The sequence below is a fragment of the Mercenaria mercenaria genome, chromosome 7, assembly GCF_021730395.1.
Source record: "Mercenaria mercenaria strain notata chromosome 7, MADL_Memer_1, whole genome shotgun sequence".
Taxonomy (NCBI): Eukaryota; Metazoa; Mollusca; class Bivalvia; order Venerida; family Veneridae; genus Mercenaria; species Mercenaria mercenaria.
The window spans coordinates 14,547,143-14,619,231 of record NC_069367.1 but is presented as its reverse complement, the minus strand read 5'-3'; the positions used below and the strand labels follow the sequence as shown (position 1 = coordinate 14,619,231).

Below are 72,089 nucleotides of genomic sequence, written 5' to 3'. Positions count from 1 at the left end.
ATCTTTACTTCTAAGTTTAAGCATGTTAAGTTAACGAGATCTTAATTTTATAATAAACTAACGTTGATGATATTAATACGCTGATTTCTATATTTTCCGGATTACTGTTTCATTAATATGTATTATTTTGATTATATACCTGTACGTTTTCCTGCTGCAACATTCTTTCTGGAAGAACTGGAATAAAAAGAGTAGTCTTTATCCCGAAAGATTTGTATTTACCTCCCTTTCATATGAATGATTAACAGCTTGTATTATAGTATATATTGTCTTCTCGCTCCTGTGTAGTGAAGATATAATCTCCTTACTTGTAGGTGCTGACATATAGTAAATAAATTTCATAATGTATGAGACGCACCTTTGTCTGAAAGGTTGTTAGCAAACCTCTCTGGATACTTATACCTTTTTTCGCAATGCGCGAGTATTTTGCATTGTGTCCACAATATCCACTAGTTTTACATATTTTGCAAAACTACATATTTAATACAATGTACCTATTCCATACGCGATAGTTGGTACACCTCTGCAATCATTGCATTCAATAAACAATAAACTTTTGAAAAAAAGTGCACGCCTCGCTAGCGCATGCCTATATACTGTTTCATTAGAATGGTAACTGATATGTAATATCTGGGTAAATATTTGGTCAATTTTTTATAACATATATGTTATACCCCTGTCACACATACGGCGCGGATAGCTACGTCTATCCACGGATAGAAACGTAGTAATCCGTATCGATCCGTACCTGAGCCGTACCTTATAGTAGTAATACGTATCAATCCGTACGGCTCAGGTACGGATTGATAGGGATTACTACGTTTCTATCCGTGGCTAGACGTAGCTATCCGCGCCGTATGTGTGACTGGGGTATTATGAAGCTTTCTAGAGGGTATAACTATAAATGCAGAGGTAGTATTTTAGTATGTTTATTTAATGTTGTTTTTTTTCTGATTATTCCACTTCTACTGTACTTGAGCCACATTGTACAAACATCGTCTCCAATCACAGTATGGCAGTTGTAGAAGTAAACGGTTTTTTAGACAAAACAACGAATTATTTGTCGGAATTATTTCATAAAAGTACTTATATTTTAAAAAGTTTATTTCCGCCACTGAGAAACCTTTTCACGAAATTGTAAATACTTTTCAAGCTTTGAGCATACGACGTCATATTTACCGAAATTCTTACTTGCTCTGGTTTGTAGTTTAGTTAGTAAACAAAAAAGGTTAACAATAGTGATAAAATGTGCATTGTAATATGGCTCAATTTGTCTGTCAGTTAAGCAAAGTAGGAAGTTAAGCGTTGTTTGTTCTGCGAGAATTGACGCACAACCCTGTCAGAAAACTTTATAACACCAATTATGACGTGAAATTGCCCCATAACGTCCAGTTCATTATTACTCGTTTTAATTCAGTTCATAGCAGTTTTTTATCGTCAAGTTTTAGTGCGAATGTTAGAACAGAAATAAACAACACATTTTTGTTTTATCGCTCCCGTAGTTATAAACATTACACCATGGTCAATCAATAATTTAAAGACACGAAAGCCTTGACTATTTGAAAAACAAACAAAAGTTGAAGCTTAGGCATAATATTTCAATGAACATGTTAGAATGAAAATATACCTGGCCTTTTTCTACCGTCTGATTTATCACGGTTCATCGTTCAGTTGCTTAGATACGTGACCATCAAAACTCTGAATCGTGGTAAATAGAACATGCAGAGACCTGTACTTCTTCTTCACAAACCAACCTATATCTAAGTATTCAAGTATGTTGAGGGATCGCAAAGAACTGTACAGTATTGCAATAGGTTTAGTACTCAGACTGATGTCTCTAAACTATATTGATTTCCTTGTAATGATTATTTAATATGTTATGCGTCGAAGGCATATAGGCTTTTGCAATGCGCTGACTGAAAAGTTCAGGAAAACATGTAATAATGTTTTACATTTTATTTTTTGTTGTTTCGGGAATACATGGTTTTCAGTTTCAAAAGAATGATTTGCGTATCAAATATGAGGTGTCTAGCTTCAAAACCTGTGCAGTTATTCCGAACAGCTTACAACTATCATCAGTAACAAGTGTATCTTTAAACGACTGCGTGTGGCATTGCGCATTTAGGTCGACCTGTACGGGTCTTAATTACAAGAAAAAGTTTCCACTTTGTGAACTTTATACCGGAAATGAGGTGCAGGAAAAGTTGGGAAACTGTGTATACATCAAACGCAGAGATATTGAGGTTAAACATGTAAGTAAAACAGCGCATGCTATCGAAAATTTCAAACTACATTTTAGATAACTCTTTTTGCAAGAATAGTGACTATGTACTCGTAATTATTCAGGATGAGAATATTAATATAAGAGATAAGAGAATCATAAGTATCTTTGGCACCGAATGTTATCATATATTGAATTACAAAGAAATATAGATGTTCTTAATGCAGTTAATATAGACATCAACGTTAATATACAAAACTAGTTCAAGAACAAAAAATCATAAAAATAAATTATTCCTTTAAAAGCATGATTCTAAGCTTTTATAGATCAGTTTACTATCTCCAATTTCAGTCCCAATGTGACCAACGTAACGCTAGAAAGACATGTGATTTACAGGGATCAAATGATGTCAAAGGTATTTATATAACTGGCACCAATTATACAAATTCATAATTCTGACGTACAATCCTAAGCTTTCTTTATGAGTGTTACACATTTCTGTCCTTGGCAAAGGTGAACAGTATCCTTTGTTTAACAAAACAGTTCTCTAAATGGAAAAGTTTGTAGTTACTTGCTTTGCCATCCTGAACGAAATAGGACCAATTTTACAGCTGTAAAACGCATGTAAGTCAGCTTTGTTTTAGTAGACCTGTAAGTTGAAAATAATAAGAAATATACAGTTGAAATTTACATGATTGTGTGAAATATTCTTATCTCAAATATACAGCAGTAAAAGTTGTAATGCTGAAAGTTAGACGTAAAACTATCATGTCTCAAAATAACAGTTATATATAGACTTGGTGGTAAACATGAGAATTGCCAGACATCTCTTTTAGCGAGGTTTACTTTGAAAACAGGGAAGAACCACATTTAATAAAAAGAATGGAATTTTACCTGCAACAATATAAGTGTAATTGTCTTAAAGTGTATCATTTTAAGTACCTCGCCAACAATAGTCACACACATTAACTCTGACCCGATCACCCTTCCCCTTGTTTTTATTTATAATATATTAGTATAATTCTTCCAGTTTTAGTTTCTTGTCAACCATGTTACTCACCTCCCTTATCTCCATAATACTATTTTATGTCTTGTGATTCTTTGTATTGTCTCCTAGTATCCCGCTTTCGTTACAATCCAACCCACCTAAAACAGTTTCATTTATTTAAGCCTCTTGGTGTTGTTTTCTGTTCCATAGCATACCATCATCCGTCTTCCAAGATTATCCCAAGTTTAGTTTTTACTTTAATATATTTTTATTTTAACTTCATTGTCTTTATCTATATTTATTCTAACTGGCTTCCTCCTCCTCCCTCTCAGTTATTTTACGGTTAATCACAGTTATCCTACAACGTAAACCACAGCAGCGCAGACACTCACGTACGAAAGACAAACACACACACACACACGCGCGCGCGCACACACACACACACACACACACATATACCTAACTTACATTGATAAACATACAAGTAAGATATAACAACACTGTAGGGCATTGCCCAAGACACAGACGCACACGCACAAACACATAAGCAGGAAAAAAACAACAATCAGACACCGCCTAAGGATTCCGGCAGCCAATATAAAGGTGGGCACAATAACTCGCTCGTAGTATAAGGGGAGAGAATGCCAAAGCAAGGGAGAGCAAATGCAAGGGGAAAGGATGGGGCACGATATGGGGAGTGAGGAGAAAGAGGAAAGAAACGCTTACAACAAACAAGACAACATACGCAACACACAATACAAGACGGACAGAAAACAAGTTTAGAATAGGTGCACGGCCCTGGAACGGTCAGTAACCTATACCAAGGAAGCTGGGGGTTGAGGGAGGTGGTGGGTGGGGGAGTTGGTGGGGGGGGGTGTAAACGTGTTTCGGGCATGCCTAAATAAAATCATTCCCCGCTGAGAAAGGCTCTAACAAAAGTGAAAAATACCAGATCATATGAAATAAAAACATAAAATTAGGATAAATCTTAGGTGTAATGACACCAATTCACTCAACAACTTGTCTGAAGTCAGAGCACCAAAAGCCTAACTTTAAAGAGCACGACTTAGAAAGCTACAAGACGAATTCCACTCCCTCCGTCCGTTTAATGCAGGATTTAAGAAAAAAACATCAAGGAGACATTGCATCATCAAATAGGAAAGCGTAGCGATTAACTGTAAAGGGGTCAATCACCAAACATGCACTGTGCTTCACGGGTTTCGCAATTTATCCTCTTTTGATAAACATTTTAACATATTTACAAATAAGGACTATGTTTAATTTTCCGAATTTTATACACTACATCTCTATAGAATTCCGGGTGTGTAAGACCAAGTCTTAGGAGGGTTTTAAAGTTAATATTATTATATTTCTTTAACAGTTCGGATGATGATATGTAGTAAAATTACTGAAAGCTTTCCGTAGCGTGTTATGATAACGGTAACCATATTGTATGGTGGCATAACGATTTCTGTTATTAAAATCCTCTATTTTAAACATTGAGCAAGCTGTTGTAAAACGAACAAGTTGTGAAATATAGAAATCGTATGATGTTGCTCAAGGGACATCTCATTAAAACATATTTTAATAATTGAACTGACATTTTACCATGTCAGTCGCTTTTCAAAACCCCATATCTGAGGATCCGTAAAATCATACTATCGAATAGTTTTATCTTTCCTGCAGCACTCAAAACCATTATGTCAAATAAAGAATTCACAGGGCTTGATTGTACAATGCGTTTTGAGCTTGATTACAATCCATTAGACGACAATGTTACACCGGACGGATAGACGGATGTTTTAACAACCCTAAGTATTAAATTGTTAAAACAAAATTCTATTTCTGGATTTTAAAAACTATTAACCGTCTCACTCATATTCACAACAATACACCATATAGTAAAGAAATGATACAGTCTGTTGAGAAAGTTTTTAAATTTTCCTTGAAGTAGAAACCTATATAAAAAATATCTTTTAAATAAATAGCAGTTCTACAATTATTCTGTACCAATAAAATACTTATTAGTAGATAATTATTGTGTTAAATCATAATATTATTTTCAGTAAACAACAGTAAAACTATATGTATGCTTTCCTATGTGTCTCAGTAGTCATTCTACAAATTAATACTGTAACATATCATTTACAAAACAATTGAGGGTTGTTCCGTTCGTTTTAAGCCCATATAACTTTATCAATAGTGTTTTAGGGAACAGTTTGCTAAAACATAAGAGTTCACTGGGCAAACACAGAAATATTATAGGCCCTACATTACGCAACAGTCTAACTACTTTTAAAACAGAGAAAAGTGGAAAACTTCACAGGTCGCTCAACACGACAGAAACGAAAATGTTGCAGGCTCGGTTTGATTGAGCCTGTTCATGGACGGTCGTGGAAATGCATGCTACCGTCCACGCCTGATTCTAACTAATTTAAACCATGTTACAATTTTATGTAATAAATTCAAACATTTTCCTCAGTCTATAAAATATATACGTACGCCTATTCCTTTAATTTTATGTTAACATAAAACAAACTCTTTCTGTAAATACCGCATATGCTCAGTCGCAAGAAATTAACAATACATGTATTGACAAAATTAATGATAAGAAAATATGTTATGTGGATGTTGCTTCTATTATTTACATCATGAGGGTTACGTTTTGGGGTCAGTTACGCCTTTACACCAAGGTTCGGCATATTAGTCACTTAAAAGTAACAGTGGTCATGAAATGTGTTTTCACTGTAAAATAACTGTCTAGTTGTTCGGCATTTCTAAAAATACATCACTAAGCTTTTCCTCAACAAAACCTTAAATGTCAGTTGAAAACAAGCAGTTGACTTGCCATAGAAACCACATAGTGGCTTTTGCGACTCAAATGGATCCGCGCAGTCTGGACAGGATCCATGTTGTTCGCTAAATTTCTCATAATTGCAATAGGCTTTTGAATGCGAAAGCAGGATCCGACCAGATAGCGGGTATGCGCAGGCTGGTCTGATCCAGCTGTCGAACCATACCCTATGTTGTTTTTCCAAGAACGGCATCCGTTAAATATCACTTCTTAAATTCCAAGAGAACACCCGCTTGTGGTGAATTTCTTTATTTTCTTTATTTCTTCTAAAAATTGCGGCTGTGTACTGACTATAGGGGACATTTTCTTTTTTCTCATTTATTTGTCTTTATTTATTTTTATTTCATTTTGTCGGGTTTAACGTCGCAGCGACACAATTATAGGTCATATGGCGACTCTCCAGCCTTGATTTGTGGAGACCCCAGGTACCCATTCGTGCATTATTTCATCAAGAGCGGGCATCTCGGTAAAGCCACCCACCTTCCGTAAGCCAGCAGGATGGCTTCCTCACATGAAGAATTATACGCCCCGCGTGAAGCTCGAACATATCGATGAGGGGCAAGTGATTTGAAGTCAGCGACCTTAACCACTTGGCCACAGAGGCCCACTAACACTGTCTTAGAACTTGGTGGGAATCAAGAGAGAACTTTTAAATTATTATATAAATATACGTTTTTAACTGTCTTGACTGTGGGGGTTTCTACCGTTCCAAGGAGGGCTCCAATGTTTTCCTATAAGTATTTGTTGTTTTGTTATTGTTGGTTGCATATTATACTTTGTCTATCTATTTTGTGTACATGTATATCATCTACACATACATCGTTGTATGGTTTTTGAATGGCCTTTCCATCTTTGGTTTTGTCCATGTTAAGAGAGAAACCTTATCTTTAATTGTAAGCTATTCAGTCAATTAACAAATGAACCGAATGACGTACATGTATATTCGTTACAGAATGTCCTTATCCCGATGTGGCTAACGGCTAACCTTCGGGAAATATGTTTTCTTTAGGCAGTAAACAAACCATTGAATGTAACCCTGGGTATGTTATTCATGACACAAATACATTGACCTGCCTGGCAAATGGAATGTGGGAAGACCTTCGAGGAAGTTGGAAAGGTAAGAAGTAATTGGATGTTTTTTAAAATAGGCATAGCTTAATCAAATAGAATAATTCATTTGAGAATCGGTATCAGCCTATGAAAGTGTGGTCTGCTTTATATTAAACGAAAGCAAACTTTTTTAATGAAATGTAAATATGTCTGAAATCATCAGTGAGATAAAATATGAAAATATAAAGAGTTTAATTCTAGCACAAAGCTAATTTTATTGTCGATTTCAGGGGGCGTTTTAACAAGAGATAGACAGGAGAACATTTTTTTAAAAATTTTATGGTAAATAAAAGTTTCCCCCGGTAACCCATATGGGCGACTTGTTCAATGGACTGTTAATATTTTCGTCGGAAGACCATTCAAGATGCAGTCTTTATTGTACCAGGTTAAATTCATATGAACGCTCTTATCCCAATGTTAGAAAGTTTAGCTGGCTGGAGGATCGGGCGCTCGAACTCACGACCCCTGGCTTTGTCATCAAATATCGTTAACACTTAATCACTGCCTACACTTTGAGAGCACTTGCTGTAGATTACCATTATATTTACGCATTAAACATATATACTTACTGTCCTAAAACGCATACTTAAAACATGAACGCTTATTGGCATTATACTGGTGTGATTGGCCTTTTACATGTTTCATGTTAAAATTATGTTAACGCAGAATCTGCAGAATCTCTAGAGATACATTGGTGACATCACCTACTGGGCTCGGCCAACAACCGGTCCCATGGGATTTTGCAGATGTTTTAACAAGAAATAGTATGTGTTATCTGAAAGCCCCGGCTTTTCAATCTTTAAAAAATCAAACATTTGCCACGCTTGAGATAGGGCACAACTGATTAAAGTAAAGTGCCAGAAACCAAAATCCTCACAAAGGGGTATGTAGGATTTGGGCCGATTTTGGCCCCCACCAAAATGATGATAAAGTATATGCCTTTTTTTACCTAAATGCATGTATTTTCCAAAAATAAACATTAAAATCTGCAAGGACAATTGTTTATGGAAAATTTAATGTTTGCATTATGTGCTGTTGTGAAAGAAAGCATTAGCGTGTCTTGGGGGTATACTTAAATAAATTGGAAAAACAAAATAATAAATGATTACTGTTACAAATGTTTAATTAAAATATTAATGTAAACCCATCAGGCTATTCAAACATGTATAACCCGATAACAGAATTGTCATAAAAACGGTTCTAACTAAGGGAAATAACTCTTTGGAATCCTGAAACTAAAAATTTCTTAAAAAACAATATTTTATTGTTTTATTTTTGTTAACGTTTCAAAGTATGATTTAAAATCATGTTCAGAGGAAGAATTCTTGGTCTGGTATATTTGTGAATAAAAAAGGTGCACTTTTACTGTTGGTTGCCATAGCAACATGGCTAAAATTTAGCATTTTTTAACTTTTTTGCATGTTATGGCTTCAATATTTAGATTTTTGGACATTTATGGGCTGATCACTGTTACAATTGATAATTCACAATGCTCCTGTAAAGAAAACAGAAAATAGCCTTTCAGTTGCCATGGCAACGGGGCTAAAATTTAGCATTTTTTAACCTTTTTGCATGTTATGGCTTCAATATTTTGATTTTTGGACATTTATGGGCTGATCACTGTTACAATTGATAATTCACAATGCTCCTGTAAAGAAAATAGAAAATAGCCTTTCAGTTGCCATGGCAACGGGGCTAAAATTTAGCATTTTTTAACCTTTTTGCATGTTATGGCTTCAATATTTTAATTTTTGGACATTTATGGGCTGATCACTGTTACAACTGACAATTCACAATGCTCCTGTAAAGAAAACAGAAAATAGCCTTTCAGTTGCCATGGTAACAGGTCATTTGGTAATCTGTTTAATAATGTTTCCGTAGGATAAGTAAGTTTTCATCATTTGTTGTCACAACTTAATTATAAAGATAAAACTGCTAGCAGTGATAAAATGGATTTAAATCCACTCACTTTGTTTTGCATGCGAAAAAGGTATAAAAAATTTTCATTGCCATGACAACAGAAGAGAAAATGTAGGTTTCAAAGGTTAAGGTACTATTACTGGAGAAAAATAAGTAGAAACTACACAATTTCGAAGAGAGCCAATTGAAGAGCTGGTCTCATAACAATTGCAACAGAAAAAAGACAAAATTATATGTCTCCCATGATGCCCTGTCAGTGGTGACTGGGCATGTAACTTACATTTATTTTCAGTATGGTTTGAATTTGAACTTTGACCTATGTGCTAAATTATTATAGTGGTCATCTACTGCACATAGTATATCAAAGTGTTCTCAAGCTTATATAACCTGAATCACTGTTTATCTAATTGTCACTGTGACCTTTATCTTTGATCTACTGACCCCAAATTATTCATTTGTTACATTTAAAGCCTGATGACAATGGGCAAAATTAAGTATCATTCAGCTTTCGATAATAAAATATTTCAGTCTTATATAGGGTCACTGTGATATTGACATTTAACCTACTGGCACCTTAAAGAAATAGTTCATCTATTAGTCTACAATGAATTTTGACAATCATAAGCTAAAGGATTCTGCTATTATTGCAATGATCAGTTACTGCTTTCAGTCTTCTCCATATTTTGTGTATAATCATAAATTCCTTTTATTGATTTCCCTTTCCAGTTATTGAAAGCCAAATATGAGTAATAACCAAATGCTAACTATTACTTAACCCTTACTCTGCTAAATATCTAAAATGGACCGGTCCATCATTCAATTTGGGCAATACCACTTATTATTCAAAGGGGTGTTCACTGAAAAATTACTGACTGAATAGCGAACAGTGCAGACCATGATCAGACTGCACTGGTCGCAAAGGCAGAATCACTTGCCGCCAGCAGGCTAAGGGTTAAGAAAATGAATGCAATGCTTTTTCAGTTGTGTACACATTCATATTGTGATACTTGGCTATTTTATATGAAGTCAAGTTTATGATTTCAAAAGAAAGGACATATGGAGCTAGTTCCAAGCATGATTATGCAGCTTACTAGAAGACTCTAGACTGTATATATCAGCTTATTTTCTCATAACAAATCACCATTTTAAAAAAATCATCAGTTTTGTTGCATTTATAATAACTTGTTGACAGAAGATGGTCACTGAATGTTTCATTTTCATTTTGCAAAAACCAAGATATTACAGAAACAAAATTTATTACCATATAAACATAAATTATATAACCACAAACATTTTATGTAAAATAATGATGTAGGAATGTGATAAATTAAACAGTTTGATAAATAATTAGTACCCATAAGTTATTAAAAACACTTGACTATCAAGAATTTAGAATTAGCATCCACACTGTAACTTAGATTGAAATGTAACACTGGCAGTCTCTTTCAACACTGTAACTATTACAAATTTTTAATATATCCTTTTGAAAAGGAGTTACTGAAATACTGAATTTTGTTGGGACATATATTGAAATCTGTCTGCTTTTGTCATAGTTTATAGAAAATTGATGCTGAATCTTGTTCAGAAACAAATATATACATGTACTATCTTCTCATCTTTACAAAAAACAAAAATGCAAGGTACAATCTGTGTGTACATCAGAGCATAATTAGTATTTTGAAGTTTTATTTATCAGATCTTCCTTAGGTAATTAAATTCAATTCCACATTTACAGGTTTTGTGTTTTGTGAAAGGCAAGGAAGAGTTCTAAATTACCTTCTTATCATACTGGTTGTTTTGGGGCATTCAATGTTTCAAGACACACAGTAATACTCTCTGAAATAAAAAAGTCAAAGAATAATTTATGACATAACCAATATGCATAATTGTGTGTTAATTTAATTACAGAGGTCAGAATCCATAATGTTTCAGAAAATATTTCAACTTGAAGTCTCTAACACTTTCAATGCTTAGAATAAAAACAATGCCTTCATTATAACCAGCATTCATCACACTACAAAGGCAAATTCATAGCAGTATTATTAACAGTTTTGCAAAATATGACTGAACATCTTTTAATATTCACCAAATAAAATTCAATCTTAGATGAAAATATAGAATAAGATGAAAATACAAGAAAATATTGAATATCTTAAATGAAAATAATCTGATCGTCATTAATCTACTTTCGTTTTCACATCCGCATGTTGACAGTGGCGCCACCTATAATATTGCCTGGCAACGAGCACCTAGCTTCAAGGGAGGCTACTCATATACGTGAAAAAGGCCAAACAAATATTATCGTTTTTCCCAAAATTCGTTTATTAGCAACCCTTGCTCCGGTTTCTGGTTAGGAAAATTATTAAATGGAATTAACAATTTTAATAGCTGTTATAAATTGTTAACCGGAGCAAGGGTTGCTAATAAGCGAATTTTGAGTCTGAAATGACCGAATTCAGCAGTTTTAACACAAAATGCCAGTACCGTTCGTACTTTGAACTCATTTTACACCAAAACTGAGAATGTGTTAATATTAAAAACGACATAGTTCGGTAGTTTAAAGTTTTGTTTAATGAAAACTGTCGATTTTTAACACTGTCATCGATCTTTTTATTTTTCAAAAAATCGGGGGCCATCTGCCTATATAAATCCTACGTACGCCTTTCAAATGAAAACGACGATTTCAGTCCAATGTCTTAGTACCAGTTCTACCAAAATTTTAAACACGAATGTGTAATTATTTTAAAGAACAATATCAGAAGGTAATTTGGGGTCATGGAATAGTCGAATCAGCCAACCATAAAAGCTAGTGCAAACTGTCTTATAACGGACTGTTTTATAAGTAATTTCAGGAACGCATAAAATCTAATCTCTCTTTATTAACTTCTTGATCTATTTGTAACAAAACAATAAGAATACATACGTAGAGCTATGTAAAGTTAGTTTATTACAGAAAATATGAGATAAAATGATTCTTTGGGACACATTTGTATGTATATAGTTATCTCTTTAGCACCTAAGTATCATATTTATGAAATAGTCTCGCGCAAAAGAATAATTTTATGTTTATTTTTAAATCATATTGATTATTGATTTCAAAATGATTTTGTCTTTAAATACAATTCTTGCGTTTATTATACATTCATATTGCACATTCTAAATGTTGCTTATTTCCGTGTTGAGATATGGACCAAAACATGTATCCGCGTTATAATCAATACATACTCAGATGATAATTCATATTTGATACAGCGAAAGTGCTTGTTAATGAAGAAGGAAGAGTCGTGATAATTCTCAGGACTATCCAACAAAGCTAATATAAAGGAACGGCTTACTAAATTATTCAAAGTTTACATCGATTGTAATACTTCAAGTAAAGATAGGAAGAGAGATATGTAAATTGGAGAGAAACAAAAACATGTCTCTTACAAAAATCTTGTAGGGACTTTGAAGATATTTGTCAACGAGTAAAATGAACCCCATATCTGAAATTGATTTTATGATAATACTTGAAACAATTATACGTGCACACATCTTTATTATAATATTTAATCACAGTTAGATGAATAAAAGACTGTAACGTTGTACATTTTAAGTGTTTGTTTTTGCCCAGGCTCTTTCTAGGTATTCTATTCGTTAAGCCATGATTTCCGGTACAAAAATGATCTAAAATATAAATTTAGTAGTAACTTCTTTTCCTTATATTTTCCTTGAGTAGTAAAACTGCACGGAAGTGTCATATAGCGGCAATTAAGGTGACAGGATGAGATGCAAGATTTTGAAATTACAACATTAAAGGGAGGCAAACCACTGTGAAAAAAATGTGATTAACCTGCCCCCCCCCCCCCCCCCCCCCGCACCGACACACACTTTTTCCATAAAAGCAATGAAACAGATTGAATATGAGTTTGTTTTATTGTTTTGTGTAGCAATCCAATATATCTTGACATGCAAAACTGACGAAAAATAAAGATTGTTTAAATTAGACAGATATTTTTCATTGTTGTGTGTAATTAGCTTAGAAACAAGATCTATCAAACGAGACAAACAGTGCGACATCCTGATGTGCTTGTTTTTGCATTAAATGTCAAATCTTTATTGTAATCAGTAATTGTTATTTTCGTTTCGTTTCATTAGACGGTGTATTATTTCTTCGGTGTATACGTTCAATAGAGTCAGCAATCGTTATTTTCTTTTCGTTTTATTGGCAATATGTAATTTGTACAGAGAACATGACAGTAAAGTTAGTAATCATTATTTTCGTTATGATTCATTGTCAATTTTTGTTTGTTCTATATATATGTCAATAAAGTAACATTTCGTTATTTTCGTTTTGTTTCATTGACAATGTGGTATTCGCCAACAGAATGTAGCAAGCCTGTTATACAAAACGCAGAGGTCGAACTAAACATATGTACAAAGCCATCCACGACGCTTGCAACAGTTCGTTGTCACAAAGACTATGTATCTAATAGGACAACTTATGCGAGCAATGTCATCACAGAAGAAACAATCAGATGTGACAAATCAGGGACTTGGACCCCTAACATCGGTTGTGTTGTCATTAACAGTAAATACAGTCCGTGTCTGATAACTTCGGAGTGACGTCACGTTTGTTTATGTTTTCTGGACTTATAAAACTAACAAAATAGGTAAAGCAGCTTACATTAACAATAATATTGGGTATATTTTATTGCAACACGTCTGATCGTCCCGGTAGCTCAGTGGTAAGCATTGATGTTTGAAATGTCGAATTTTGCGGGCAGTAGGTTCGAATCGAGGTGGGTTTTTTTTTCTTGCTAAATGCATACTACAAAATGTTCTGAAGGTTATTTCAAGCATCATCATTTTTCCATATTTCAGTTTGTTATTTATACCGTAGTGCTGTATTACTGCATTTTGAATATTTTCAATTGTCTTTGAAAAAGAAAATGTAATTAAAACATACATAAAAAACAAAAAGATTTAAAAGTAAAAATCACGGTGGGATTCGAACCAAGGCGGCAATGGAAATGAAAAGAATCGCACATGTAAGGCTAACGCTCTACGGCCGGTAATGAAGTATTTCGACCCCCATAGAATAACGACCCCCCCGGTCATTATTCTATAGAAAATGTGACTCCTTTCCTGTAAAATATTGACTCCCCTTATAAAAAACTGACTCCCTTTGAAAACTCTATAGAATAACGACCCCGGTCATTATTCTATAGAAAAACTGACCCCTCCAAGTAAAATACTGACTCCCTAAAGATGACTCCCTTCGAATCTCATAGAATAATGACCCCGGTTATTATTCTATAGAAAAAGTGACTACTTCCATGTAAAATACTCACTGCCGAAATTACTACATTCGAACTCTCATACAATATCGATTCCCGGACATTATTCTATTTAAAAAAGTTACTCTTTCCGTGTAAAACACCGGCTTCTAAAAAGACTTTCGATGATAATATCTATTAAAAAGTGATCCCCACCAAACCTAACGGACAATTTTACTAGATCTACAACTCTAATACCCTCCATTGCCAATAGTTAACATTTTGATTGTACTACTACTACTGGTGCCGCTACTTCTATTGCTATTACTACATGTACTTCTTCTTCTTCTACTACTATTACTACTACTTCTACTACTACTACTACAACTGCTACTACTGATACTACTATACCTGCTTCCTCTAATACGTCTTGTACATCTACCTCTTCTTCTCCTGCTGCTGTTGTTGCTGTCACTTATTCCTCTGCTGCTGCTGCTACTGCAATTGCCGCTACCACTGCCACTACTACTACTACTACTACTACTTTCTATTGTTGCCGCTACCGTACTTTACTGCCACTGCTAAGTATTGCAACTTCTATTAATACTAAGTTTTATGCAATCAGTTTCTTGTGCAGTTTTCTTCTGAAGAATTACTTCATACCGAAGATTGCACGGATTATTGACACTGGTGTGTTTTGTGAACGTTTGTGAATTGTTATTTTCCTGAAAAAAAATGTATACACCAAGATACAGCGTCTAGAAATAGAATCCCTTTTCCCGTTGCGGAATGCTCTGATTCTGTGTCAAGTGGTGGTATCTGGGGCTAATGGTCAAACGTAAGGACGGACGGATGGACGGACAAGGGCAAATCTATATGCCCCCCTCCCCCGAGTGGGGGCATAAAATGTAGCAATTAGGCCTTAGATACATGAGTTATCACTAAATTTGACCAAATGACTGGGGGTCGTTTTTTTACGGGAGTCAATATTCTTCGTGAGGTTCAGTTTACTTCACGTGGGGGAGTCATAGTACTATGATCTGGAGGTCATAATACTATGACCGGGGGTCACTTTTTCTATAGAATAATGACCGGGGGGTCATTATTGTATGGGGGTCGAAATACTTCATTACACGGTACTAATCTTCTACTTCAAAGTAAGCGTTCCAGTTAGTAGTATAATATAAAAGTGTGTACTTAGATAATGATAATTGTCGATTACCCTCCTGACTTTGACTCGTCCAAATAGTCACTCCGAAGTTATCAGACACGGACTGTAATTTTGCCCGTGTTTTATATTTGGAAAAATGAACAATTACAAAACAGTTTCTTTGTAAGAAACGAATTTAAGGCCTTTAGTGATGGTACCTAAATATCCAAAGTGAATTTGATATTTGTTTCTGTTGAATACCTTAAAGAGAATTCCTATAGTTTTTTTCCTTTCATAGAATTTTTTTAGATTCACATATATGATAGGAAAATTTGTGCTGAAAACAATGAACAAATAAAAACAATAGGTCACCAGGCTTGTTTTTGTGAAAAATTGTTTTGAACACACCCACTGTTGCTAACACTGCCAGCGATTTTTCAACATTTTCATAATTTTCTGCTTTTTTATAAATACCAACCAAAATATACATCCAGGCAGCACAATACGGTTTTTTCTTTTTACAGATTTTATTATATACTTATTTGATATCATAGTCATATTTGTAATACTCTATCCTTACAAATGAAAAAAAATATTGTTTCATATTTACTTTTGTGAACTTTTTTCAATGAAAAATACCCATAGTGAAGAATATATTTTTTTAAAATTTGATTTTTTTTTTCATAGATTTTTTTCTTTTTCTTCTTGTGTATAGATAATTGTATTGTGAAAATAAAAATGGCTAAAAATGTATGGGTCACCAGGCTAAATTTTATGTTAAGACCGCTAGAATACAACACATGTTCGGACGGAAATGGCGCGAACCTGGCCAAATTGATTACATGTATGTCTGCTAAAAGTTAAAAAAAAGTTTTAAAAATTCTTTATTCTTTCTATAAGTGAATACTAAATAATCTGAAAGGTGATATTGTCTGATCAGTACTAAGTCAATTATCTTATATTATACGAACAACACTGTCTTTGTACTAAAATGCGATGTGAAAACACAACCACAAAAATAGCAAGATACCTGTCAGGCATGATACTTGTCAATACAACATAAACCAGTATCAACATTTGATTACTGATATAACTTATCAAAAATGTTATTTCATTCAAAATTCCTCATATTTAAGATTGTCTGTAACATGTTTCAACAAATGTTTACTTCAGTTCAGTTTTCCATAGAAAGTGTCGGCTGCGCAGAAAGATGCGCATAAAAACTATAGGAATTCCCTTTAATACCTCGATTTTATAATAGTTTTTAGCTTTAATGTTTCGATCCAAACAATAAAAGTTTTTACTTGGGAAAGTGAAGCAATACTCTTCTGGGACTATTTGGTTACCTGGGCAAAGTATTTATAAATCAATATTTAATTTTCAAACAAAGAGAGAAATTATATTAGATATTGCTGAAAATTAATTATTTAGTAGGAAAGAAAACATATTTTAAAAGGAGGAAATGTATATAGACATCAATAAAAATCGTTTTCCAGGAAAATTAAGGGCTCAAAATATATGGCAAAAATCAAAGCAATATAAACATGTATATTCTAATTGATGGTCAAACAAATTCGTACAAAAAGTGTGTCTTAAGAAGTTATTCCACTTTTTATGACACATATCATGTGTTCGAGGCGTTTGGAATCGCATTTACTTTACAGAAATGCAGTTACAGAAACTTCTGTTAGTGCAAGACAATTGTTTCCCGCGTTAACCGAATAGTGTTATGTTAAAATCTTGATGTCGTGAAAAGAAAGCGATATGTGCGTTAATTTTGATCTTTATTTCTTGGTTTTGGTTTTGAAACTGAGTCTTTGGTACCATCTCTAACGTTTGTAAATGACATAAATTTGTTCTTTAGCATAAATAAACGGAAAATATTGCAGTCACTGAACGTTTTAACGCGACTTGCCCGTCAACATTGTGTTATTGTAAGTAAAAGAAAACTGAAAAAGACGAGCATTAAGTTATAAGATTTGAAAACGCATACTTTTGGTAATCGGGTTATACTTAATCTTTCCTTCAAAATACTTAAGTTTTTGAAACTTTCATTTAGAAAAGGTCATATCGAAACTCAGGTTTGAGATTTTATTTTACTCATGCGCAAATAACATTTTGGTGTAATCAAACAGTTAAATATCTTAAATGGGAAACTTAGCTCTAAATTACAATTGAATAAATCACCAAATAAATTTCACTTTAATAGTTTTGTTGAAGGCTCGAACGTTTCAATTTTATAAATTTTGCACTTTGACTTTTTCCCCATAAAGTGACAATTTGGATTTTGAAAAAAGAACCCGTAAAACATCAGAACAAATCATTTGTCATCATTGTTTACATGTTTAGCAAATGAGGTGTTTTAAAGTCTGAAAATGTTAATTATTATCGAATTAAATAAAATTAACTTACGTTGTACACACCAAAGAAAATCCTATGTATTCTTAATGTAAAGAGAGACCTAACACAGGTTAAAAATCTGAAGTTTTGATGTGTTTTCTAAAATGTCTTTTCTAAGTAAGGTTTTGTCCATTTCTTTCATTTTTTTTTGTAAAGGGTTAGTATACAAATCCAGACGTAAATTTCAAAATAAAATGTCCTGATAATATTTATTGAATTTGGCACAATTGTTCAGCATGGGAAGATAATAAATGTGAACTGTGATAAATGTTACTTATTGTATTATGAGAAAAAGAGCAAAAAATATTCAGACAGAACAACAACCTAAATATTAACCAAATTATTGGCCTAGTAAACATTTGCGAATTAGGTCTATGTGGACTGTGGACACCTAAGGCGATAGATTTTTCAAGGGGACCGTCTCAACATAATTTTATCATATTATGCACGGTAGGAAAAAGAGTTTATAACGACAATACGGTTTAGGTTACTACATCATTATTAATTTATGCGGGAGGTGATATAAATTCGGATGTGTCTGTTCTTTTGCTCTACTTTTTTCGAAAAATGGTAGAGCTATTGCACTCGCTCCGACGTCTGCGTCGCCGTTGGTTAATGTTTTGATTAAGTCAAATATCTCTGTTACTATCAAAGCTATTGACTTGAATCTTATAACAGTTATTTACTTTCAAAGTCTACACCAGGAGAAATAATCTCCATTACTCTGAATTGAATTGTAATAGAATTATGACCCTTTAAACTTACAATATATGGTTAAAATATTTGATAAAGTCAAATATCCCAGTTACTATCAAAGTTATTGACTTGAAACGTAAAACAGTTATTTATTTTCGTAGTATACACCAGAAAAAAAAAAACAATCTCTAATTTGAATTTTGACTGAATTGTGCCCCCTTTTCATTTAGATTTTTTGTTAAAAGTTTTGATAAAGTCAAATATCTCTGTTATTTTTAAAACTTCTGACATGAAACTTATCAAAGTCCACATGCGGAGAATTAATCCCCTTTACTCTGATTTGAATTTTGACAGTAGTTATGTTCCGTTTTTACTTGGAACATTTTTACTGGCAAAGCTCTAATTCAGAGCCAAGCACTGAGAAAAGTCGAGCGCGCTGTCTTACGGACAGCTCTTGTTCTGTGTTTCTGTCCATCTGGGAGAAGTTATGTAACACATATCGCCAAAAGTATTGAAGCGACCCATGCGCTCTGCACGTCTGCACGTCGTCTCAGTGTGGCAAAAAATTGTACCAAGTTTCTTTAAAATCCTTTAAGCAGTTCAAGAGTTACACATCGCACTCCAAATAAAGTTATATGACCTTTGACCCCTAAGTGTGACATTGACCTTGTAGTTAGCCATGCAAAACATGCGGTCTGCACGTCGTCTCGATGAGATGGACATTTGTGCAAAGTTTCTTTAAGATCCCTCAAACAGATCAAGAGTTACAGAGCGGACACGAAACAAAGTCATATAACCTTGGCACCTTAGTGTGACCTAGACCTTAAAGCGAGCCACCTGGTGCTCTGCAGGTCGTCTTGATGTGGAGAACATTTGTATCAAGTTTGTTTTAAATCCTTTAAGGGGTTCAGTTATAGAGTGGAGTCGACACGAAATTGCTAACGGATAGACGGATACACAGACAGACAGACGGTCAGAAGAACACCTGTTTTATCCCAAAATATGTCCCTCGGGCGTATAATAAAACAGAGGAATAGAGACGCAAGCTATTACGTTTTCTACAGTTTTCACAATGATTTACCTATTGACCTACATTTTGATCCCAGCTGACCCAGTTTAGATTGTTTTATGTCGGACGACGACGACGACGACGATGGAATACGGATACAATACGATCAGACTAGCTCATCTTTTTTTACTTTGTCGCAGATGCGCAACTTACAATATTAAAGACATTTCAGGAAATACTTTTTGCGATATGTGTAACAAAACATTTCTTTGGTTAACAGACGGACGGAAAGACAAATCCAAATCTTATCATGTACACTGAAATAATAAGCCAGACCTTACCATCATTATAGGAATGTTTTCCTACCAAACATAAATTAAAATTATCATGTTGAGACTGTCCCCTTGAAAAATCGATCATCTTAGGTGTTCACAGTCCACGTAGACTTAATTCGAAAATGTGTATTATAAAGTAATTTACAGTTATATCATTGAATGAATTCTCTTGATCTGTTTCTTGAGTTGGCGGGGTGTAGTGTTTAACTGTAAGTTTTCAAGTAATCTTTCTACTGCTTCACGTTACCATAGCAAATGAAGAATTATGTTCTGTAAGAAATACTTACACATCCTAATAAACTTTTATAAAAGAAGCGTTAAACAATCAAAGTTATAGAGGGTATTTGTTTGTTTTAGTGTCAAATCGAAATATATTTTACCGAGTGAACACCATAATTTACATTTTCAAAATATCGCATTATAATATAAAAAATAATGTGATATTTTGAAAATATAAGTTATGGTGTTCAAGACAGAAATATATTTCGACCTTATACCGAATAAAACAAATTGTCTACGTATTTAATGCAGTTTTAATGGTTTTAACCAAATTATATCATGCTTGTTCGCACAACGTCACGTGCATCGCTTCATGACGTCATAATGTCGTGACGTCAAGGTATCTTTGTAGAAAAAACTGTAAATAGTTCCATTAGTGAGTGTTTCCTGATTTATATTTCATCGTGATAGAATGTAAACGTTTATGATTCTGTTATTATTTATACACATTTATACATTTACTGAAGAATATTTCGATAGTAATTTTCTATCATATTTCACATTCAAAAGTAAGAGAATAAATCTATATTCTTTATAGACATCCAAAATGTTGCCAAGGATAAACCAGCACATCAGAGCTCAACATATCAAAATAGAAATGCAAATTTGGCTACAGATGGTATACGGAACTCACTATACTCACTGTGTACTCACACTGATGTATTTTGTGGAGGACACAGCATGGTTGGAGGTTGACCTATTACAAGCATACTCTATCCGGCGGCTAAAGATTTTAAACAGAGACAGATGTAAATCATTTTTCTTACAGCGGATTAATTTAGTCAATTAATTTAGTAAAAACAAAAGGGCCAAGATGGCCCTAGGTCGTTCACCTGAGAAACACAGCATAATAGTGTAAACATGTTTCATAGTGATTTCATGGAAACAAATATTCTAGCCAATTTTCATTAGGATTGGACCAAAAACGTAGTCTCTTGAGTTTAAACAAGTATTTTCTTTGATATGACCTAGTGACCTAGTTTTTGACCCCAGATAAACCATTATCAAACTTGACCTAGATTTTATCAAGACAATCATTCTGACCAAATTTCATGAAGATCAATTGAAAAATACAGCCTCTATCGCATACACAAGGTTTTTCTTTGATTTAACCTAGTGACCTAGTTTTGGACCTCAGATAACCCATATTCAAACTAGAACTAGACTTTATCAACGCAATTATTCTGACATAATTTCAAGAAGATCAATTGAAAGTACAGCCTCTATCGCATACACAATGTTTTACTTTGATCTGACCTAGTTTTTAATCCCAGATAACCAATTTTCAAACTTGGCCTAAATTTTATCAGGTAATCATTCTGACCAAATTTTGTGAAGATCAACTGAAAAATACAGCCTCTATCGCATACACAAGCTAACTGTTGGCAGACGACAGACAGACGCCGGACGCTGGACATTGAACGATCACAAATAACTCACCTGAGCATTGCTCAGCATTGCGTCGTAGTACTTTTTCTCACTTTTGTTATCGATACGTATTATATGATGCCCTTTCCTATATTGATATAGAGGAAAGATCAAGTTAAAATTCAAAGGAGAAAACTAAAACAGAGTATTGACATGTGATGAGATATTTTATCATGCCATTACTTTAACAACTGACTGATAAAGCCCGTCTGGGAAAGCAGCCATTCTCAGGTCAGTGACTCTTGCATGTGAATCTTTATTCGAAGTTCAGTTGCAAGACGGATACCTATTCTCACCAAGCAAACGTTAGGCATGACTTAAATACACACGCCATGACGCCGCTTGGCAGAAAAAAATAGGCATTACTTTTCCTCGACGATTTTATTCAAGATGCAATTTTCGTTGATGTAAGTGCAGAGAACTAAAATCCTGAATAAACGCTTTTACATGAGTCATTTTCCGTTTTTCTACGAGCGTTTCCGTTATAAGAACTTTTTGTGGTAATTGCAAATACGGTAGGCATACGCTATACATTAGTGGCATGGTCTCACATACCTAGCAAGAGAGTTTATAAAAAATAATTGCGTAAATATGTCTTTTAGCAGTAATTCTCAAAAACAAGATGGCGTTGTTTTGAAAAAAAATCAAAAAGAAGTCCGGGAAAACATCATAATTTATTCTACTTCTACGTTTTGCCCTTTATTTCGCATGAAGGTGGGATAAAAGTTGTTAATAAATTTTAGCATGATAAAAAGAATAGCAGGTGACTGTCTTGTGAAAAAGGGATTTCTCAGACACGTTAGATATGGTCCTGGAAGGAGCTCGGCTAGTTAGACGAGTCAGGCCTCGTTCCTTCAATGACCATATCTAGCCTCGTTTGAGAAACCCTTTCAGTAACCTGTTATTCTCTATATGAATTTTGGCCGAACAATTAACACAGACTTGTCATTAGACATATTAATTTTTAGCCATACAATTAAAAGAGTTAACATTTATTTAAAGATCTGATACTTTTGAATACTTTTCTTACAGATTTTTTGAAATATTGAAATGTTATAAAAACTTTCAAATTTTTTATTAAACGTCTTGTAAGGATTTGGTGAAACTCTGTTAGAGTTTTAACAAATGGTAACGGACATTTTAACAGTTATCATAAAATCAGTATTTTGATATTGTCGCATCTCTCCAGTATACGAAATTTTCAAACAATTTCGCTAAGTAGCCATTTTGGTTTATCCTATGATCGATATAAAAATTGGCTGCGTCCTCCCGACCGACCGTCCGTCCGTCCATCTGTCTGTCCGTCACAGTTTGTGTCCGGTCCATTCCTCTGCTATCTATGAAGGGATTTAAAAATAACTTGGCACAAATGTTTCCTATAATAAGGCAATATGTCGCCTGCAAGACCTACACCCCTAGCTTCAAGGTCAATGTCACACTTAGAAGTCAAATGTTAACAAAGGATTTTATAGTTAATTGTCAAGAATGTTCTCCATAACGTGAAGATATGTCATGCTTATGACACCGGCAATTCGCTTAGAGGTCAAGGTCACATTTGAAGGTCAAATGTTCAGAGCATCAGTTTCCTATCCGGTCCATAACTTAATCATTCGTCAAAGCATTTTAAAATCATTTGGGAAAAATGTTCCCCATAGTGAGACAACGTGTCGCATACAAGACCGAGGCGTCTATCTCAAAAGTCAAGGTCACTTTTAGAGGTCAACGAAAATAGGTCTGTTCCAGGTCTGGTCGATAACTTCTTTTATCGATGGATATTCAAGTAACATGGCACAAACATTTCTCAGGACAGTGTGACTATTCCATAACTGAACTCCTTTGGAAGTAATCACTGAATCAACAAAGCCGCCAACCTGGGGTTAAAGAATTCAAACACAGAACACTAGCGTTCCATTACAGAATTTTGCTTTAAATTTCGTATGTAAATCCCTAAATTGTTTTCTGTCGTATAAGTTGCTCAAAGAATGCAGTAGCATTCCAAGTAGATTCATACGCTTGATGAGATCTGATCTTCAAATGTTTTGTCTCTTTTAACAAGTTTTTTTGTTAGGTTTGACGCTGCACGGACAGCTTTATATGTCATTTGGCGACTTTTCAGCTTTGATTGTGGAGGAAGATCACAGATGTTCCTCCGTACATTATTTCATTATTGGCGGGCAACTGGGTAGAACCACCAACCTTCCGTAAGCCAGCTAGATTGCTTCCTCACCTCAACGCTCGAACCCACATCGGTCAGGGGCAAGTGATTTGAAGTCAGCATCCTTGACCACTCGGCCATGGAAGCCCCGTTTATTATGGTGAGAAGGTACAATACACAAATATACATTTACATTCTTGAAAGGACCTTTAAATATTGTAACGAATGAGATTTAATCAAGCGTATGAAGTCACTAAATGTTTGTATTTTTTTCATTCTGCCATTTAAATGCACGTTATAATGACATACATAATGCAATGTTAAAGACTGTATACATTTAAGTGTACATGTTTGAACGTTAAATAATAAAATCGAGCTGTATTTACCAACAATAATAAAATATATCTAAACAACCAGTATACATGGATTTTATTTATTATGATTTTAATACCACAAATGAATTCTAAGCAAAGGGAAACTGTCACACAGCCATATAAGATAATATACGAAACAAAAATGACGAATACTGTTACATAAGCTATAAATAAAGCATGCATATAATTATACGATTTCAGAAGCCTCCAGACTTCACGATTTGACAGTGACAGTTGGTAACCATACCGATCCCCTAGATGTCTGCGCTTTTTACAAAGGTCCAGCATTACCAGAAGAAGTCGTGGAACTAAATTGTGTGCCTGTAATTGTTAGACAATACGTGAAAATAACGAAACCAAACGACAAAGGTACTGACGATAACTTGGCATTATGCCAGGTTGGAATCTATGAATACTAATTTTGGCAAAATAACACTCGTATCAGGGTTTCAAAACAAAAAAATAACATTTGGTGTTCTAAACCTGTTCCAATGACTGTTAAAGATACAGCAAACCATACGAGGATGCCTTAAAAGTTCTTAAAGTAAACGAAAAAAAAAACAGAATTAAGTTGCATATTGTTACGAACGAAGGAAATGGTACAAGTGTGATATAGTTCCAGAGAATAGTATAACGGCATGATCGTCATAGTTTAATATGTATTTAGGAACTAGAAATGTATATAAACAATTTTGACAATGTTTATAACCATGTTTGTTTGATAACAATGTGCTAAAAAGAAAACTAAAAATCTTAAAAGAAAATCGACACTATATCTGCACTTAGCAACGCAATAATATTAAAAAGATCAAATTATAATTTCTTTATATCTATATTTTTTCTGTTTGTTGGTTATCAAGATTACCGTGGCTAATAGATGTTAAAATGATACCTATATTCACATCCATTCTAAATTAGTGCTTTTTTTAACCTTTGGACCACTATGGCGTATTGAAACGTTATAACGATGTTGACTTTCTCGCTTCTAGGTCTCTGAATGTTTATATCCTAACTTCTGTAATACAGAGATAGCGCAAAAGCGGGGTAATGCAATAATATTAAACAAATCAAATTATAATTTCTATATAATTTTTCTGTCTGTTGGTTATCAAGATTATCTTGGCTAATAGATGTTAAAATGATACCACTATTCACATCCATTCTAAAGTAGTGCTCTTTTAACCTTTGGACCGCTATGGCGTATCGAACCTTTATAATAACGATGTTGGCTTTTTCTCGCTTCTAAGTCTCTGCATGGTTATATCCTAACTCCTGTAATACAGAGACAGCGCAAAAGCGGAGTAATATATCCAAAGAAATCTTTTTAAGTCGTCTACAAAGTATATGGATATGGCTATCCTAAGTGCCGGCGTCCAGATGTTGGTTAAAATTTTGATGTAGGACTTTAACATATTCTTCTCTGATTTTTCTTTTTTTCTTTTTCTTTCTTTTTCCCTTTTTCCCTGTTTTCCTCTTGGCCTGACTGCACCTCATATGGGCCGTTTTCCTTCTAAATATTTTTCTCTCCTTTTTTGTTTGTTTTCCCCACTCTGAGGTTATGGAAGTAAAAGCATAGGAAACGTAACTGTACATTTCAAGTGGTAAGAAGCCTGTATGAATTGTTTCCCTTATAAGCTAAAATCTAATACAAGAAACAAAATTGCCGACAGTATGTGTTAATAAACTATCGTAGTTGTTTCCCTTGAATATGAATACCAAATTCTAGTTTTTTTCTTGCATTTTTCGTTGTTTTTCGTCCTATTATTGCAAGGTTGTTTTATGTTTCAATTTCCTTTCCATTTTAAAATTACTTTCTTCTTATGATGTTTTGATTTCCTTGTCTTATCCATTTTTTTTCGTTTTTCGAAATGGAAAGGAAATATTATTATAAAGATTTATGATCAGCGTAAAATAAAATTCAGTAATAGCTTTTATTCAAGACTAAGTAGAAATATGATAGGCTAGTAAATTGTAGGAATTCCGATGTCTGGAAAGAATTTACTATTTTCTTTTAGGGTAGAAATTAAGTACATACTTTACAATCTGTAGACTCTACTCGTACTTGTATTGTAGTTTGTTTCACCTCGTTCATGCTTCATTTCCTGTATATTAATTATGTATTATTTATGAACTATACAAAAAATCAAATAAACGGGGTTACCCGCAATGGGCCCCAAAATAAGAAAAGAAAGAAACCAAGAAATCTCTCTTAGAAGATGCATGACCCCTACCTTTCTTGGTGTTTTTGTTGAGGCTAGTAATTCGTTTTTAAAATGGGCCTGGCTGAACCCCTTCATTTCTTGGTGTTTTTGTCGTTTATAGGGCATTTAAGACCATTAGGCTAGTAATTCGTTTTAAAAATAGGCCTGGCTATGTGTTTCACCTCTCAGGACATTGTTAATTTTATATAGAACATATTGCAAATTTATTTACTGCTAAACAGCCAGTAGCATCCAATAAACGACAGAATGGTTGTTCGTGAAAAGAAATTGACGCACTTCACTTCATCCAAGTTATAACTTGATTCTTTGTTTCAAACTTGAAATGATTGATACCCAACATGACCCACATGATATGACACAAGGTGCGTTTCTCTGGCAGAAATATTCCACGAATTAAGACTCCTTTTTTACTTAGAAATGTTGGTTAATGGTTTGAAGCACTATACTCTGCCTCATTCATTACTGGATGGATTTGACTAAAACTGTTGTCAAACATCATCATCCTATCGGGGTGCGTAAGGGCGTGGGTGGGGGTATTAATCACTCCAGATATAGCTCAAGGTCACATATGCCCTATTTAATATCAAGCATAAATAGTCTAGCAAGCTGTCGTCATAAGCACATGATAGGTAAATATCGTCCAAAAGCATTCATTCTCGTTGAAATTCAATATCATTTAAAGGCGCTGGTCCAAGATAATAATTTTAGGACATTAAATGGGTATGCATATCAAAGGTTTGTAGTAATTGTATATAGTGAGTTGCTTATTTGGTGAGTCTGTTTACCCTTTATTTGCATACTGGTTATCCCATTGCTGTTTTTATTACACATATACAAATATTTTAGAATCGTTTTGATTCTATAGAATATCCAGCAGTAAAAGTGGAGGAAAATAGATTTGGCGTTGTCCGTCCAGCTGTTCGTCCGAGCATGTGTGCGTGCGTCCGTCCGTCCGAAATATTGAAAACGCTTATAATTCAAAAACATTTTAGCTAGAACCACCAAACCTCAAATACTTATTAATTAGCACATGACCTTTGCTCACAAACAGCATTACCCCCTTTCTTTTCGCAAAACAGCGTTTTTCCGCTTGAGAAACCTATTGATTGATCTTTATGAAACTTAACACAATGGTAGATCACAAAAGGATGGTGGTGCATCAGAAGGATCACTTCAGTAAATGCAGAGATATTCCAATGTAATTATTCAACAACGAATAAATTCACACATAACGAAGAAATCCATTGATGGATCTTTATGAAATTTACCAGAAATATAAATCATAATAGGGCGTGGTGTTTGCACATCTTTCGTCAGGATATCTTCAACTGCAGGGATATTGTCCTTTAACTGTTTTTAAATTCAAAAACTCCAACATAACAACATGAACATTGATGAAATTTAATACAAATGTAGATCCCTGCAGGGCAGTTGTGGAAATGCAACTTTTGTTAGGATATCTTGACTAACTTAAGTGTAATTGCCTTATTTTCAATTACTTTAAGCATGTTTATATGTTAAAAATCAGTCAGTGAACCAACAATTCATGGCACATTCCTATTGTACATTGCTTGTGTATACCTGGAAATTAAATATCTTTCAAAATATAGCCCCTTCGTTCACAAAACAAGCTATTCTGCGGGGAAAAGTAATTCACTGAATATGCTTTTTCTATTTTTCTATGCACAGAACTTTTAGTACAAACAAAGTTGCAGAAATGTTCTATAAATATTTGATTTCATGACAGGAAATGTTTTCTTGTGATCTGGTTATATTTAGTACAGCTTAGATCTTTTGCAGAGTAAAATTCTATATGAAACGATTATTACCAGGGCATTGCATTTCATTGATTTTAAGGTAGTGTCCATACAGTCAAGTGTAAGATGTGAATTAGACTTTATAGAACTTTATCAAAGCTACAAAAGCAGGATCGATTAAGATTTTATTCAGTTCTTGGATATTATGAACTTTAGCTTGTTGTTTCGTCTTTTATATAAATTGCACTTGTTAAATTTCTTTGAATAAATTTTGTTATGGTGTAAAGTTTGTTGCGAGTTTTTTCTTTCTAGTTCTGCTTGATATGTTACACAGTGATTGCTTTATAAGTCTAATGAATCTAAAATGTAAAAACGCTTAAAGGCACTTCGGCGACCTTAAAGTTATCAAAGGTGAAATACATGGCGCACGCATGGAAAGTAAGAGAGATGTTTTTATATAAAGAGTTCTGCTTCACTCGGTGCTAGGGGCCTTATGGGGATTTACACCTTCTATTGCATCTCTTGAAGAGACTCAGTCAAACAGAGTCTGCTATCATTTTGCCTGATTCTTTTTATTTCGCCAAATTACACATCAGCATGTTTATGTTCGTGGTCCGGAATAACTAACACACTGCTTTATTCTTCATTGTGTCCAATATCTTTCCCTTCTCAGTCTGGTAACACTTGTTAACATGACATGTTAATATTCAGATAAATTGATTACACATCAGGAAACAATATGACATTAAAGTAAGCCTCAGTGTACATTTACATATTCGGCAGGAAACGCTACTCGGCTGTTTCATTCAAGCTTATATCAATTAGTTTGAGGTAGCTTCATTAGCTATGTTAAGAATATTTGTATATTTAATATTTTGATTTAGCTATGTTGCATCAAGAATATACATGTAAAAGATGTTAAGTTATCAAAGAGAACCCTAAAATCTCGTAAAAAGTCCTAGCTTCTTGACTGACATCATGGTTTACGTTTTTTTTATTTTTGTTATTATATTGTTTTGAACATTAACCATGAAAAAAGTTAAGAAATTGTGGAGTCATTTAGAGAATGGGAAAAAAATTTAATACCTTTTTCAAAACTTCACAATAAATTTAGAAAATTCGGCAAATAAAACCAATAGTGTTGTGACATTTTGTGAGACTGATTTGAAAAAAATTGGACAATACACAAGATTTCATAAAGGGAGCCTATGGAAAACCACATTTTATTTACGATTTTCGCGGAAAGAAATTTTTCTACAATGTACATGGACCGGTGCTTTTATTGTGTAATTTACTCCTTGTTATGATTATGTCATTGCAAATATCACTATAATAAAGACATTTCTTATCTGATCTGATCTGATCTTATCTTATCTTATCTTATCTTATCTTATCTTACATTTTAATAAAACTTCTCACAGTTGTAAATGAACATATGATAGATATGATGATCACAGACGTTATATATGATAATATCATCACTTACAAATTATTCTAATAGTCCATTGATTGTAACATGTCGATATAAATTTGTGCCTCATACATATCACTTATCGGGTATATTTACTTATTTTTGTTTACATGGTTTGTACTTTTTTCATTGCACTAACATGACGACGTATATAGGTTTCCTGTAACTAAATATTTCTGACTAAATGACAAAAACGTGATGACATATTACAGTGACGGTATTTTGACGGTATTTAGTTGATATAGAGGTAATACGTCTTATGTTTTGTTTACATTGTTAAAAATGCGCTAAGACGTCATGTCTTATACTGACATTGTTTAAAGAAAGAGCTTAGACGTCATATCTTAAATTTACATTTTTGAAACGATGAACATCTAACTGGAAAACTATATTTATTTCTAACGCTATTTTGGGAGACAGGTGACAAAGGTATATACTTTTTGTAGTTTTGCTTCTTGTTTAATTTAATGTATTTGAGAGTCTGTCCTACCGTAAGGTCATCATAACTGACGTGACCCCGTGTGTGATTTTTGTTTGTATTTAGATTTCGTTATTATAATAGTTGCCGCCGGTAATCTATATGGGAGACTCTTTCAGAAGACTGTTTGTGAATTTTAGTGGGAGATCCAACTAACAAGTCAGACAGTGTTACCACTGGACCACTGTGTCCGCTCTAAGGATGTGATATATATGCATATACCTTTTTTTCATAAGTAATTTTGGTCTTAATGACATGTATTAAGAAATTTACTGAATCCGGTATGCTAAAAGTGTATAGTTTCAATTCAGTGAAATACAGCAACGTAACTGCACTGAAGAATCTGTTACCTGGATAATTTCTCTCTGTTCCTTATAGTATATTTCTCTGTTCAATATACGTTATTTTACGGTACGAACATACCGTTACGTTACAAACAATAAAACTTAAGTGGAACTTTGTTATTGTGTGTCACTGACACGTCCTGGCGTCACTTCTTTTTACACACTCTTCAATAAGAAAGAGTGCTACAAAGAAAGTATTTCTAGTATTCAAGAAAAACAATCTGTCAGAATAAAAAACTGATATGTACACGATATACAAGAAAATATATCAGCAAGCCTCGTTACCGCCCAATGCGCTGGTGCCCTCTGGACGGATATTTCTATTCGATTCGCAAACACATCACATTATTAACCGAACTTGGTACACATGTTACTGTCTTTGAGACGGTGGTCAAGGAGTAGGTTACATGGGTCAATGTCAACGTGACTGTTACTTAAAATAGAAAAAGTGTTTCTGCTTTATAATTTCAGTTATAAATAAGTTGCTGTGAACATGTAGCTTGCACCAGATAAAACTTCAATCGATTTTCGGTCTACTTATCTTCCCTTGAATATCCAACTAAATAAATAAATTAATTAATCAAATCAGAGTTATCGGTCATGTTATATCCAGTTATCTTCCACTGTTTAAGATAGAGTATTATATGAAACTTAAAATGGAATGTTTATAATTGTATTATGAATCCAGTATTGTGTGAAGTCTCAATCAAATCCACACGTATGTTTAGCGGAGAAAATTTTTCCAAGTGCAAAAGGGGAAGCAATTTTGTCAAAATAATGCCCTTGTGTAGGAACTTGCATTGCGATCCTTAAATCTTGTTTTAGGGTTAGTACCTTCATTGGTTTTAGAATTTTGCTTTAAAGAAATCAAGAATTTTAGAGGAAAATTCTTCTTAAAATAAAAAGTAGAGTTATGGAACTTCATATATAAACTGTAGTTATGATCCTATAGGTTTGTTAAGAGTTTTAATCAAATACTTTAATAGATTTCAGAAATATTAAAGAAAATGTTAAGTTTATGTTCTACATGGAAAACGGGACGTTTTTTTCCATAGTTATGGGACTTGATATGTGAAGTAATGTGTCTGAAAATCCGTTAGTTCACAATATGACACGAAGCGGGACAAAGTCGAAAAGGGGAATAATTTTGTCAACACAAGAGTCAAAGTTATGGGATCTGGTATTAGAACTTATCTTATGAGCCTAAAATCTGTCGCAATTTCAATATAATTCATATGTATGGAATATGTATTTACTGTTTCTGAAACTATTATAAACGTAAAGCTACATTACATGTTGTTGTTCAAGTTAATGAATAAAACTATATTAATGCTTCAGATCTGTGACCCGTCCAGTAGAAAGCCAGCCGGCACAGCACACATACTGTGGATAATGAGAAAAACCTATAATATACTAAACTATCTTGCCAACTATTTCGAACATCTTAAGTACAGCACAACCAGTAGCTCTTTAGAGCGAACTATAGCATCTTTCCAAGGGAATATTTACAGTTCTATGTGTACGATAAGAATAGCTCTAAGATCACAGGATGTTGATTCACCAGAAGCTGTCCCCAGTGGACACTTGTCAGCACATTTTCTTCAGCATTATATGTCTACTAGAACGGAACGACATTTCACTACTTAAAATGTAACTGTACGAGACAGTGTACGTATTGCGAACTATATTAATGCCATTTACCAAAGTATACTGGACTGTTATCTTAACTTGGATACTTATATATATACAACTTGTTGACATAAGAGACTTCCCTGCACAGAACATTGTTCCAGAATTAATCCAGATGTCACTGTTCGAGAAAGTATCTACAGAAACCCTTAACTATTGAACTGTTTACATACTTTTATTATTATTTTTCCATATACATTCTCACGTATGATGTTCGGTATCAAGAAACAAAATATAGCGCACGAGAATACACAATCCATACCTTAACTATTCATTTTCACAAATTGTCTCTATTTAATGACGTCATATACTGCATATAGTGCTTTCGTTTAAGCGTCTTGCAATGTTTGAGGTGGGTGTAAATATAACTTAATCTTTACTTCCAGGTTTGAGTTAAATGAGATCTTAAGTTTATAATAAACTGATCGTCATGATATTATTACGTTGATTTCTATATTTCCCGGATTACTTATATTTCATTATTATGCATTAATTTGATTATTTATCTATACGTTTGCCTGCAACATTCTTTCTGGAATAGAAAGAGTAGTCGTTACCCCGAAACGTTTGTATTTGCCTTCCTTTCGTACGAAGGATTAACAGCTTTTATTGTAGCATATATTTTTTGCAGGCCCCTGTGTAGTGAAGATATAATCTTTCTACATATAGTAAATAAATTTCATAATGTATGAGACGCGCCTTTATCCGAAAGGCTGTTAGCAAACCTCTCTGAATATACCTTTATGAGCAATTTTTTGCAACGTGTCCACAACATCCACTAGTTTTATATATATTGCAAAACTACATATTTATTACTTATTCCATATGCGATAGTTGGACACTTCTGTAATCACTCCATACAATAAAACAGAAAATTTTGAAAAAATGCATGCCCCTAGCGCATGCCTCTATACTGTTTCATTAGAATGGAAGTGGTAACTGATAAGTAATATCTTAGTAAATGTTTGGCCAATTTTTTATAACATATATGTTATGTAGCATCTACTTTCTAGACGGTGTAACTATAAATGCAGAGGCAGTATTTTTTATTTTATGTTGTTTCTTTTTTTTCTGATCGTTGCACTTCTAATGTACTTCAGCTACATTGTAAATATATCGTCTCCTGTCACAGTCACAGTTTTTAAGACAAAAAGCAACGAAATTATTTGTCGCAATGAGGTATATTAATTCATGAAAGTACTTATATTTTAAAAGCCTATTTCCGCAACTGACAAACCTTTTCGCGAATTTGTTAATACCTGTCAAGCTTTGAGCATACGTCATGTTAACAGAAATTCTAACTTGCTTTTGTATGTTGTTTGAATAACAACAGTGATAAAATGTGCATTGTAACATCGCCCAATTTGTCTGTCAGTTAAGTAAAGTAGGAAGTTAAGCGTTGTTTATTCTGCGATGATTGACGCACGACCCTGTAAGAAAACTTTATAACACCAATTTTGACGTAAAATTGCCCTAGTCCAGTTTATTATTACTCGTTTTAATACAGTTCAGAAAAGTTTTCTATCATCATCTTTTAATGTGCATGTTAGAATAGTAATAAACAACGCATTTTTGTTTTATCGCCCCCGTGGTTTAACGCCTGTGAATCTACACACTACACCGTGGTCAATCAGAAATTTAACGACACGAAAGCCTTGACTATTTGAAAAATAAACAATAGTTGACGCTTAGGCCAGTGACAGACATTATGACGTAAATGATAACGTCAGAATACTGCATGTCTTCTCGGATAATTGAATTCAGCATAATTTATCATAATATTTCATTAAACATGTTAGAATGAAAATATACCCGGTCTTTTTCTATCGTCTGATTTATCAAGGTTCATCGCTCAGTTGCTTGGATACTTCACCATTCGGGATAAAGCCCTCGTGGTTCAATTCTGCTGCATCAAAACTCTGAATCGTGGTAAATAGAACATGCAAAGACCTGAACTTCTTCTTCTTCACAAACCAACCTAAATCTAAGTATTCAAGTAAGGGATCGCAAAGAACTGTACAGTTACTCTATTGGAGTAGGTTTAATACTCAGACAGTTTTATCTTTAAACTATATTGATTTCCTTGTAATGATTATTTGACATGTTATGCGTGGAAGGCATATAGGCTTTTGCAATAATATTCACATCGTTGAGTGAAACGTTCAGGAAAACATGTAATAATGTTTTACATTTTAATTTTTGTTGTTTCGGGAATACATGGTTTTCAGTTTCAAAAGAATGATTTGCGTATCAAATATGAAGTGTCTAGCTTCAAAACCTGTGCAGTTATTCCGAACAGTTTAATACTATCATTGGTACCAAGTGTATCTTTAAACGACTGCGTGTGGCATTGCGCATTTAGGTCGACCTGTACGGGTCTTAATTACAAGAAAAAGTTTCCACTTTGTGAACTTTATACCGGAAATGAGGTGCAGGAAAAGTTGGGAAACTGTGTATACATCAAACGCAGAGATATCGAAGTTGAACATGTAAGTAAAACAGCGCATGCTATCGAAAATTTCAAAACTACATTTTAGATAACCCTTTTTTGCAAGAATAGTGACAGTGTACTCGTAATTATTTCTAATTCTTTCAAAAGTATCTTTGGCACCGAAAATTGTCATACATTAAATTACAAAGAAATATTCAGATGATATTAGTACCTGCAATTGATACAGACATCAACGTCCAAGATAGAAAAAAATAGTTCAAGAACAAAAAACAAATAAACTAAAAAAGTGAAAAAGAAAAAACTGAAAATATTCCTTTAAAGGCATTATTCTTAGTTTTTTTAGAGATCAGTTTAATTCCTACAATTTCAGTCTCAATGTGACCTAGAAACTAACGGTGGGATGACATGTGACATACCGGGATCAAATACTGTCAAAGGTATTTATATAACTCGCACCCATTATACAAATTCATAATTCCCAGACCTTCAATCCTAATCTTTATTTATGAATGTAACACTGTTCTGTCCTTGGCGGAGGTGAACGGTATCCATAGTGTGTCTGAAGGCAGTTCTGCAATTGAGAAAGTTAACAGTTACTTGCCTCGAAATCCTGAACAAAAACGTACCTGCTTTACAGTTGTAAAATGTCTGTAAAAGAGCTGTATTTTTAAATTACAGCTGTAAAAGACCTGTAATTGGAAAATAACAAAATACAATTGCAATTCGCATGGAAAAAATAGTCAGGTCTCAAATATACAGCTGCAAAAAAATGACACTTGAAAGCTATACCAGTCCTGTAAAACTGTCATGTCTCAAAATTTCCCCTGTTTTGTATTTCTTTCAATTTTCGTTTCTTGTCATCCACGTTTCTTCCCCCCCCCCCCCCCCCCCATCCCACCCATGCATTATTTCTTGTGTTTATTTATAGTGTCTCTTAGTATCCCGCTAACATTACAACCCCACCAACCTAAAACAGTTTCAGTTACTTAAGCTTCTTATATTATTTTCTGTTTCATAGCTTTATTTATCCGAGTAGTAATGAATCGGACGTCATGCGGCAATTTGACGTCATAATTGACGTCAAAATGTTTCCTTATCTGTCTGCGCGACAACCGTTGTTTATCGCTTGAACGTCTTCTTTGTTTTACTGGCAATCAAATCGAGCCATGTTAGCATTTTTATTTTCACTTTATTGTTTTTATCTTTATTGATTGAAATTAGCTCCCTGCCCCGTCAACACACACACATCAAACATTACACCCTACATTATAACCCACTTTCAGTATGTGTTCTTGTTAACCTTTGTTATTTCTGCTTTGTTTATTGCAGATATACCCGGTATGTTATTTAAGGTCTTCTATAACTAAGAAGTTCCTAGACTTCCCTGAATTAGTACATGCATGATTTGATTCACTCTCACATATGTTATGTAAGGATGGCGTCATATAGCAAAAATGAATAGAATTATATCACTGATAAGTTTTAAGGAAAATGGCATGTATCTTAGGAAGGTAAAGTTTTCTTTTCAAAACGACAATTTGAATTTAGTGTTTTAGTACCCTTACTAATTCTTATGTTTTCGCTGCTAGATATATTTCAGAATCTGTAAATAACAACAAAAACAACAATGCTACTTTTTCTTGCATTTTTTGAAATACTTTTGATGTCACTGAGAAGTTTAGAATTAGAAATCTTTTCAGGAGACGCATTAAAAACTGATCGAATATGCGTAAATTTTGAATTTATTTTTCTAAGGCTGACCAGTACTAAATTTATAAAATTCTGAATTTTCTAACAACATAATTAAGCAACTGATTGGTTATCACAAAGCTTTAGTGTTTTCTCAAATATATTAAGGAAGAAATGCTGTAAAAATGCATTAATGTATATTTTACAAAAAGTGACATACAATGTTGTTAAGGAACAGTGGCAATATATCAAAGACCAACCACAACCTACTGACCTACTTTTTTTCGTTCACAAAAACTTCATGAAAATCATTCTTATAATACAGGTAATATACAGCTATACTACTAGTTTTCAGGTGGACAATTTAGGCCCTTCCTGAATAAATGTGTTTTCACAACTTTATCTGCAAACTTATTCAGTCAATCTCTTTTCAGCATAGTTTTTAGAATATAGATGAATAACTGTCTTACACTTTAGAAACAAAATGTAATTGAAATTTAACTAAGTACACTGATTTATGTACATATTACTACATTAATTCAATAAAATGTTAAGATATTAAACACATTGGCTTTCTTTAAGAAGTACGGCATTAGTATTCCATTTGCTTTGTTACAGTAGTAGTTCTTTATAGCATAGTATAGAAGTAGTATATTTTTGTTCGTGAATATTTAGACCCCATATGCAGATGAAGTATAGAATTGGTGTTTTGTTATAGTGTTTTATTGAATCAGATGCTTTATTAGTATCGCGTTAACTGATAATTTTTCACAATTTCTAAACAATTAAAAAATTCTACACAATTTAACTAGAGTGTACGGTAATCTATACGATGCACTCAAATGTGTCAAAATAATCATTCTGCAAGTTTTATAAATATCATTTACAAAACAACTGAAAGTGGTTCCTTTGGTTTTAATTTAAGCCAATATAACTTAACAAATAGTCCTACAGGGAACAATGTGCTCAAACAGAAGCTTTCACACAGCAAATATAAAAATATTATAGGCCCTATATTACGCAACATTGTAACTACTTTTTAAGTTACGCCTGACTCTTTACTAATTTAAGCCATATTCCATTTCTATGTAATAAATTCATACATGTTCCGAAGTTTATAAAGTCTATGCATAAAACAAATATGCAATCTATAGGATTTCTATCTGTCTGTAAATAATGCAAATCGTTCCATAATTCATTACTTCCTGGCCATATGCTCAGTCGCATGAAATGAACAATATCGACAAGTGATTAGAAAATACGCTATGAGAGTGTTACTATCATTATTTACATCATTTGGGTCACTTTTAGGTGTCAGTTACGCCTTTACACCAAGAATCAGCATAGTCACTTGAATTAAAGATATGTTTGAAAAGTTTAACATTACAATGGTGCTGAACTGTGTTTTCTCGGTAATATAAATGTCAAGTTGTTCAGCATTTCTAAAATATACATCACTGCTACTAAGCTTTTCCTAAAAAAGGAAACTTTCTTTTTTTTCATTTGGAAACAAGTATTTAAAGTCATCTTTAAATTCATAAGTTGACAATTCGTTTTAGGTAGATTTATTTTGTTTTCTTTATTTTCGTTCTATAACAATTGCGGCTGTGTACTAGCTAAATGGGACATTTTCTTTTTCCTCATTCAAATGGAATTGAGTACGTTCCAGTCCTTACTAATTCTGTAAAGACTTCTTTAAAAGGTTTTTCTGAATTTTGATTTAGAATTGTTTTGTTTGTGCGTTTACACTATCTTTCAGCGTCATCATACTCGTGATTAAATCAAGATTCTATTAAAACTTATCTCTGTGTTAAATGTCACGTTTTCATACTATTACGCGTTATAACATTTTATGCACAAACTGGTTCTTTACGAAACAAATCGCACTATTGATAAACATACATTGACTACTCAAATATTAATACATCTGTAGAACCGTAGGAAAATGCTTTGGAAGCATAGAACGGAACCAAACAAAGCAACAATAGAGACGTTTTGATTGAGTCTGTTCAGGAGAGGTTATGAAATGTGCAACACCCCTAAGCCACCACCCCCACTTCCAGGACTGGCTTAAGGCAAATTCTATTATAGAAAACATAACTCCAAAGAACCAGAAAATATAACAACACTGAATCTAAGTAACGTGTGTTTCGAAGCGACAACAAATCTACAAAATATTTCGCTGAGATAACGTTTATTTACAATGTCCTTGAACATGGTGGGGATCAAGACTGAACTTTTCTATATCAATATACGTTTTAAACTGTCCAGTGGGATTTTCTATCATTTTAAGGCGGGTTCCAATGTTTTCCTATATATGTGTGTTTCGATATTGTCGGCTGTATATTTTACTTTGTCCATCTATTTTGTGTACATGTATATCAACTACACATACATCGTTGTATAGTTTTGGACTGGCCTTTTCAACTTGGGTTTTGTTCATGTTAAAATAGAAACCTTTACTTTGATTGTAAGCTGTTCAGTCATTAAACAAATGAACCGAATGACGTATATTTGTTACAGAATGTCCTTATCCCGATGTGGCTAACGGAAAACCCATGGGAAATGTGTTTTCTATAGGCAGTAAACAAACCATTGAATGTAACCCTGGGTATGTTATTCATGACACCAATACATTGACCTGCCTGGCAAACGGAACGTGGGAAGTCCTTCGAGGGAGTTGGAAAGGTGAGAAGTAATTGGATGTTCTTTAAAATAGACATAGCTTAATTAAATAGAATATTTCATTTATGAATAGGTATTAGTCTATGAAAGTGTGGTCTACTTTATATTTTGTTTCATTAAATGTAAATATGTCTGAAATCAGCAATGAAATTAAACATGAAAATATAAAGAGTTTAATTCTAGCATAAAGCTACTGTTATTGTCGAGGGGTGTTTTATAACCGTAGGTAAAACATGCAGAACATATGGGCGACTCGTTCAATGAACTGTTAGTAATATTTGCGTTGGAAAATCATTTAAGTTGCAGAAGCGTCCCTGGTTCTTTAGCGTGCTAGGTTTAATTCAAATATTCACAGGACTCTTATCTCAATGTTTGCAATAGTAGCTGGAGATGCGGGCGCTCGAGCTCACAAACCCTGGTTCTGTAATCAAATATTGTTAACACTGGATCAATGCGTTCACTTTGAGAGCACGAGCTGTAAAATACCTTTATATGTATGCATTAAAGATGTAAACATACAACGGTTCTAAATCGAATGATTAAAACATGAATATTTATCTGCAACATATTTGTTGGATTGGGCCTTTTGCACACATTAGAATAATGTTAACACAGAATCTATAGAATCTCTGGAGATACCTTGGTTCCCTCGCCCTAACAGGCCCGACCAACAACCAGATACGTGGAATTTTGCAGATGTTAATGACAAGAAAAAATGTGTGTTATCCTTTCTTTTAATGAAAGCCCATGGAAAAAGAGTGGTTTTTCACCTTTAAGGAATCAAACGTTTGCCACGCTTGATGCCTAAATGTTTTAATGGTCATTGATGGTGTAATGCCATCCTTTCATCCAGCAAATGGTGTCACCGTGGCCTGATGGTAACAAGCTCAGTTAAGGGGTATATAGTTCGAATCTCGAACTGGTACGAAATATTTCTGACATTTTGTTTAGTGTCACACAATTAGCTAAGACGCCAGTAAGGTTTCGTCCAAGAAAACAGTGGAGCTTCACGTGTGTTCTATGCTATAAACCGGACACGCTAAATAGCCTGGCTGTCTATTCACAAAAAGCGCCAGTCTATAATAGCCGAACATGTATACAAACGATTTATATATCACTCTATCTGTCCTAAGTGTGTGTGAATGGAACGGGGGTCGGGGGTCTTTCTGTCGCTCTTACAGTTTGGTCAGCTCATTCTATTTTGTTCTTGTATAGGATGAATTTGGCGCCTTAGTGGTTGCCTTTGTATGTTTGAACGAGGGTTCTATATAACTTTATTGTATGATATAAATGGCAAAAATATTTAAAGCAACGATATTAGGATAATTTCTTTTTTCAAACTGGACAAGATTCCTCTATTAATCACTCTTGTTTGTAGATCTTATCTCTCTTTCATGTCGCATTGCAAACTGCATCTTATTGTTTAAACATTATTTTAAACTATGTGGTGTATGTGGTACCAAGTCAATGAGGAGCTATATTCTTATCAGAGGAACACGTTATATAGAACAATTTATAAAAAAGAAGCAATATACAGTGTGACATGTGGCTAATTGTGGCTTAAAATAGTGTACCAGTATGAACACAATGTGCCACTAACCAAAATCTTCACATATTTCAAATGAAAACGACGATTTCACATCGAGTTCTTACTACCAGTTCTACCATAATATTCAACAAGAATGTACGATATTGGCGTATGAGCGATATCAAATGTTTGGGTGGGGAGGGGGAGGGGGCAATGGGGGACTGGTCAACAGAAGCAGGAATATTACCCTAAATGTTAAAAAATATCTACAGAGTTTCAATATAGTATCTGCATTAGTTTTGGAGATAGTAACTTATATGCTAAACTTTAACAAAGTTTTTTAAGGTACAAAGGGACTTGACCCAGTGAGGTGTGTTATTGACCTAAAAAAAGAAAAAACGTTTCAAAGCTATATGCCTTAAAGGAATAGCTATATGTACTGGCATGCAGAACTTTAACCAGGAGTTTTAGTCCAAGATGGGGCATAATTTGGCTAAAATACATGTCCGACTGGACTTGACCTCGTGAGGTTGGTAATTGACGTAGAAAAAGAAAAAAAAATTAAGTTTCAAAGTTACATGCCTTTAAATGATAGACATATGTACTTGCATGCAAAACTTTAACCAAGGTGTGACGCCGACGCCGACGCCGACACCGACGCCAGGGTGAGGTAGAATAGCTAGACAATAATTGAGCTAAAAACAAAAAACAGCAAGACAAAAAAAAAACAAAAAAACATTCTTCCCCTTTTTGACAATTCACCTCACACCAACTCCTTATCAGTACATCAAATCTTTCTAAAATTGATCCTTTTTCCTTTGTCTACTGTTATTTCTGACAAAAATCAGAATTTTGGGGTTAAAAGCATATGCTTCTCCCAGTCCCTATCCCCTGCTCCTACGCCTGTGTACAAATTAAAGAATAAGATTATAAACTTCTGTATTTTCCAGGCTAATACAGATATCAAATATCTTAAAGAACAATATCAGAGGGTAATTTTTGGGCATCGAACAGTCGAACCAGTCAACAATAAAATCTAATGCCAACAGTTTTATAACGGACTGTTTGATAAGTAAAGTTAATTCATCATTTTCAGAGTTGCAAAGATATTTTATTTCAGGGTGTTTGAGATAATATGTTACTTTGGTACATACTTGTATGCAAATTGTTATACCTTCTGAACCCAAGTATCTTAAAAAGCAAACTTTGCACTGTATTTTATATAGCCAATTTATTCATAAAACAGTTTCATTCAAAGGAAGAATTATGTGATTCTTTTGAAACTTAAACATTCATACCGGAAAGATGCCTCATTTTATGCACATTCTAAATGTTGCATATTTCCGTGTTAGCGTTAGGATATGGACCAAAGGATGTATCCGCGTTAGGCCTATAATCAATAGATACTCAAGCTAGGAATAAATAATGCCTTACTAAATATTCAGAATAATATCTATGCAAAACTTCAAATAATAATAAGAAGAAATAAGAGCACCCCCTGCGGGTGCCATCGCTCATCTGTAAGTGCTGCACAATATACAAGAAAATAGTTATGGTTCTTGGCCTATGACAAAACAATTTATGAAATTTCAAAGCTACAGTAAGTATTCAAGGAAAGTGAACTTAAACAAAGAAAAACGAGAAATACAGATGCTCTATGTTAAGAAAGGCCCATAACTCTGACAAAATGCAAGGGAAAGTTGTGGGTCTTTACCTCCTTACTAATATTATGATAATAGATAAGTGTACAAAGCTTCAAAGCTAAAGCTCTTATAGCATTCAAGAAAAGTGGACCTAAATAAATAAATCAAATTTTAGAAGAACACAAAGGGCCATAATTCAGTCAAAATACATTTCAGACTTATAACTCTTGGCCTACGTACTAACCTATTGATGATGAACAAGTCTGCAAAGTTTCAAAGCTAGTGTTCTTATTGTATTTAAGTAAAATGGACCAACACAAAAATTTTAAACAAGAAATCCTAATTTTCCAAGTACAAAAATGATCATTATTCTAAATCAATCTATCTAAGTGTTCTAGTTCTTAGTCTATATACTCATCTAATGATGATAATTAAGTGCGCAAAGTCTCAAAGTTGTGGCTGTAGGGCCATAATTCTGACGAATTAGCAGAGTTACGGTTCTTGGCATATGCAGTCACCTAATGACGATAAACAGGTGTGCAAAGTTTCAAGCTACAGTTATTATAGTTATTTGAGAACAGGTGGAACTAAACAAACAAAATTAACGGACGCCGACGATCAAGTGACGACAATACCTCGTAGATTATTTATTTCAAAATTCAGACGAACTTAAAATGGTAAGTGGAGAGAAACAAAACGTGTGTCTGACAAAAATCTTGTTAGCACTTTGGAGAGATTTGTCAGTGAGTAAAGAGAAACCCAAATCTGAAATTGATTTTATGACATTATTCGGGACAATCATACGTAAACATATTTATTATATAATATTTACTCTTTAAAAACAGTAACGTTATTTGTTTTATAATTTTACTTCTGCAATAGGGTGACCTTCTGTTCAAAGTATAGTTTACGCTTCGTATGCTGGGCTCGGATCTTATTCTCAGGGCCGTTGCCGTCTTGTTTGAAGTGGTCCGGTCGAAGGCACGAGACGGGGGAGAGCACAAGAGGGGACCCCCACCCCCACTGGTAAGGATGGTCCTAGAATTCCAAGCAGTGACCTACTCTGAAAAATTAGTATCAAAACGGCCCCGAGAACATTTTACAAAATATGATACCCAAAGATAAGTTGTTATACATTTATTTATTCATATTTTAATTACAACATACACGTATAAACAATATCTACACTCTTAATACTCATATATAGGTCTAAGTGAAGCTGTTTTCTTCCAGCTTTACAATATTCAAAGTACGATTCATACACTACAATTTACCAAATACAAATCTACGTTTTTCGTTCTCAACTTCATTCAAGTCCAGAGAGTCTGTTCTGTACTTGTTCACATGCATTGCCATGTGATTGTTAAGCCTAGCCTGTGATGTAGTACTCCTTAAATAGGTTTTTTATTCACCTGAGTGCCGAAAATGTCCTTTTACCGGTGGCAGTAGTTGCAGGAATTACCAACAAGATTCTAACGAGCATCACTACCTTCGAATAGATTGCACGCATTGGAGTCTTTAACTCACGGATAAAGAAAAAAATGTCCGACACTTTTATAGAGGCTCTTTCTTTTTTCTCGAAATATGTTTTCATAGTTGAACTTTTAAAGAGTCTTCATTAATGTCCTTAGGGTAAAAGTCAGTAACGAATGCGAATTCTTCCCTGTATTCCCGAAATCCGACTTCACTGCTTTTGTCAATAGTCCTTCAACATTGTTCAGTACTTTTTACCTAGTCTGGTCAAACCTATCTTTCACACAACTGATTACCAAGTCCACAGCTTCACAGTACTTTTGTCTGTAAATGTCTTCTGGTGTTTGCGGAAAGAAATGTTCCACATCACCATACTGGAACCGTTAAGGCACCTTGCATTTACATCACCATGCTGGAACCGTTTAGGCATCTCGCGTTTCTAGGCACTGTTGCCTTATTTAAACCAAATTGTTCTACTTTTTCAGACACATCCTTGTAGAGGTTATTGAAAGCTTTATCACTTCTCAGTTTTGTAAAAGTTTCAAGTGTTAGTTGTGTTGTGCCATTGCTTTGCCTTCAGAAGCTGAGAGATCCTGTTGTGGAAAAACCTTTACTTACATTGTCCGTGTAGTATAAGATAGACTGACATAGCATAACACCAAACAGGAGGTCAAACAATTTCATCTACGCATCGACACTGTTGATACTCGCTCTAATGTCAGTGTCCTTTATTTGGGAATAAGATTTTTCCAAAGATCCTGCAACACTACATGTATATAATTGTCCACAACACTCTGCAGGCTGTTTGCTCTATCAGTCCAACGCGTGGGGCACAAACTCCTGAGTTAAGGAGTTTCAGGAGCGAGCTCTTGCTTTAGTTTTTCAAACAAGCTATCTCGTTTCAGTAAAATTTGCATAAGTCTTGACATCTCATAGGTAGTATCTAAAGTATCGTACATGATAAAAAAAACCGTTCCACTGTATCCCCGACCGCTAATTTCACGGCATGTCCGTAGCAATGCGTGTACACTGATGACGGTTCTTTGTCAGTGATTTGCTTCTCGGAGCCGCTCTTTGCATCTGACATATTGCTGGCTTCATCATAACGCTGAGCGCGGCAGTTGTTGATAGACAAATTCATCGAAGAAGACAGTCCCCAATGGTCGAAGTTAGCGTCTTCCAGTCTATAGAATCTACTTTATATAATCAAATATACTCTTCATGTGCTACAAGATCGTCAACCACATGTCTGATAACAAACTGCTGTCGATTTGATATGTCCGTCGTTTCATCAGCCGTGATGGAATAGTACACTGCGTTTCGTATGTTCCTTGCAACGTCTCTTAGAATGGAAAGAGCCATGAATTGTAACATTTACAGAATTTCTATGTTATCCGGATAAGTGATGTTAAGGGTTTTATTTGTGTCTTCAAACATTTTTAGCACTAATCAATGCATAAAATAAAACTCTATCCGTTTATTTCCCCTATTTTGATGAGACATACATAATATTCTACATCCTGTTATACTTTGGTTGATTATTATACTTCCCTCATGTAGAACTTCAAAATCAAAATAAAAAAATAAGCTGATTGAAAGATATACTCAATATCAAAAAGTATTGACTCAATATTGTGTAACTGTATGATGAGGTACATGTTTTATAGAAATATAGCGTATCACTTGAAAATATACTTATTTTATGTCTGAATAGTCTGTAATCATCTTTTTTTTTCATTTCGCTTCATTGACATTGTGTTATTTGTTCAGTGTATATATCAATAAATTATGTAATCTTTATTTTACTTCAGATTTATCGACAATATATTATTTGTTCAGTGTATTTGTTAGAAAAGACAGTAACCATTATTTTCCTTTCGCATCATTGACAATGTGTTATTTTTTCAGTGTGTATGTCAGAATAATCGAGAATCATTATTTTCCTTTCGTTTCATTGGCAGTGTGTTGTTTGTTCAGTGTATATTTCAGAATAGTCAGTTATCATTATTCTCCTTTCGTTTCATTGACAATGTGTTTTTTGTTCAATGTATATGTCAGAAAAGTCATTTATTATTATGTTTCTTTCGTTTCATTGGCAGTGTGTTATTTGTTCAGTGTATATGCCAGAATAGTCAGTAATTTTTATTCTCCTTTCATTTCATTGACAAATTAAAATCTGTTCATTGTATATGTCAGAATAGTTAGTTATCATTACTTTCCTTTCGTTTCGTTTGCAATGTGTTATTTGCTCAGTGTATATGTCAGAATATATGGTGTTGCTTTTTTGTTGTTGTTCAGTTAATAAAGTAAGTAATTTGTTCCTTGACAATGTTTTATTTATATAATGTATATTGTCAATAAAGTATAAGTGATCATTATTTTCGTTTAGTTTCATTGAAAATGTGTTATTCGTTCATTGGTTATGTTAAGTAAGATTTTTGTTTTTGAATCATTGGCAATGTGTTATTTCTTTCGGGTATATATAAAAATGGTATCCCCGTTATTTTCATTTGGTTTCATTGACAATGCATATTTGTTCAGGTTATTTGTCCATAAAGTAAGTAGTCCTAAGTTTCGTCAGAATTCATTGTATTTGCCAATGACGAAAGTAATCATTATTTTTCGTTTTCTGTGTCATTAATATATAAGTAACCATTATGGGGATTCAGTTCATTAACAATGTTTTTTGAGTTTTTAGTGTATATGTTAATAAAATAAGTAATCATTATTTCATTTTAATTTATTGGCGAAGTGTTTCTGGTTCAGTGTATATGTCAATAAAGTAATTCATCGTTATTTTCGTTTAGTTTCATTGACAATGTGTTATTTGAATACAGTGTATTTGTCAGTAAAGTTACTATTCGTTATTTTCATTTCGTTTCATTAACAATGTGGTATTCGCCAGCAGAATGTAGCAAGCCTGTTATACAGAACGCAGAGGTTGAACTAAACATATGTACGAAACCTTCCATGACGCTAGCAACCGTTCGTTGTGACACACACTATATATCTAACAAGACAACAGATGCTAAAAATGTCATCACTGAAGAAACAATCAGCTGTGACAAATCTGGGACTTGGAGTCCTAGCATCGATTGTATCGTCAATAACAGTAAGTAATTCGAAGAAAATGTTGTTTAAGAAAAGATAAATCCCCAACAGGGATAATAACATGTTGTTTGGAGTCAAGATGCGAAGGAATTATATCACGAGGACGCAGCCCGAGTCATATACTAATACGTATCTGAAAGACACACAGTGATTTTATACAATAGCGAATTGCAATTTGAGATATATTAATCTGATAACAAGATATAAAGGATAATTGCCTACCTTTTTGAAGTTGTTCACAAAATATGTGCTTGTTTTCTGGGATATTTTTAGCGCGGCGCTATGATGTTTGGCGCTATGACGTCATAACTGTGACGTTCAAAAAGTGTTGCAAAATTAAACACAGTTTCAGTTGTCTTTGTTTAACAGGCAATAATTTGTTAGAATTTTTATAAACTTACGACCAAACAGATGTATATGAAAGGGAACACTTATTAATACACAGTAGTCTCTATTTTCAAAGTAAACGGAAACGTGGGGAAATATAGGTCGAACAACAAGAGAATCAAAAGCAAAGAAATGGCTCATATCAGTAAAAATAGTTTGATAACATTTTATTTAAAGTGATAATATGCCCATCTTTCATATTTGAAAAAAAATTAACAAAAAAACACAAAACAGTTTCTATGTAAAAATGAATAAAAAGGCCTGTAGTGATGGTACCTAAATATGCAAACTGAATCTGGTATTTGTTTCTGTTGAAAACGTAATAGCTTAGTATCTCAGTTTTATAATGGTTTAGCTTTAATGTTTAAATCTGAAAAAACATCTACTTTGGAAAGTGAAACAATTCTGTGAAAAAGAAAGTATTTATAGATCAATATTCAATTTTAAACCAAAGAGAAAAATGGTAGGAACTATTGCTGATAATTAATTTGTTAGTAGGAAAGAAAACGTCTTTTAAAAAGAGAAAATGTATATAGACTAATGGATAATACGACACCAATGAAATTTGTTTTCCAGGAAAATCAAGGGCTCAAAATGTATGGCGAAAATCAAAGCAATATAAAAATGTATATTCTAATTGATGGTTACAACAAACTCGTACAAAGTTGTGTCTAAAGACGAGCCAGTATTACGATAGGATTTTACTATTAAGTCTACCTAAAACGCAGAACATCTCCTAAACCTGGCTCTCAGCTTTTTACTTTCATTACAAATGCAAGCCAGCAACAAAGAAAACAAAATAGCATTTCCTTTACGAGAAGTGTCCAATCGAAAGCAGGCTTACAAAAAGTGATCAATCGAAAGCTGGTTTACGAAAAAGGCATGTAATCCACATAGGCCGCAATCATCTTATATTAATGAACACAAAGAAGCTCAATGACACGCAAAGGACCAATCTATGCAAGTAGAAAATGCATCGATTGCCTGTCCCTTATTGTAGTTGTTGAAATTATGCAGAAAGATTCAGATTGCTCCTTTTCTGGAAAAAATGAATGAATATACGCCTCAGAACTATGTAGACAAGATCTGAAATAGTAATAAGGCAAAATTTCAAGGCGTTATCAACACAGAATACAGTAGCCTTCGTTCCTTTTCGCTTCTTCTTGTTTAATTTTGCGTTTTTTCCTTCCTTCCTTTTCGGCTCTTCTCGTTAAATTTTTCGGTTTTTGCAACTCTCTACACTGGAGGTTCCCGCAAAAACCTGTAGATGTGCAAGACATAATTTCTCATCGCCATAGCTGTAACTTATATTACGCTATATGATATCCATCGCCATGAATGTACAAGAGAGAGGAAGTTGGTTTTCTTTTAATGCTAAGCAAAAAGCAAGGGGATTTCTGGTAAAATGCTCACGTTCAGGCATTGAACACATAACCTGTGTACCCACAATAAACGTTCTACCACTGACCTATCCAGGCATCACATACCCTATAATTTACACTGGCATATCACTGTGCTTCATAACTGCCCTGTTAGAACAAGAGCTAAGCGAGCCACTTTCTAGCTTTTTTAAAAGCTAAACTTGTTCGACTTTCTATGACACGTATCTTGTGTTCGAAGTGTTTGGAATCACATTCACTTACAGAAGTGCAGTAACAGAAACTTCTGTTAGTGCAAGACAGACGTTCAACAGTATCAAAATATAAGCGTTAGTTAAAAAGAAATACCAAACAACGAAGCCTTTGCCGCCTGTCAATGTTTCCCGCAATTACCAAACGGTGCTCTGTTAAAATCTTGCTGTCGTGAAAAAAGCCATGCATGCGTCAATTTATATATTTTTTGTTGTTTTTGTTTTTGAAAACGTAGTCTTTGGTACCACCTCTAACGTTTGTAAATACCATAAATTTGTTCTTTAGCCTGAATTAAACGGAAAATATTGCTGTCATTGAACGTTTTGACGAGACTTGCACGAAAACTGAAGAAGTTAAGTAATAAGTTTATTAAGTATAGTTATAAACGCATACTTACTGTTATCGGGTTTTATCAAAATCTTGATCTGATTGTCCTTTCACATTTTCAGTATCTAATCATAATTATTCTTTCTTTTAAAATACTTAATTTGTTTGAAAATTGCATTTGGAATAGGTCATATCGAAACACAGGTTTGGAATTTCATTTTACTCATGTGCAAATAACACTTTTTGTGTAATCCAACAGTTAAACATTTTAAATTGGAAAATTAGCCCCAATCTAATTCCACCTTAATAGTTTTGTTGAAGACTCGAACGTTTCAATTTCACAAAATTTGCACTTTTTTCCCCCATAAAGTTACCGTTGGGATTTTGATAAAAAAACTCAAACATCAAAACAAATCATTTGTCATGTATGTGTTCATGTCTTGCAAATGAGGTGTTTTTAAGTCGGATAATGTTAATTGTGATCGAATTAAATAAAACTAACTTACGTTGTACTTATCTAAGAAAATCCAATGTATTTTTAATGTAAAGAGAGAAATGGTGATTAGAACGAGTTCAATAACCTAACACATGTTTAAAACATCTGAAGTTTTGATGTGTTTTCTAAAATGTGGTCTCGGTCCTAAGTAAGGTTTTTGGCAACTTGTATCGTTGTTTAGAAATATATTTTCGTAAAAAGGCTTTAGTATAACACCTTCGATTTACCATGTTTTTGTATACTTTTCAAATGCGTAAATTTGGGCGTAAAATTTTAAAATGAAATGTCCTGATAATATTTATCAAATTTGGCACCATCGTTCAGCATGAGAAAATATAATAAATGTGCAAACTTCGATAAATGTTACTTATTGTATTATGAGAGAAAGAGAAAAAATATGGCTGTGAGTGTTTAAATATACTGGGTGTAGTTTGGTTTACCTACGTCCTCGGCCAATATTGCTTTCAGACAGATCAACAACCTAAATATTAACCGATATATCAGTCTATAATAAAGTATATCACAGTTAAATCATTGAATAAATTCTCTTGATTTGTTTTTGATGGGGTGAGTGTCGTATTTAACTGTATTCCAGTAATAAATAGTGTTCAGGTAATCTTTCTACTGCTTCACGTTTCCATAGCAAATGAAGAAATATGTTCTGTCAGAAATACCTAGACATCCTAACAAACTTTTGTAAAAGGAGTAGCGTTTTAACAATCAATGTTAAGATGATGTTCTTTATAGACATCCAAAATGTGGCTATGGATAAACCAGCAAATCAGAGCTCAACATACCATAATCACAATGCACATTTGGCAACAGATGGAATATGGAACACAGAAAACAGTGATACTGGAAAAGCATGCTCTTACACTGATGTATATGTGGAGGACACAACGTGGTGGGAGGTGAACTTATTACAAGCATATTCTATCCGGCAGCTGAAGATTTTAAACAGAGACAGTGGTAAATCATTTTGCTTCGTTCAGTAAAAATATTTTTCATAGCATCACGGTGTTTTTTTTTTTTCCTCATTTTTTAATATCTATACATATGATGCCCCATTTCAATATTGATTTACAGGTAAGATAAATTTAAAAAGTAAAAGAGAAAAACAGACCACAGACATGTGATGAGATGTATGAATTTTCGCCAAACATTTAACACAGACATTTCATGAGATATATTAATTTTTGGCCATAAAATTAAAAAAGCTAAAAAAATTTGCAAGTTCTAAAACATCTGAATACTTCTCTTACAGATTTTTAGAAACTATCAAATGTTATAAAACTTAACAAACGTATTTTGTTATCGTCGCATCTCTCCAGCATACGAAACTTTCAAACTATTTCGCTAAGTAGCCATTTTAGTTTATCCTATGACCAGAATAAATTATTCAGGAAAGAGTTTCTAAAAAAGCTTATTAGCTTACTACTCGATCCCTTGCTTTTGTAATAAATATTGTAATTTTCGTAATTATTATTATTATTTTAATACTACAAATCAATTCTAAGCAAGAGGAAAGTGTCACACAGCCATGTAAGATAATTTTCGAAACAAATATGACGAATACTGTTACACAAGTTATAAATACAGCATACATATAATTATACGATTTCAGTAGCCTTCAGGCTTCATGATTTAACAGTGACAGTTGGTAACCATACCAGTCCCCTAGATGTCTGCGCTTTTTACAGAGGTCCAGGATTATCAAAGGAAGTCGTGGAACTAAATTGTATGTCCGTTATTGTTGGACAATACGTGAAAATAACGAAGCCAAACAACAAAGGTACTGATGATAATTTGGCATTATGCCAGGTTGGAATCTATGAATAGTAATTTTGGCAAAATAACATTCATGTCAAGGTTGCAAAACAACAAATAACATTTGGTTTTTTAAAAATGTTCCCATGACATTTTAAAGATACTTAAACCGTACGAGGATGTCTTAAATGTTCTTAAAGTAAACCGAATAAAAATAATTAGGTTGCGTATTGTTATAAAGGAAAGAAATGGAACAAGTGTGATATAGTTCCAGAGAATAGCATACCACCATGATCGCCATAGTTTATTATGTTTTGAGGAACTTGAAATGTGTATAAACAATTTTGACAATGTATAACCATGCTTGTTTGATAGTAATGTGCTGAAAAGAAAACAAGCAAAAAAACTTAAAAGGAAATCGACACTATATCTGCACTTAGCAACGCAACAATATTAAACAAATCAAATTATAATTTCTATATATTTTTTTTTCTGTTTGTTGGTTATCAAGATTATCTTGGCTTATAGATGTTAAAATGATACCTATATTCACATCCATTCTAAATTAGTGTTCTTTTAACCTTTGGACTACTATGGCGTATTGAAACGTTTTAACAATGTTGACTTTTTCTCGCTTCTAAGTCTCTGTATGGTTATATCCTAACTTCTGTAATACAGAGATAGCGCAAAAGCGGGGTAATATATCCAACGAAATCATTTTAAGTCGTCCACGAAGTATATGTAGGCCTATCCAACGCGCCGGTGTAATGAAGTACTTCGACCCCCATAGAATAACGACCCCCGGTCATTATTCTATAGAAAAAAATGTGACTCCTTTCCTGTAAAATATTGACTCCCCTTATAAAAAAACTGACTCCCTTTGAAAACTCTATTGAATAACGACCCCCCCCCCCCCACGGTCATTATTCTATAGGAAAACTGACCCCTCCAAGTAAAATATTGACTCCCTAAAGATGAATCCCTTCGAATCTCATAGAATAACGATCCCGATTATTATTCTATAGAAAAGGTGACTCCTTCCATGTAAAATACTCACTGCCGAAATTACTACATTCGAACTCTCATACAATATCGATTCCCGGACATTGAGATTTAAAAAAGTTACTCTTTCCGTGTAAAACACCGGCTCCTAAAAAGACTTTCGACGTTAATATCTATTAAAAAGTGAGCCCCACCAAACATAACGGACAATTTTACTAGATCTACAACTCTAATACCCTCCATTGCCAATAGTTAACATTTTGATTGTACTACTACTACTGGTGCCGCTACTTCTATTGCTATTACTACATGTACTTCTTCTTTTTCTACTACTACTACTACTTCTACTACTACTACTACAACTGCTACTACTGATACTACTATACCTGCTTCCACTAATACGTCTTGTACATCTACCTCTTCTTCTCCTGCTGCTGTTGTTGCTGTCACTTATTCCTCTGCTGCCGCTGCTGCTACTGCAACTGCCACTACCACTGCCACTACTACTACTACTACTACTACTACTACTTTCTATTGTTGCCGATACCGTACTTTACTGCCACTGCTAAGTATTGCAACTTCTATTAATACTAAGTTTTATGCTAGCAGTTTCTTGTGCAGTTTTGTTCTGAAGAATTACTTCATACCCCGAAGTTTGCAGGGATTATTGACACTGGTGTGTTTTGTGAACGTATTGTGAATTGTTATTTTCCTGAAAAAATGCATACACCAAGATACAGCGTCTAGAAATAGAATTCCTTTTCCCGTTGCGGAATGCTCTGATTTCTGTGTCAAGTGATGGTATCTGGGGCTAATGGTCAAACGGAAGGACGGACGGACGGACGGACAAGGGCAAATCTATATGCCCCCCTCCCCCGAGTGGGGGGATGAAATGCAGGCAATTAGATACATGAGTTATCACTAAATTTGACCAAATGACCGGGGGTCGTTTTTTTTATGGGAGTCAATATTCTTCGTGAGGTTCAGTTTACTTCACGTGGGGGGAATCATAGTACTATGATCTGGAGGTCATAATACTATGACCGGGGGGGGGGGTCACTTTTTCTATAGAATAATGACCGGGGGATCATTATTCTATGGGGGTCGAAATACTTCATTACACCGGCGTTCAGTATTGGTTAAAATTTTGATGTATGTTTTACAAATTCTTCTCTGCTTTTCCTTTCTTCTTTCTTTTTCCTTTTTTCCCTGTTTTTCTCTTGACCTGACTCACCTCATATGGGCCTTTTTCCTTCTAGATATTTTTATCTCCTTCTTTGTTTGTCTTCCTACTTTGAGGTTATGGAAGTGAAAGCATAGGAAACGTAACTGTACATTTCAAGTGGTAAGAAGCCCGTATGAATTGTTTCCCTCTAATCTATTACAAGAAACAATTTTGCTGACAGTATGTGTTAATAAACTATCGTAGTTGTTTCCCTTGAATATGAATACCAAATCCTAGGGGTTTTTTTTTGTTTTTTTTTGTTTTTGTTTTGTTTTTTGCATGTTTCGTTGTTTTTCGTCCTATTATTGCAAGGTTGTCTTATGTTTCAATTTCCTTTCCATTTTAAAATTACTTTCTTCTTATGGTGTTTAATACCTACTAGTCTGATTTCCTTGTCTTGTCCATTTTTTTTTTGGTTTTCGGAATGGCAAGAAAATATTATTATAAAGATTTATAATCAGCGTAAAAATAAAATTCAGTAACAGATTTTATTCAAGACTAAGTAGAAATATGACGTAATAAATTGCAGGAATTCCGATGTCTGGAAATATTTTACTATTTTTCTTTATGGAGCGTTACTATGTAGAAATTAAGTACATACTTTACAATCTATAGACTGTACTCGTACTTGTATTTTAGTTTGTTTCAACTCGTTCATGCTTCATTTCCTGTATATATAGTTATGTATGATGAATTTATGAACTATAAAAAAGAATAAAATAAACGGGGTTACCCGCAATGGGCCCCAAAATTAAAAAAAAAAAAAGAAACCAAGAAACCTCTCGTAGAAAATGCATGACCCCCTTCTATTTTTGGTGTGTGTTTTTTGTGATGTAAAGGTCATTTAAGACCATAAGGCTACAAATACGTTTTTAAAATGGGCCTGGCTATGTGTTTCAGCACTCAGAACAAGCATCGAAATAGTCTAACACACTGTAGTCGTAAGTACATGCTAGGTAAATATCGTCCAAATGCACTCATCCTTGTTGAAACTTCAATACCATTTAAAGACGCCGGTCCAAGACAATAATTTGAGGAAAATAAATGGATATGCATATTAAAGACTTGTAGTTGTTGTATTCGGGTCTGTTGCTTATTTGATGAGCCTTTTTAGCTTAGTCGTTGATATACATGAATTAGCTTTATTCGCATTCTGGTTATCCCAGTGCTATTTTTATTACACATATACAAATATTCTAGAACTTTCTGGATACTATAGAATATCCAGCAGTTATCACCCGCCGAAAGTGGTGGAATATAGATTTGGCGTCGTCCGTCCAGCTGTTCGTCCGAGCATACGTGCGTGCGTGCGTCCGTCCGAAATATTGAAAACGCTTAAAATTCAAAAACATCTTAGCTAAAACCACTGAACGGTAAAATCTTGATTCCGCAAAACAGAGTTTTTCCCCCTGGAAAATCCTATTTATTGATCTTTATGAAACTTTACACAATGGTAGATCACCAAAGTGTGATAGTGCATCAGAAGGATCACTTTAGTAAACGAAGAGTTTTGTCATTTAATTATTCAACAATGAATAAATTCCTACAAAAAGAAATAATCCATTGATGGATCTTTATGAAATTTACTAGAAATATAGATCACAACAGGGCGATGGTGTTTGCACATCCCTCGTCAGGATATCTGCAACTGCAGGGTTATTTTCCTGAAACTGTTTTTAAATTCAAAAACTCCCACATAAAACATGGGCACTGGTGAAATTTAATACAAATGTAGGGCAGTTAAAATACAACTTCTGTAAGGATATCGTGACTAACAGTGTAACAATGTAATTGCCTTATTTTCTATTACTTTAAGCATGTTAATATGTTTAAAATCACACTATAATCAGTCAATGAACCAACATTTCATGGCACATTCCTATTGTATATAGCTTTTGTATATCTGGAAATTAAATATCTTTCAATATATAGTCTTCTCGTTCACAAAACAAGATATTCAGCGGGGAAATCAATTCACTGAATTTGCTTTTCCTATTTTTATATGCACAGAACTGTTAGTACAAACAGAGAGTTTGAAGACATTCATATTGTGAATACGTTAAAAGTTGAGGGAATGTTTGAATTCATGACAGGAAATGTCTTTTAGTGATCTGCTTATTTTTAGTAAAGTTTAAATATTTGGCAGAGTAAAATTCTATATGAAACGATTATTACCAAGATATTGCATTTATATGATTTCACGGTTGCGCCCATACAATTGTTAGATGTGAAATACACCTTATAGAACTTTATCAAAGCTACAGAACCGGAATCGGTGAAGATTTTATTCAGTTCTTGGATATTAAGAGCTTTATAGTTTGTTTCGTGTTTTATATAAATTGTACTTTGTAAGTTTCTTTGAATAAATTTTGTTATCGTGTAAAGTTTGTTGCGAGGTTTTTTCTTTCTAGTTCTGCTTGATTTGTACCACAATGGTTGCTTTATAAGTCTAATGAAACTAAACTATAACAAGAAGGTCATATCTTAAATTTACACTTTTGAAACGATGAAGATCTAACTGGAAAACTATATTTATTTCTAACGCTATTTTTGGAGACAGGTGACAAAGGTATATACTTTTTGTAGTTCTGCTTCTTGTTTAATTTAATGTATTTGAGAGTCTGTCCTACCGTGAGGTCATCATAACTGGCGTGACCCCGTGTGTAATTTTTGCTTGTAGCTAGATTTCGTTATTATAATAGTCGCCGCCGGTAACCTATATGAGAGACTCTTTCAGAAGACTGTTAGTAAATTTTAGTAGGAGCATTGTGCAGGAAAAGGAGACGCTCCCATTCCAGAAGCTTCGCTGATTCTTTAACCTGCCAGGTGTAAAGAGCCCACACACGGGACCCAATGTTGATAATTATTTTAGATAAAGTAGCGCGAGATCCAACTAACACGTCAGACATTGTTACCACTGGACCACAGTGTCCGCTCTAAGGATATGATATATATGCATACTCATTATTTTAATAAGTTATTTTGGTCTTAAAAGTAATGACATGTATGTGAAAATTTACTGAATGCCGGTATGCTAAAAGTGTATAGTTTCATTTCAGTTAAATACAGTAGCGTAACTGCACTGAAGCTTACTAGAATGCTGAAGATCGCGTTTACAAAGGGATATGTACAGATAGAAGTAACTTCCATTAACAGATAGTTGGGAGGAAATTGTCGATATAAGATATTGTAATATAACTTGATACATAATAATAATGTTGTTTTCTTGGAGACTGGTCAAGGTCACATGGGTCAGGTTAACTTTACTGTTACTAAATATAAAAGAAATGCTTCTGCTCAATAACGTAAGTTAGGAACAACATATTACTTTCTTGGAGACCGTGGTCAGGTTGCAGGGGTCAAGGTCAATTTGACAGTTACTAAAAATCTGTTCTGGAAAGGTTAGGATTAAGATTATATTCTTGCTTACAGGACTGGCGTTTCCGGTAATTTTACCCATGGCGGCAAAACGCATCTGGCACCCCCTAGTTCTATCCATAGAGTTCCGAAGTCGGTTACCCCTTTCGGGCCTCAGTCAAACGACAGCATGTGAATACATGCGATCAGCTGTTTAGACAGAGTATAGGCTGTGACTAGGCACCCCCAGCAAGAGGGCTCTCGTGCTGTTATTGACAACTAGTGATTCATGCATTGATTTTTATATTGTTTATGTAAAATACGGAAAGAATCTGTTTTCTGGATAATTTCTCTCTGTTCCTTATAGTATATTTCTCTGTTCAAAATACGTTATTTTACGGTAAGAATCTGTTACCTGGATAATTTCTCTCTGTTCCTTATAGTATTTTTCTCTGTTCAAAATACGTTATTTTACGGTAAGAACATACTGTTACGTTACAAACAATAAAACTAAAGTGGAACTTTGTTATTGTGTGTCACTGACACGTCCTGACGCCACTTCTGCTTACACACTCTTCAATAAGAAAGAGTACTACAAAGAAAGTATTTCTAGTATTCAAGAAAAACAATCTGTCAGAATAAAAAGCTGATATGTACACGACATACAAGAAAAAATATCAGCAAGCCTCGTTACCGCCCAGTGCGCTGGTGCCCTCTGGACAAATATTTCTACTCGATTCGCAAACACGTGACATAAATTATATAATAACCAAACTTGGTACACATGTTTCAGCCTTTGAGACGGTGGTCAAGGAGTAGGTTACAGGGGTCGATGTTAAACTGGCAGTCTGCTTAATAATTTCAGTTATGAATAAATTGCTGTGAACATATAGCATGCACCAGATAAAACTTCAATCGCATTTTGGGTTGCTTGGATCAAGATGTATGTGTTACTGAAAAAAGTAATGTTGTCTAAAAGAAAGATCTTCGCGCAGTAGATTAATTTAGGAATGAGACATGTACACCAATTTTGGTATATAGGCAGTTGAAGTTCTAGAAAAAAAAAACTGTTTTGTGAACATGGGGTCTGGTCCTTGTGGATGTCAATGTATGTTGTTTTACATGTTATATATGAATTTGACTTACGTTTTAAATGCTGATATTTTTAGGTTGAGTCTGGAACCGTTATGAACAATTGTGTAGATGCTGAAACACCAACAGTTAGTACCAATCAATAGTCATAATAATTCCTTTCAGGAAAACGTGCTGCACATACATGTATATGGTATGCACCTGGTTATTGAGAAAGATTGAAAATTGTGTATAGAGAAAATAATGATTTTTCAGGACTGAACAAAAATTAAAGCACCGTTAGTATGAGTTGTAATTATTTTCTGATATCAGACGAATTTCATAATAGGCCATATCAGAGTTGTATCCCTTAAATCAGTAAAAATAAAGTTTATAATTTACTATTAGAACACAGTAGTTGCACCAGTTGATATAAAATTCTGTTAAGGTCTTGATTGATATTCTTGAATTATTAGTATAATGAGTATCACCATGCACTAAATTAAATTATTTCCTATTATTAATTTATTAATAATTACAGTACATGGATAGGAATGTAACTGATTTAAATATTTGTAACTATTAATCATGTGAGCAATATCACCAATCGTTTTGTTCAATTTGGTGTTCTCATTTCCACTTTTTGGAATATTCCTTTGACTAATGTTATACTACTATGCCCTTGTTTCCCTTGAAAAAATTGACTACTCCACACGACATATTTTTTTGTAAATTATGTCTCCTTTTTTTACAGGATTGCAAACATTTTTGAGCTTGAAACTATCAATTACTGTATATAATATTGTCCGATATTTGATATTTGAAATGTGACTTTGTTTCCCTCGATAAGATTTGACTATTCCACACAAGACTCATTTTTCTGTAAACTGTGTCTACTTGTTTTACACGACTGCAAACAATTTTGAGCTTGAAACTTTTAATCACTTTATGGTTTAATATTTATAGGTAATTAGTTTTGTATCAAGAAATATGCACGAGTTCTGCAACGGAAATATTGCGCGACTTTATGAGCGCAATATTATTCCGCTAAAGTAGGAGTGCATATTTCTCGTTGCAAAGCTAACAATCTTTTTATAACAGCTCGTTTAAATGGGTCAGCCGTGTTGATGTACTTATAAAATAGACTCGCCTGATTTATAGTTTGGTCAGGGCTACGGATATATATTGTATTTTGCCATCGGAATTATTTCTATAAAATGCTTCTTCCCCTTCCGTTTGGATCCGTCCATGTTTACAAACACGTTTGTTTATTTTATGGACTGTACATTACGTTTCTACACATATAAATATTGTATAAATATAACAAGTTTGTTCACTAACCTGAATAAAATTAACACAACTACGGAAAATAAAAAATAACTCGTCTACACATATTAAAATGACGTCACGTACCCGATATGAACATCAGACGTCAATATGCTTGTGTGATATTAATTGGAATATTTTTAAAACAGTTTGTGAGCCTACATATTGCATCTTGGTAAGTTTTTAATTTGTTAAAAATGGGGCTTTTAGGTTAAATGTTGGTTTACCATATTGGTCACGGAAATACGGAATAAATAATGTATGATGTGATGAACATTCAATTTTGATTGGGTTGTTGCTAACATAAAGTAAAGATATATTATGATATTTTCATGGTAATAGGTACAGGGAAATGCCAAGATTGAAAGTTATTTGAGTCGAATTTAGTAGAAATCATTAAATCAGCAACTTAGAATAACGAGCAACGATTTCTGTTTGTTTTATAGTTATCATATCCTAAATCTTTATTTACTGATACACTTCAATTGGCCAACTGATCTACCCTCGAATACACGGTGATGGTCTGCTTATCTGCCCTTGAATATCTCACTAAATAAATAAATAAATCAATCAAACCAGAGTTATCAGTCATGTTATATCCAGTTATCTTCTACTGTTTAAGATACAGTTGTATATGAAGTCTCAATCCAATCCGCACGTATGTTTAGCGGAGGAATTTTTTCCAAATGTAAAAAAGGGGAAGCAATTTTGTCAAAATAATGCCATTGTGTAGGAACTTGCATAACGATCCTTAAAACTGGTGCTTTGTGCTTCCGAGAAATCTACCCCTACCTATTATCTTTTTTAAGGTTAGATGTAGTACCTTCATTGGGTTCAGAAATTTGTTTTTAAAGAAATCAACAATTTTACAGGAGAACTCTTCTTAAAATAAAAAGAAGAGCTATGGAACTTCATATATAAATTTTAGATTATGATCCTAGTTATGATCCTATAGGTTGTATAGAGTTTTTATGCTTTAATAGGTTTCAGATCTATTAAAGAAAAAAATAGTTTTATTTTCTACCTGGAAAAAGGGACTTTTTCAGAGTTATGGCGCTTGATATGTGAAGTAATGTGATTATTGATTTGCATGGAATATGTATTTACTGTTTCTCAAATCATTATAAACGCAAAGCTGCATTATATGTTGTTGTTCAAATTAATGAATACAACAATAATAATGTTTCAGATATGTGACCCGTCCAGTAGAAAGACATCACGCACAGCACACATACTGTGGATAATGAGAACAACCTATAATATACTAAATGATCTTGTCAACTATTTTGAACATCTTAAGTACAGCACAGTCAGTGTCTCTCTAGAGCGAAATATAGCAACTATCAAAGGGGATATTTACTGTTCAATATCTATTGAACAATTTATTTGACCTGTCAAAACATGTTTCTGGCTGTCATGTTTACCTTATATAGGCGTGAATAGAACATAATGAAAGCCGGGAACATGCTTTGACAGGTCAAAGTAATTGTACAATACAATAAGAATAGCTCTAAGATCACAAGATGTTGATTCACCAGAAACCGTCCCTAGTATTTGTCGGCACATTTTCTTCAGCATATGTCGACTGGAACGGAATGACAATTCACTACTTATGTAACTGTTTAAGGAAGTGTACGTATTGCGAGCTATATTAATGACATATATCACACAGGGCTGTTATTTTAATTTGGATACTTATATATACAACTTGTTGACATTAGAGACTTCTCCGCAGACACCATTGTTCCAGAATTTGTACATGTATTTACCTTCCATTCATACAAAGGATTAACAGTTTTTATTGTTGCATACATCGTGTGCACTCCCCTGTGTATGGAAGATATTACCTCCTTACCTGTAGGTGCTGACATATAGTAAATAAATTTTATAATGTACGAGACACGCCATTATCCAAAAAGGCTGTTAGCGATTATCTCTGGATACTTATACCTAAATACGCATTGCAAGAGTTTTTTTGCAATGTGTTTACAATATCCGCTAGTTTATATACATTGCAAAACTACATATTTATTACTTATTCCATACGATATGTAATATCTGGGAAAATAATTGGTCATATGTTATGTAGCATTTACTTTCTAGAGGGTGTAACTATAAATGCAGAGGCAGTATCTTTTATGTTATGTTTATTTTCTCTGACTATTGCACTTCTGCTGTACTTGAGCTACATTGTAAATACATCGTCTCCTGTCACAGCTTTGCAGTTGTCAGATAAACAGTTTTTAAGACAAAAAAGCAACGAAATTATTTGTCGCAGTGAGGTATATTATTCATGAAAGTACTTATATTTTAAAAGCCTATTTCCGTCACTGCCAAACCTTTTCACGAATGTGTTAATACTTGGCAAGCTTTGAGCATACGTCATATATGGCATGGCACGAGGTAGCTAGGTAGCTATCACGATAATTTGTAAACTTTTCACTAAATATCTGCATTTTTCATGAAAACATTTCAGCACAAAATTTCGCGCTAATGTTTGGAACTGCCGCGAGATGCTCGATACCTATCACGATAATATTTTAAACTTTCCAGCAAAGTGCATTTTTCTGAAAACATTATCTCAATCAATTATTTTTTCTCGATATGCCTTTTATTTCCAGGAAATGTTAAGCTATTGCGATAAACTTTTCAGAAATGTTCGAAATATCAAGATAATTTCTGAAAGTATCGAGAAAAGTTATCTAGCTAATAAATGGCAATTGTGGGCTCTTACACAAACATTTTCGCAAAGAAAATATGTAAATTATCGCAATAATGATTCAGGAAATATTCTACTATTGAGTTTTATTTTTCAGAAAACTTCGCTTTATCAAGATATCTTTTTAAGTATCGCGATAGATGTCATTGGTCTTTTTCTATTATTTGATTTATTACGGTTCATCATTCAGTTGCTTGGATACGTCACCATTTGGGCTAAAACCCTTGTGGTTCAATTCTGCTGCATTAAAAACTCTGAATCGTGGTAATAGAACATGGAGAGACCTGAAATCAAATGTTTTGCGTTATATGTGTACTAAGTGAATAAACTTAATCTTCACAAAAGTATTCAAGTATGTTGAGGGATCGCAAAGAACTGTACAGTATTGAAAAGAAGGTTTAATACTCAGATGGTTTTCTCTCTAAACTATATTGATTTCCTTGTAATGTTAGTTGATATGTTATGCGTCGAAGGCATATACGTTTATGTTACATAAAGAATTGGCAGTTATACTCACATCGTTGAATGAAATGCTCAGGAAAACATGTAATAATGTTTTACTTTGTATTTTTCTTGTTTCTGGAATATCTTGTTTTCAGTTTCAAAAGAATGATTTGATTATCAAGTATAAAGTGTCTAGTTTCAAAACCTGTGCAGTTATTCCGAATCGCTTCAAACTATCATCAGTAACAAGTGTATCTTTAAACGACTGCGTGTGGCATTGCGCATTTAGGTCGACCTGTACGGGTCTTAATTACAAGAAAAAGTTTCCACTTTGTGAACTTTATACCGGAAATGAGGTACAGGAAAAGTTGGGAAACTGTGTATACATCAAACACAGAGATATCGAAGTTGAACATGTAAGTAAAACAGTGTATGTTGTCGAAAATTTCAAACCTACATTTTAGATAACCTTTCTTGAAGAAAAATGACTGTGTACTCGTAATCATTCCGGATGAATATACTTTCACCAAAAGTAAGCATACATTTAATCATACATTTAAGTACAAAGAAATATTCAGATGTTCTTAATACCTGGAACTGATTAGACATCAACGTCCAAGTTGAAAAGCAAAAAAAGAAAAAAAAATAGAAAGAGAAAAAAAGAAAATGGAATTATTCCCATAAAAAGCATGATTACAAGATTTCTAATAGATCCGTTTAATTTCTCCAATTTCAGTCTCAATGTGACAAAGAAAGTAACGCTGAGAAGACATGTGATATACAGGGATCAAATGCTGTCAAAGGTATTAATATAACTCGCACCTTTTATACAAATTCATGATTTCCAGATCTGCCATTAATGAATCTTTATTTATGAATATAACACGGTTCTGTCCTCCGCGTAGGTGAACAGTATTCATAATATGTATGAAAACAGTCCTGCAAATGAGAAAGTTAACAATAACTTGCAATCCTGAATGAAAACCTACCTGTTTTACAGTTGTAAAATGTCTATAAAGAGCTGTATTTTTAAATTACAGCTGTAAAAGACATGTAATTAAATAACAAAATACAATTGCAGTTTGCATGAATAAAATAGTCAGGTCTCAAGTATACAACTGTAAAAATTGGCAGTTAAAAGCTACACCTGCAAAACTGTCATGTCTCAAAAATTCCCCTGTTTTGTATTCCTTTCAGTTTTAGTTTGACGTCATATTTGACATACATAATGTCCTCTTACCGGTCTGCATGTCAAACGATGTTTATCACAGAATAAACTTCTTCTTTAATTGTTTAGTTGGCAATCAAATCGCGTCATGTTAGAATTTTTATTTTCACTTTATTGTTTTATCTATATCAATCACCAGGATATCTTTGCAAAGGCATGACTTTAGCAAACCTCACTAACATTTCTAAATGACTTAGACACGTCTACCTTAGTTTAGAATGTAGTTTAGGTGTCAAAGAGAAATAAATGGTACAATTTTGTAATATTTGAAAAAATGTACTAAAAGATCATTTGAAAGTTTGTCCGATTGGGCTCCAAACTCACACCCTCCAATCGGACATTTTGAAAATCCAATCGGAAAAGTGTTCCATACTAGTATATTGATTCAAATTGGCTCCATGTTCCATCAACACATGCGCATCAAATATTACACCCTACAACTTAATCACCTTTTCGGTATGTGCTCTTGCTAACCTTTTTATCTTTCGAAGCGAGCTTTGTTGTCTGCTGACAGATCTAATAAAACGAATTGTAACTTTCCTATGTAGTAAATATACTAAGTTCAGCACACCAATGTTACATTTGTAGGTCATATGTTTTCTAACTTTAATAATACTAACATACATATGTTTAACGTATTCTTTATTTCACAAATATATAAAAAAAATAATCTTACAAAACTCTTTAATACGGTGCCCCTAAAGTGACATGTTACGCACTTTTTTCCACTTAGGTAATGTGAAACTTTTTTTATTTCGTTTAAACGAAATCATTTCGTTTAAACGAAATAACTAATTCGTTTAAACGAAATGATTTCGTTTATTAAGCGAAATAGTTATTTCGTTTAAACGAATTAGTTATTTCGTTTAAACGAAATAACTAATTCGTTTAAACGAAATAAAAAAAAGTCTCACATTACCTAAGTGGAAAAAAGTGCGTAACATGTCACTTTAGGGGCACCGTACTACTTTTAACATTTTCAACCTATTATTCAATACACACTCATTTTTCAGAAATTAGTCTGTACAACAATGAATTTGGGGATTTTATATTTCTGGGCCAGTATTGAATGACTTCGCATTGCTGGAAAATGGAATCTTTAAAGTTCAGCAAGATCTGCAGATCATTTACAAAACAATTGAGAGTGGTTCAGTTTGTTTTAAACCCACATAATTTTACAAATAGTCCTGCAGGGAACAATTTGCTTAAACACAAGATTTCATACTGAAAATATATAAAACATCATAGGTCCCATATACATGTATATGCACTTAACAACTTTTAAAGATACGCCTGACTTTTATTAATTTAAAACATGTTCCATTTTTATGTAATAAGTCAATAAATTTTCCTTTAATTTATGTGAACATAAAACAAACATGCGAACATTAGGATCTCTGTCTGTCTGCAAATACTGCGAATCGTTTAATAATTCATTACTTCTTGTCCATATGCTCAGCTTTGTGAAAATAACAATATTGAAAATCTATTGGAATAATAATATCTGTCATTTATTTGCGAATCATTGGGCGGTAACGAGGCATAATCACTTGAATTAATAAAAGATATGTTTCAAAACATTACAGTGGTGCTGAAATGTGTTTGCACCGTAAAAAAAATGTCAAGTTATTCAGCATTGCTAAAATATACATCACTGCTACTAAGTTTTTCCAACAAAACATTCTTAAATGGTTTCTTTTTTATTTTTTTTTTTTTGTTTTTTTTTTCATTGAAAAAACTATTTAAAGTCATCATAAATTCGTAAGAAGACAATTCGTTTTCGGTAGATTTCTTATTATTTTTCTTTATGTTCTTTTTAAACAATTGTTGCCGTGCACTAGCTTTAGGGGACATTTTTGTTCTCATTCAAACGGAATCGAGTACGTTCCAGCTTTTAGTAATTCTGTAAAGACTCCTGTAAAAGGTATTTCTGAATCTTGGTTTTACCTGTTCTTAGAAAGGTTTTGCTTGTGCGTTTACACTCTCTTCGGCGTCCTCATACCCGTGATTAATTCAAGATTCTATCACAACTTGTCTCTTGGTTGGGTGTTACTTTTTCACACTATTACGTATTTGTACGTTTTATGCACAAACTGGTCCCTTACGAAACAAATCACACTTTTGATAAACAAACATTGACTAGTAGGTATTAATACCTCTGTAGGAATATAAGAATATCCTTTAGAAGCATAGAACCGAACCAAGCAAAGTAACGAGACGTTTTGATTGAGTCTGTTCATCATGTTCATGAGAGGTTATAAAATAAGCAACAATCCTATGCCACCACCCCCACCCTCAGGACTGGCTTAAAAGGAATTTTTATTATTGTAAATTGAGTCCTAACAAGCAAAAAATATGACAACCCGAGTGTTTCGGAGCGACAATAAATCTACAAAACTTTTCGCTTGGATAATGTTTATCTACACTATTTTGGAACTTAGTAGGATCGAGAATGAGTTTTTCTATATCAATATACGTTTTAAAGTGGTATTATGTTTTGGTGAATGTTTTATAAAAGCAATTTTTGGTTGCTGCGCATTTGAATGTGATAATTGTTTGATGTTGATGTTTTGAAATTAAATAAATCAGACAAATAAAACAAAAGTTCTTTTCTTCAATCTTGTACCCAGTGATCTCCCTTACCTATAGGTAGAGATTTCTGAAGTTGAAGGGAAGCTACTTCTGCATGCAGTTTGACTTTTCTTAAAAAGACTGCCACAGTCAAAATAAGAAACATCATCTTTGGAAAGGTATTATTTCGTACTAGTAACAGTAAGAGTCTTGTGTATTGAGTTAAAAACTATAATTTCCTCCACCCTTTTCACACACACACACACACGCACGCGCACACGCGCACGCTATCGCACACGCACACGCACACACGCAAACGCACGTACACACACACACACACGCACACACACACACACACACACACACACACACACACACACACACACACATATCTAGTTCAGCTTGATTTTTATTTGAAAAGTGCACATAAGCCCACTTTAAACTTAAAAGTTTAAAAGTTGGGTTTTCTATCATTTCAAGGCGGGCTCCAATACTTTTCTATATATGTTTGTTTCATTTTTGTTGGCTGCATAATATTATACAACTTTGTCTACCTATTTTGTGTACATGTATATCATCTGCACATACATCGTTGTATAGTTTTGGACTTGTGTTTCCAACTTGGGTCTTGTCCATGTTAAGACAGAAACCTTTATTTTTTATTGTAAGCTATTCTGTTATTTAACAAATGACCAGAATTTCGTATATATGTTACAGAATGTCCTTATCCCGATGTGGCTAACGGAAAATCTTCGGGAAATGAGTTTTCTATAGGCAGTAAACAAACCATTGAATGTAACCCTGGGTACGTTATTCATGACACCAATGAATTGAAGTGCTTGGAAAATGGAACGTGGGAAGTCATCAGAGGGAGCTGGAAAGGTGAGAAGTAACTAGTTTTAAAAAAATAGCTTAATTGAATAGATTATTTAATTTGCGAATAGGTATAAAAGACTATGAAAGTGTGGTCTGCTATATATTAAACAAAAGCAAATTTCTTCATGAAATGTAGATATGTCTTAAATCACCAATGAGATTAAACCTGAAAATATAAAGAATTTAATTCTGCCATAAAACTACTGTTATATACTGAGGCGTGTTTTAACCGGCCGTAAAACATGGAGAACATTTCGTTTACATCTAATGTTAATAATAGTTGCCACCGGTTATTCATACCTTGCACGCAAAACTTTTACCAGGCTTTTCTAAGTCCAAAAGGGGGCATAATTGGCTAAAATACATACAAGAGCTATGGGACATAACCCCGTGATGTTTGTTATTGAGCGATGAAAAGAAATAAATTTGTTTCAAAGCCATATGCCTTTAAATGATAGACATATGTACTGGCATGCGAAACTTTAACCGAGATGTAACGCCGATGCCAGGGTGAGTAGGACAGAATAGTCCAGCTAAATACAAAACAAAACAAAACAAACATTCTTCTCCTGTTTGACGATACACATCATTCCAACTCCTTATCTGTTTCACATGCTGCCACAGCTACAAAACCCTTGCTCCTACGCCTATATTCAAATTGAAGAATAAAATTATTAACTGCTGTATTTGCCCGGCTGATACAGGTACTAAATATCTTCAAGAACAATATCAGAAGGTAATTTTGGGGCATGGAACAGCCGTATCAGTCAACCATAAAATCGTATTTAATAGTAAATCAATATTGTGTAACTGTATGATGAAGTTCACTATTTAATGGATAACATTAATGAATACTAAAATGCAATATTGCCAATCACTTGATACAAGTTGAATGATCGTGTCAAAACCAAAAAAAAAAAGAAATGAGTGCTAGTCGTAACTTTGTTTAAACTTTAACATGTTACTAACAACTTATTGTTCAACGAGTGAACAAAAATCATAAAATATCCTTAGTGATATGAAAGCTATTGCCATACTATAGGGAAGCTATTGCCCATACTATAGGGAAGCTATTGCCATACTATAGGGAAGCGTTAGGGAAGCGTTAAAAGTTTTAAAGTGTAAATGCTAATATACAAGGTAAATAATCATTAATTTTGTTTCCTTTCATGGAAAATGGCTCAATTGTTCAGTGTATACGTCAATAAAGTCAGTTATCTTTATTCTTCTTTCGTTTCATTGACAGTGTGTTATTAATTCAGTGTATCTGTTAGAATAGTGAGTAATTATGCTTTCGTTTCATTGGCAATGTGTTATTTGTTCATTGTTTATCTCAGAAACGTCAGTGATCATTAGTTTGCTTTCGTTTCATTAACAATGTTTTATTTCTTCACTGTATATGTCATTACAGTCAGTGATCATTATTTTGTTTTCATTTCATTGACAATGTGTCATTTGTTCATTGTATATGTCAGTATAGTCAGTGATCATTATAGTTTCATTGACAGTGTCGCATTTGTACATTGTGTTTGTTGATAAAGTAAGAAATCGTTATTAACGTTTTGTTTCATTGAAAATGTGTTGTTTGTTCAGTGTTTATGTAATGAAGTATAAGTAACCAAAGTGAGGTTTAAATTCATTTACAATATTTTATTTGATTTTAGGGTATATGTCAATAAACTATTAGTAAGTAATCATTTTTTCGTTTTATTACATTGACAATGTGTTTCTAGTTCAGTGTATATGTCAATGAAATTTGCCATCGTTATTTTTGTTTTGTTTCATTGACAAGGTATTATTTGAATGTTCAGTTTATTTGTCAGTAGAGTAACTATTTGTTATTTTCGTTTCGTTTCATTAACAATGTGGTATTCGCCAACAGAATGTAGCAAACCCGTTATACGTTCTGCAGTGGTTGAACTGAACATATGTACAAAACCGTCCATGACGCTCGCAACAGTTCGTTGTCACATAGACTATATGTCTAATAGGACGACAGATGCTAGCAATGTCATCACTGAAGAAACAATCAGCTGTGACATATCTGGGACTTGGAGTCCTAGCATCGATTGTATCGTCAATAACAGTAAGTAATTCGAAGAAAAAGTGTTTGAGAAATGATATGTCCCTAACAGGGATAATTAATAACATGTCGTTTGGAGTCCAGATGCGAAGGAATTATATTACGAGTAGACACACAGTGATTTTATACAATAGCGAATTACAATTCGATATACATTTATATTATTTGATAACACGATATCAAGGATAATTGTCTACAGTTTTGAAGTTGCTTACAAATATTTTCTGTTTCTATTTTTATTAGCGCGCCGCTATGATGTTTAACGCTATAAGATCATAACTGTGACGTTCAAAAAGTGCGCATTTTGCAAAATTAAATACAGTTTCACTCGTTTTTGTTTAACAAGCAATAGCTTGTTAGAACTTCTATGAAGTTACGACCAAGCAGATGTATATGAAGGGAAACACTTATTAAAACATAGCAGTTTCTATTTTTAAGAAAACGGAATCGTGGGAAAATTTAGGTCGAACATAATCAAAAGCAAAAATAAATGGCTGATATCAGTAAAACAAAATTGATAACATTTTATTTAAAGTGTTACTATGCCTGTTTCATATTTGTAAAAGTGAATAATTACAAAACAGTTTCTATGTAAAAAAACGAATAAATCTGTAATGATGGTACCTAAATATGCAAACTGAATCTGGTATTTGTTTCTGTTCAAAACGTAATAGCTTAGTAACTCAGTTATATAATGGTTTAGCTTTAAAGGGGGAACTGGGGTATATAAGCCATAAAATGGAGCTGGGAAAGATTTTTCTATAATTCCATGCATGCTTCACATCTATGAACTTTTTTTTGAAATTGCTTTAAATCAGTATAAAGATTTTTTTCTGAAAATGGGCACATTTGTACATTGTGACATTTTACAACATTTGAATATAGTGGTTTTGCGACCAGCATGGATCCAGACCAGCCTGCGCATCCGCCCAGTCTGGTCAGGATCCATGCTGTTTGCTAACGGTTTCTATAATTGCAATAGGCTTTGAAAGCGAACAGCATAGATCCTAACCAGACTGCGAGGATGCGCAGGCTGATCTGGATCCATGCTGGTCGCGAGCCCACTTTGTTGGTTTTCTTATGGCGCGGCTGTTATTCTCTTTTTTTTGCAAAGATGATTTTGAGGGGGGAAAAAAGCTTTGCATTTGAATTTCCTTGGGTGGTTAGACAAGCGTCTGATACTCTCACTTTTTGTAAACAAAATCACATGAATGGCATTATAATGTGCTACCAGTGTATATCAGGCGACTCACATATTGTGTTGTTTGTAGAACACAATATTACATTCCTATTCAATGAAAATATAATACGCAGGTTTAACTAATAATAATCTAACAGTTATATTTGAGCAACAATTACATTAAAAATATCAAAAATAAAACAAGACAAAATAATACTTTTACTCAAAATACATGTAAAATCTACCAACTCTGTTTTATGTTTAGATCAGTGGAGTTAATTCAAAGGGATTTAAAGTTATATAAGAACCTCTCAAAACCTCTCGCTTGTATACATGTACCAGCGAATTGTCCCCATTTAATATTTAAGTCTGAAAAACATGTTTCTACTTGGGAAAGTGAAACAATGCAACAAAAAATCCCCAACTCTTCTGAGACTATTTGGTTACCTGGACAAAGTATTTATAGATCAATATTTAAATATCAAGCAAAGAGAGAACTTGTAGGGACTATGGCTGTTAACTGATTTAGGAAACATTATGAGAGAAAGAAAAAAACATGGGTGTGCGTTTTTAATATACTGGGTGTTGTTTTAATTACCTACGTCTTCGGTTAATTAAATCATTGAATAAATTATCTTGATGTATTTTGGATGGAATGGTTGTCTAATTTAACTGTATTCCAGTAATATAAAGTGTTCAGGTAATCTTTCTATTATTTCGCGTTACCATAGCCCATGAAGAAATACTATAGTATGTTCTTTCAGAAATACCTAGACATCCTAACAAACTTTTGTAAAAGGAGAAGCGTTTAACAGTCAAAGTTAAAGACACTGATTCTGGTATGCCAGGTATGTGACCTATGGGAATGATACGGTCTGCATATCGGCTGTAAGGGCCAATACACAAGACTGGACCATTGATAGACTTGCTTCTGTTTATCATAATAAGCTACTGTATTACTGTGCAGTACATAAATTCCAGGTGATATTTCTCACCTTCATAGCAATTCAGTCCTCACCTTTATAACGAGTTTAGAAAGCTTGATTGAATTAGGGCTAAATAAACAAAGTGATAAGATACAACAGTGCTTTTTTTATATTTTCAATTATCAAGTTTTTTAACAATTAAATTTCACCATTGCTGTTTTTTGTTTTTTGTTGTTTTTTTTAATCAAAAATATAAAAAATGCATTCAGGCACATAGCTTTTAGAAATAATAAATTGTGTATTTTGAACAATGATATCTCTTTATTCTGGATTTTATTATACATAAAAGAATCATTTAGACAATACAAGGGGAATTATGCATTTTTAATATATAAAATCCTTCTATCCATATTCCATTTTATCTACTAAAAATGCAACTGAACGCTTCTTTAATTTCTAATAAAATCCAGCAATTATCTTTTTTTTCTGGTTTTATTTTGTTACTTTTGATAAAAAGATCATAATCATTGAATAAACAAACTTCTTAATTTCTTTTATTAAGTTTTAAGTAATTCTTTATTGGTTAAGGAGTGAGAATTGCTTTGCTATAAGAGTTATTATTTAATTGGCTGGGTCATTACTCAACATCAATTAAAATAATTTTGTGTACATTCTAAAAAAAAAAAACAACAAAAAACAAAGGAAATAACCAGTTTATCTGTATGCAATAAAATTTATGATTCTCTGACAATAA

At 33.6% G+C, this 72,089-nt stretch overlaps 2 protein-coding genes across 2 annotated transcripts in view; both read left to right on the top strand.

The window, feature by feature from the left end:
- The window catches only part of LOC123555599 (uncharacterized), an 11,198-nt gene extending 10,871 nt beyond the window's left edge, over positions 1-327 (top strand). The window contains exon 5 of the mRNA XM_045346198.2: positions 1-327. This exon is cut by the window's left edge and continues 701 nt beyond it. The gene's annotated coding sequence lies outside the window, so the exon portion shown is untranslated.
- A 33,982-nt stretch (positions 328-34,309) lies between these two features.
- On the top strand, positions 34,310-67,163 carry LOC128558203 (sushi, von Willebrand factor type A, EGF and pentraxin domain-containing protein 1-like). The gene is made up of 6 exons (XM_053547049.1): positions 34,310-34,627; positions 34,961-35,027; positions 38,803-38,967; positions 46,517-46,720; positions 50,308-50,529; positions 66,988-67,163. The coding sequence occupies exons 1-6, from the start codon at positions 34,319-34,321 to the stop codon at positions 67,161-67,163; spliced, it is 1,143 nt and encodes a 380-aa protein (XP_053403024.1). The 5' UTR covers positions 34,310-34,318.
- Positions 67,164-72,089: the final 4,926 nt, after the last annotated feature.

Excerpts from the sequence above, each read along its gene's own strand:
- LOC128558203 (XM_053547049.1), top strand. The coding sequence starts at position 34,319 with ATGTTTTACATTTTAATTTTTGTTGTTTCGGGAATACATGGTTTTCAG. Across the intron at positions 34,628-34,960 it reads GAGATATCGAAGTTGAACAT|TCTCAATGTGACCTAGAAAC; the intron begins GTAAGTAAAACA and ends CTACAATTTCAG. Across the intron at positions 38,968-46,516 it reads CCTTCGAGGGAGTTGGAAAG|AATGTAGCAAGCCTGTTATA; the intron begins GTGAGAAGTAAT and ends ATTCGCCAGCAG.